Source organism: Garra rufa, chromosome 9, assembly GCF_049309525.1.
Source record: "Garra rufa chromosome 9, GarRuf1.0, whole genome shotgun sequence".
NCBI classification, from domain to species: Eukaryota; Metazoa; Chordata; class Actinopteri; order Cypriniformes; family Cyprinidae; genus Garra; species Garra rufa.
In genome coordinates this window covers 18,286,530-18,358,618 of record NC_133369.1, presented here as the reverse complement: position 1 = coordinate 18,358,618, position 72,089 = coordinate 18,286,530, and the positions used below count along the sequence as shown (strand labels likewise).

At 36.8% G+C, this 72,089-nt stretch overlaps 3 protein-coding genes across 3 annotated transcripts in view; 2 read left to right on the top strand and 1 right to left on the bottom strand.

Moving 5' to 3' along the window:
* The first annotated feature begins 43,446 nt into the window (after positions 1 to 43,446).
* On the top strand, positions 43,447 to 63,788 carry gnl2 (G protein nucleolar 2). Its single transcript, XM_073846840.1, has 16 exons — positions 43,447 to 43,598; positions 44,602 to 44,686; positions 45,026 to 45,120; positions 45,264 to 45,403; positions 50,035 to 50,219; positions 50,345 to 50,411; positions 51,015 to 51,173; positions 54,788 to 54,901; positions 55,594 to 55,722; positions 57,948 to 58,052; positions 58,141 to 58,299; positions 58,610 to 58,717; positions 60,815 to 61,296; positions 61,505 to 61,584; positions 63,104 to 63,180; positions 63,293 to 63,788. Exons 1-16 carry the CDS (start codon positions 43,535 to 43,537, stop codon positions 63,425 to 63,427), a joined length of 2,184 nt encoding a protein of 727 aa, XP_073702941.1. The 5' UTR covers positions 43,447 to 43,534; the 3' UTR covers positions 63,428 to 63,788.
* On the bottom strand, positions 63,765 to 66,666 carry dnali1 (dynein, axonemal, light intermediate chain 1). Its single transcript, XM_073846841.1, has 6 exons — positions 66,500 to 66,666; positions 66,237 to 66,373; positions 65,153 to 65,322; positions 64,893 to 65,071; positions 63,938 to 64,102; positions 63,765 to 63,861 (listed from the first exon to the last, which is right to left on the bottom strand). Exons 1-6 carry the CDS (start codon positions 66,578 to 66,580, stop codon positions 63,820 to 63,822), a joined length of 774 nt encoding a protein of 257 aa, XP_073702942.1. The 5' UTR covers positions 66,581 to 66,666; the 3' UTR covers positions 63,765 to 63,819.
* A 2,672-nt stretch (positions 66,667 to 69,338) lies between these two features.
* The window catches only part of snip1 (Smad nuclear interacting protein), a gene marked incomplete at its 3' end in the record, with an annotated part of 2,916 nt that continues 165 nt past the window's right edge, over positions 69,339 to 72,089 (top strand). Inside the window, exons 1-3 of the mRNA XM_073847768.1 lie at positions 69,339 to 69,604; positions 69,789 to 69,918; positions 71,928 to 72,089. The exon at positions 71,928 to 72,089 is cut by the window's right edge and continues 165 nt beyond it. Coding sequence (XP_073703869.1) covers positions 69,444 to 69,604; positions 69,789 to 69,918; positions 71,928 to 72,089 — 453 coding nt within the window. The remainder of the gene's footprint in view (positions 69,605 to 69,788; positions 69,919 to 71,927) is intronic.

Sequence of the window (72,089 nt, the reverse complement as noted above, 5' to 3'; positions counted from 1 at the left end):
TCCTCCAACTTTAAAAGCATCCTACAAGCCTGTTTTATTTTTTTATTTTTTTGTAAAGGGTGTTTGGCCCTCCTTGCATGTTCACTTTGAAACAGTGAACTTCTGCAGCGATGTAGGACGATTTTGAAATTGGAGGAGAAAATGAGATGGGATCGTTTTGCTTCTTAGGCTGGGATCATTTAGAGCCCTTTGAAACTACATTTTGGAGGTTCCAACTCGCGGGCACCATTGAAGTCCACTATATGGAGAAAAATCCTGAAATGTTTGCCTCAAAAAACATAATTTCTTTATGACTGAAGAAAGAAAGACATGAACATCTTGGATGACAAGGGGATAAGTAAATTATCTGTACATTTTTGTTGTGGAAGTGAACTACTTCTTTAAGATATATTTAGTGAAATCCAAGAGCTTTCTGACTCTGTGTAAACCAGGGGTGCCCAACCCTGTTCCTGGAGATCTACCTACCTACAGACGTTAGTTTAAGCCCTGCTCCAACACAGCTGTCTGTAATTATCAAGTGCTACCTAAGAGATTAATTAGCTGCTTCAGGTATGTTAGGGTTGGAGCTTAACTTTGTAGGATGGTAGATCTCCAGGAACAGGGCTGGGCACCCCTGGTGTAAACAATAACTCAACTGACACATTCAAGGCCCAGAAAGGTAGTAAGGACATCATTAAAATAGTCAATGTGACATCAGTGGTTCAACTGTAATGTTATGAAGCTACAAGAAAACAAAAATAACAATTTTATTCAGCTGTTTCTTCTGTTCTGTTTCAGTCTTTGATGCTTGTTCACGAGAGTAACATGACGCAAAGAAATTGTTGCGCACAAAAGTTAAAAGGTTGACCCACTGATGTAACATGGACTATTTTATATTATATATTTTATGTCCTTACCTCTTTTCTAGGCCTTGAACATGGTAGTTGCATTGCTGTCTAAGCAGGGTCAGAAAGCTCTCGGATTGAAATTTAAAACTTAAATTGTCATAAATCTTGAATGCTTTGAAGCACAGACTAAACTTTGTCTCTTTTTTGACAGATTATTGCTGAAATGTAAAAGTTAAAAACATAGGCAACATAGGCTGATTGGAAATACGTGCCTCTATATGCATTTCTGCAAAACTGAAAGAACGTACCTATATGTGTGAATCACTGCTGTTTCCAGTTGAACACTAGACTAGAGGCAGTAAAACTCAGACTTGTATTCCTTTTCACACAAAGTATGATTTACAGGTACAGAGTTGTGATTAATAAAACCTAATTTTCACACAATTACTTGCAAAATATTATGTTATGACTTCAAAACAATTTTAACATCCTGTGCGATCTTAAAACGGTTACTTTTGAACATTGTTGTCACATATACAGCTTTATATGCTTGAGTTTTCTAATTCAGTAGGTCTGCTTGGTAGCTCAAACAATATGACATTACACTTGAGTGATGAAGAGCTCCGGTAACAACTCTAACAACTCAGCTCCGCGCAAGGATAGCACGGCTGCATTAACAAATGCATTTTTATACAACTTTTTTTTTTAACACATTTGTTGGGTTTGGTGTAGGGCAGGGGTTTTCAAACCTGTCCTGGAGCCTCCCCTGCCCTGCACATTTTGTATGTCTCCCTTATTAGGCACACCCAATTCAGGTCTTGCAGTCTCTACTAATGAGCTGATGATTTGAATCAGGTGTATTAGATGAGAGAGACAAGCAAAATGTGCAGGGCAGGGGAGGCTCCAGGACAGGTTTGAAAACCCCTGGTGTAGGGGATATTTCCAACACAATAGAGCATTAACCTTTAGAGAAACTCTTCGCATATTTGAATTCTGAACTGCTGCAAAACGTACTTCAAGCAGTGTAAGAAAAAGTGCAACAATACGTGCCTGTACCAGTGCAATAAAAACATGCCATGGTCACATACTGAACATAGGTTTTAACGTTACTCTTCAGACATTTGATTGGTGTTGCATAAATGTACATAGAGGCACGTATTTTCATGAACCTGGGTTGTTAATGGGGGTTATGTGCACAAAAGTCCATATTCTGTAAACAGGTAACTTTGCTTCCAGTTCAGGTTTTTGTATGTGCTTTGTATCATACTGCTGTTAAAGGGATAGTTACCCTTTATAAAGGGATAATTTGTTAAATTAAAGGGATATCCCTTTGTTAAAGGGATAGTTACTATATTTCTTAGTTACCCAGGTTTCTTGCAGACCGATCGTTTTGTGTCTCAAGACCTCAATGTATCGTCACAAGCCGCTTAGTTTAATTTGGTTTTGTCAGTGTATGTTTTATTTACTTTCAAAGATTTGGTGCCCATTGACTGCCATTATATGACTGACAGACTGCAACGGTTTGAGTTAAAAATCTTTGTTCATGTTCTACTGAAGAAACAAAGTCACCTACATCTTGGGTGCCCTGGGGGTAAGCAGATAAACATCAAATTTTCTTTTTTGGGTAAACTATCTCTTTAAAACTTTCTCCGACAAACAGATGCAATGACAGCTGTTTTCATGTTTGTTCAGGTAGCATTTGACATATACCCCATTGATGGAGTCACAGATTATTTGTGGATTAATGTGATGTTTTTTTCAGCTGTTTAAACTCTCACTGCAGAAGATCCAATGGTTTAATAAAATAAAAAAAATGGTGTAGTAAAACAAAACGGCATATGCCTGTGTACTATCAAAAATAAATAAGTCATCTTCTTTGTCATAAAATTATTATTGCAGTGGATTAAGGCTGAGCAACTGATTGGCGGATACTTCAATAAGTGGATCAGTCCAAGTTCAGCAAGTACAGAAGACAGTGACTTTTTTACTGCAAATGATCCTTTTGCTACAATTTGTCTTATTCTTCAAAAGTCATCCAAAATCTACTGAGAACATTCAAATAAAATCTTGCCTTTCCATGCGAGTAAATGTGGAACTCAAGAATGTTATGGGAAGTATTTTCTTTGAAACCCTTCCCACTGCTTCAAGATGAGGATTGATCATGCTGGAAACAATTTGCCCAGAACATCACAACTGCCAACATGTGCTGGCCATATTATGACTCATTTGACCAGGCAAGAATAGCACTGGCTACAAGTAGCACTTAGCCAACTTGTCTCAGCATCACCTTAAGATGAATGGGTGTCATCCATAGATCAGGTGCTGTTCTGTTGAGTTGTGCTCATGGTGGTTTGTTCTATTATAGACCATATCATAGTACTGAGACTGCTCTTATTAGAGCTACAAATGACCTGCTCTTATCATCCAATCGTGGTTGTATCTCTCTATTAGTGCTACTGGATCTAGTGTTGCGTTTGACACTATTGACCACAACAGTCTTTTGAATAGACTTGAAAATTATGTTGGCATTAGTGGAAGTGCATTGGCATGGTTCAAATCATACTTAGCTGACCGCCATCAATTCGTGGCAATAAATGAAGAGGTATCATATCGATCACAAGTGCAGTATGGAGTACCACAAGGCTCAGTACTAGGGCCATTACTGTTTACGCTTTACATGTAACCCTTGGGAGATATCATCAGGAAACATGGTGTTAGCTTTCACTGATATGCTGATGATACTCAGCTCTATATTTCTTTGCAGCCCGGCGAAACATACCAATTTAAAAATCTAACGAAATGCATAGCTGATATTAAAAATTACATGATGACTAATTTCTTACTGCTAAGATGTTAATTATTGAACCTAAAACCTCTGCATGTAATAACCTAAAACACTGTCTAATACTTGATGGCTGCTCTGTCAATTCTTCGTCATCAGTTAGGAACAGGTGTGCTATTTGATAGCAATCTTTCCTTCAAAAGCTACATTTCTAGCATTTGCAAAACCACATTTTTCAATCTCAAAAACATATCAAAATTTCGACCTATGCTCTCAATGTCAAATGCCGAAACGTTAAAGGGGTCCTATTATGCTTTTTCACTTTTTGAACTTTAGCCAGTGTGTGGTGTGTATGTCTGGGCATAAAAAACATATACAAAGTTACAAATCTCAAAGTCCACTCCAAATGGAGATATTTAGTTTTAAAAAATCCCTTTTCAAGCACTACAACGAAACGACTCGTTTGGACTACAGTGTTTGTTTTCCGCATGCAATAATGTCACAACGCGGTATCCCACCTACAGAAATTCAATTCGTTGGCGGGTGGGGGATTCGCCTAACTTTACCCATGTATTAAGGACAGCCGCTTTAAATTTGGGATGCTACAGCGAGCTGTAGGTTGGCTCATTTAAACACAGCTTTAACTAAAGGTCCGCGAACTGCTCCGGTAGCCGTGCTGAAGCCGCACCGTTCATGTGTGTTGAACAGAGGGTCCAAACACACGCAGATCCACGACTGATATAAACACGAACATTGACTAACGGTAGTGATTATCCGTGGACGCGTCGGAGCCGCGCCTAGACGTGCAGTGTGTGGTAAGAGATTTATTCATCATACAGTGTAGATATAGCTTCACTAGCCTTATGGTTTCGGGCATGCAAATAATTAAATACATTAGCACAATAATGATAATATCACGTATCTGCGATCTCGCAGGCTGACGATAGGACAAACAATAGCGTATTATTTACTCACCCTTCATGCATCCTAGGTGTAGATGACTTCCTTCTTTCAGACGAATGCAAGCGGAGTTATATTAAATCAATTCTGGCACTCATAGAACAGCATAGACTGAAAATACGTCGATCCATAGTAAAAAAAAAAAAGTGCCTCACATGGCCCCGGGGCGGTCGGTAAAAGCCTCCTTTATCCATTAGATGTGTTTTTGTAAAAAAAAAAAATATCCATATTTAAAAGGTAAGAATCACTTTAATCTAGTTTGCTGCTTTGGGAAGGAGTGCAGCAGGGCGGAACGCGGTCTACGCTGTTTGCCAATCGCAACGCAGTGGGACTGCTGGCCAATCACAATACATTTGGTTTTTTGGAAGGCGGAACCCGGAACTAATCAAGCCGTTTGTGCCAGCCTGGGGAGAAAGCTATTGTAATAAGTTAAATTATGTGAAAAATAATGCGTTTTTCGAACAACTAAGCATGAGAGCATGTTCAAGTACACCCCAAAAACAGAATAAAGACTTTGTAAAGGAGCATAATAGGACCCCTTTAATTCATGCGTTCATGAGTTTAAGGATAGATTATTGTAATGCTTTATTGGGTGGTTGTTCTGCACACTTAATAAACAAACTCCAGCTGGTCCAAGAGTTCTTACTTGAACCAGAAAGTATGACCATATTAGCCCGGTTCTGTCAACACTGCACTGCTTCCTAATAAACATTGTATAGATTTTAAAATCGTGCTAATCACTTATAAAGCCCTCAATGGTTTAGCTCCTCAGTACTTGAGCAAGCTCTTATCACATTATAGTCCCTCACGTCCGCTGCGTTCTCAAAACTCTGGCAATGTGATAATACCTAGAATATCAAAATCAACTGCGGGCGGCAGATCATTTTCTTATTTAGCGCCTAAACTCTGGAACAATCTACCTAACACTGTTCGGAGTTTAAATCTAGATTAAAGACCCATCTCTTTAACCTGGCATTAAACATAAAACATCAACACATTTCTATAATTCCGGGAACACTTCCCATAACACCTGATGTACTCTTTGCATCGTAAGAAAAATGGCTAATATTAGTCTGTTTCATTCTTATTCCGAGGTCACCGTAGCCACCAGATTAAGTCTGTATCCAGATCAGATGGTCACTGGATCAGCACCTAGAGACGACCTCTACATCCCTGAGTGTCAACTAGACGGGCATTGGCACAAGACCACAGGAACCTGATGAGTCTTCTGCAATCTGACATTGGAACAAACTGCTGGGTTGTCTGCTCAGAGGAGAACTGGTCCCCCAACTGAGCCTGGCTTCTCCCAAAATTTTTGATTGGTTGTTCACAATACTGCATTATTGACACACTATTGTCCTGTTTAATACTGTGAAGTTGCTTTGACATAACCTGTATTGTAAAGCGCTATATAAATAAAGGTGACTTGACTTGACTATTGCAGGAGTGTCCAAACTCGGTCCTGGAGGGCCAGTGTCCTGCAGAGTTTATCGCCAACTTGCTTCTGCTTGGAAGTTTCCTGCATGTATAGTAAGACCTTGATTTGCTGGTTCAGGTGTGTTTAATTAGGGTTGGAGCTAAACTCTGCAGGACAGTGGCTCTCCAGGACCGACTTTGGACACCCCTGTTCTATTGGATAGTCCAAACACAATTCACTTGGGTATGACTATTCGGGATCATTTAAGAAACATGCTTTTAGAAACATGTGCAACCCAATCTATGATGGTCTCTATTCCTTTCCACAAATGACTCGACACTCAAGAGACACTCGAAACATTGCATGTACTACTACGATTTAAAACAGGTGCGAGCGATGTGCTCTTAGGTTTCAAAAGAACATGAAACATTCTTGAGTTCAATCTTTTATCAGTGCAAATGCATCTTTGAGACTGTGATCTAAAACATTTCAATTGAATTATGCTACATTTTATTTTGCTGGTTCTGGGGCCAAATAACAGCTCAAAGAAATTATGTTTCAAAGGTATTCCAGCATGAAAAGTGTTTGCACACGTTTGGATTGTCAAGCTTCAGTTAAACCCAGTACCATCATTTTCAGCCTCATTTAGCGAAATATTTTAAAAATAAATAAAACATGATGGCATAAAATGGAAATGTATCTGTTTTTTGAATGTATTGTTTTAAATAAAAACAACAAGACCTCTCTCTAGTGAAGTATGCAGTACTTCTTCAAGACCCTGAAAAGGCCTTTTTTATTTTAAGAAATCAATACTTCTTTTAGCAAGGATGCTTTAAATTGATTAAAAAAAGTGACATTAAAGACAGTTATAATGTTACAAAATATATCTATTTTAAATAAATGCTGTTCGTTTGAGCTTTCTATTCATCAAAGTATTAATATTATTTTTTTTTTACTGATAATAAGAAATCCTGAACTACAAATCAACATATTAGAATGATGATGTGAGGAAGTCATGGCAGTATCCGGAGACGTTGGATCCATACGCAACAGTTTATTAATCAAACACAACGGTAACAGGCAGGGGTCAATAACAGCGGACTGGAACAACGTAGACAAACCGGGAGAGTTAGTAATAGTCCAGGCAGAAGGTCGGGGCTGGCGGCTGACAGAAAGAGTAGTCCGATTGGCAGGCGTGGGTCGATATAGGGCAGGCGGCAATCGTGCAAACAGCGGGTAAACAGTCCGGTTGGCAACAGGTAGACAGTCCGATATAAGAACGCTCAGGATTGCAGACATAACAACAAAACTTCGCGAAGACCGCTCCAGCGCGGTCTTCCTAAATGGCCGCCAAACGGGAAGTGACCCGAGAGACCCGGAACAGGAAGGGTGAGCGCCAGGTACGGGGAATGCTGGGAAAGGTAGTTCTAATACTCCGGTGAGAGTTCCCGCTGGCGGTGGTCGGAGGGAGCCACAGAGACCGCTTCTGTGACAGAGCCCCCCCCCTGCGAGCGACTCCTGGCGCGAGGAGGAACCCGACGCCGGGGTCTGCCCCGTCCACGGGGAGCTGGCCGATCTGGATGTGTGTTGTGGAATTCAGCAGTTAGGGAGGGGTCGAGGATGTTCTCAGCCGAGACCCAGGATCTCTCCTCGGGACCGAACCCCTCCCAATCGACCAGATATTGCAGACGACCGCTCCGGCGTCGGGAGTCCAAGAGGGAGTTAACCCGGTAAGCCTCCTCGCCGTCGATGATGAGGGGGGGAGGCCCCTGTGTCGCGGTCCCTTCTAGGTTCTCCGCTCCTCCCGGGTCGCCAGCAGGCTTAAACAGAGAGACATGGAACGTGGGTGAGATACGATAATTTGAGGGTAGCTCGAGTCGAAATGAAACAGGAGTAATTTGTTTGATTATCTTAAAGGGACCCACGTACCTGGGGCTCAGCTTTCTGCAGGGTAGACGTAGTCGGAGGTCCCGGGTCGAGAGCCAAACCCATTGTCCTGGCTGGTACGGAGGGTTGGGCCGGCGTCGGCGATTGGCCTGGGTTTCAGTCTGTCGGACCGCTCTTTGTAGGTGTACGTGAGCCCGGTTCCAGACCTCCTCGCTGCGTTGGAACCAGGAGTTGACCGCGGGTAGATCAGATGGCTCCCCTGACCAGGGGAATAGAGGGGGCTGGAAGCCTAGGGTACACTGGAAAGGGGTGAGATTGGTAGAAGCCTTACGTATGGAGTTCTGTGCGTATTCTGCCCAGAAGAGGAAGCGGCTCCAGTCCTCCTGGTGGTCCTGGCAGTAGGAGCGTAAAAAGCGGGTCAACTCCTGGTTCAGTCTCTCGGCCTGCCCGTTGGACTCCGGGTGGTAGCCTGAGGTGAGGCTGATATTGACTCCTAGGAGGCGGAAGAAGCTGGACCAGAGACGTGAGGTAAACTGAGGTCCGCGGTCTGATACAATGTCCTCCGGTAGTCCGTAGAACCGGAATACAGAGTTGCAGAGGACCTCGGCCGTCTCCATGGCCGTGGGCAGTTTCTGCAGCGGTACGAACCTGCAGCCCTTAGAGAAGCGATCCACGATAGAGAGGATGGTAGTATATCCGTTGGAGAGTGGCAAGTCGGTAATGAAATCGATGGCAATGTGGGACCAGGGTCTTTGAGGAATGGGTAGCGGTTGAAGCAGTCCAGCAGGCAACTGTCGAGGGACCTTGGAGGTGTTACATGCTCTACAGGCTCTAATATAAGCGATGGTGTCGGGGCGTAGTGTGGGCCACCAGAAGCGGTTGCGTAGTAGTTGGAGAGTAGTCGTGATACCTGGGTGGCCAGAACTGGGGAGTGAGTGTACCTCAGTCAGCACCCGTGTGCGAAGGGCCTCGGGAACATAAGTGAGAGTAGCCGGGCAGTTCTCTGGTGTGGGGTCGTTGGTTTGACCTTCAGCTATTTCAGTCATGATATCCCAGGAGACTGGGGCGACAATTAAAGATGCCGGTAATATGGACTCTGAGGCGGAGGTGAAGAGTTCCGGCTCATGGATGCGAGACAGGGCGTCCGCCTTGGTGTTCTGGGCTCCCGGTCTGTAGGTTACTTGGAACTGGAAACGAGTGAAGAAGAGAGCCCATCTAGCTTGGCGATGATTTAGAACCTTAGCCGAACGGAGGTACTCCAGGTTTTTATGGTCGGTAAGGACGGTAAAAGGTTCCTTAGCCCCTTCCAGCCAGTGTCTCCACTCCTCCAATGCCAGTTTGATAGCCAGCAGTTCACGATTGCCTACATCGTAGTTTCTCTCAGCGGACGTCAGCTTGTGTGAGAAATAGGCGCATGGGAAGGTCTTAGGAGGCTCCCCCTGCCTCTGAGAGAGTACGGCGCCCACGCCGGTGCTGGACGCATCAACTTCCAAGAGAAAGGGTCGGTTGGGGTCGGGGTGATGCAGAATGGGAGCCGTGGTGAACCTTTGACGGAGGTCATGAAAGGCCTGAATGGCATCGGGCGGCCAGGTGAGGTGGACGTTACCCTTCTTTACCATTGATGTCAAAGGGGCAGCCACGGAGCTGAAGTGACGGATGAAGCGGCGGTAGAAGTTGGCGAACCCGAGGAATCTTTGGAGCTCCTTTAGCGTCTTGGGTCTGGGCCAGTTACGAACAGCCTCTACCTTGTTCTCATCCATTGCCACTCCCTCACTGCTGATTACATAGCCAAGAAAGGTTATCTTCTCCTGGTGAAACTCACATTTCTCCTGTTTGGCATATAGCTGGTGTTGAATGAGGCGTTGGAGAACCTGCCTGACGTGTTGGATGTGTTCGGCATAATTGTTAGAATAAATCAGGATATCATCTATGTAGACTATCACCCATCGGTTGAGCATATCCCGGAACACATCGTTTATGAATGCCTGGAAGTACGATGGACTGTTGGCTAGGCCGAAGGGCATTACCCGGTACTCATAGTGGCCAGATGTGGTCGAGAAGGCCGTCTTCCACTCATCCCCCTGCCGGATGCGGACGAGATTGTAGGCGGAGCGCAAGTCCAGCTTTGTGAAGATCTTGGCAGTTCGTAGTTGCTCCAGAGCTGAAGGGACGAGTGGGAGAGGATACCGGTATTTAACCGTGATGTCATTGAGGGAACGGTAGTCTATGCAAGGACGGAGGCCTCCGTCTTTCTTCTTCACGAAGAAGAATCCTGCCGAGGCGGGAGATGTAGATGGACGAATGAATCCCTTAGCCAGCTCCTCCTGGATGTAGTTACTCATGGCCTCCGACTCCGGCTGAGATAGAGGGAAGATCCGTCCTCTAGGTGGCGTGGAACCGGGAAGCAGGTCGATGGCACAGTCGCAGGCTCGATGGGGAGGTAGATGGGTGGCTTTAGTCCGACTGAAGGCCTCGAGTAAGTCCTGGTAGACGGTGGGTATGCTTTCCCTGGAGATGGGTTGTGCAGGAGGGTCTGAGGAGAGTGGAGTCCGCTTGCAACGTTCCCTGCAGTGAGATGACCAGTGCGTGATTGAGCCCTGAGTCCAAGAAATGACGGGTTCGTGTAGATTGAGCCAGGGGTAGCCGAGGATGATGGGTGTCTGGGGAGATGATATAATGAAAAACCGGATGGTTTCCTGATGGGATGGCTCGATGCACAGCGTGATGTCCTGGGTGGTGCTGTCTATGCGTCCGGAGCCTAATGGTCGCCCGTCGAGGGCTTCCACTGCCAAAGAGGGAACACAGGAGAGAGTGGGAAGACGATTACTGTTTACGAAGTCTGAGTCAATGAAGTTACCCGCGGCTCCAGAGTCAATCAGAGCCGTGGCGTTAACAACGGTATCATCATATAGTAATTTCACTGGAATTTCACATCGATTGAGGGGAGACGGGATCTTACTCACCGAGGTGGGTGGACGAGGTGGTCTAGTGGGACAGGTGGCCCGGATGTGTCCAGCCTGGCCGCAGTACAGACAGAGATTGTCCCTGAGGCGTCTCTCTCTTTCCTCAGGGGAAATCTTGGTCCTACCCAGTTGCATAGGTTCCGGCTGAGCCTCAGCGGAGAAAGAGGAAGGTAGAGGAGAGGTGAGCGGACGATTGGGCTTGCGAGCTCTCATTATGTTGTCGACTCGGATAGACAGATCTATGTACTGTTCAAGGGAGAGCCCCTCGTCACGGCAAGCCAGCTCCATCTGTAGCTCCGAGTTGAGACCCCGGCGGTAATGCACTTTGAGCGGTTCGTCGTTCCATCCGCTCTGCGCTGCCAGAGTTCTGAAGGAAAGCGCATAGTCAGCGGCTGTGCGTTTACCTTGACGCAGCGTCACAATCTGCTCCCCTGACTCACTGTTTTCTGAGCTAGGTTGAAATACCTCTCTGAAGCGTTGGAGGAATGCAGTGAAGGAGGGGAACGTGGGCTGGTCAATTCTCCAGACCGCTGTAGCCCAATCCAGAGCTCTCCCCGAGAGAAGTGAACACACAAATGCGATTCTTCCATCATCAGTCGGATATAAGTGCGGTTGTTGATTTACAAAGAGTGAGCACTGTAGCAAGAAGCCTTTGCACTTACTTGGTGTTCCATCAAACTTCTCCGGAAAAGCTAATCGGGGACTGGCCGTCGGGGCTTGAACAATGGGTGCTGGCATTGGAGGAGGAGGAGGAGCGATGGGTTGAGCGACCGGAGCAGGCGGCATTTGAAACCCCTGTAACATCTGAGCCAGCTGCTCGGTTACCTTGGTGAGCTTCTCCAGCTGAGTCTGGTGCACGGATAGAATTGATGCTTGGGCAGATAGTTCCGAGGTGATCTGTTGAACTGTCGCTGGATCCGTTAGCGGCGAAGTTTTCTGTGAGGAAGTCATGGCAGTATCCGGAGACGTTGGATCCATACGCAACAGTTTATTAATCAAACACAACGGTAACAGGCAGGGGTCAATAACAGCGGACTGGAACAACGTAGACAAACCGGGAGAGTTAGTAATAGTCCAGGCAGAAGGTCGGGGCTGGCGGCTGACAGAAAGAGTAGTCCGATTGGCAGGCGTGGGTCGATATAGGGCAGGCGGCAATCGTGCAAACAGCGGGTAAACAGTCCGGTTGGCAACAGGTAGACAGTCCGATATAAGAACGCTCAGGATTGCAGACATAACAACAAAACTTCGCGAAGACCGCTCCAGCGCGGTCTTCCTAAATGGCCGCCAAACGGGAAGTGACCCGAGAGACCCGGAACAGGAAGGGTGAGCGCCAGGTACGGGGAATGCTGGGAAAGGTAGTTCTAATACTCCGGTGAGAGTTCCCGCTGGCGGTGGTCGGAGGGAGCCACAGAGACCGCTTCTGTGACAGATGATCAGCATTTGTTAAAATGTAAAATATATTTTTTTAAATTGTAATAATTTCACGGTATTACTGTTTTACCCTATTTTCAATTTTTTTTTTTAAATGCAGCGTTGGAGAGTATAAGAGACTTATTAATTTTAAAAGAAAAAAAAATCTTACCTACCCCAAACTTTTGAATTCAAGTACAAATATGCAATAGTTGCATCTTTTATTAGTGGAACTACAACAACTGGAAGTCATATTTAGACTTCCTAACACACAAAACACTTTGAAACCTCTCCGGGCCATCTTCATCACTCTCAGACACTGACTGTAGTTAAATCATTAGCCTTTGCTCTCTCTGTTTCTGTCTGGAGTCAAATACACAGGCATTTTTTACAGAGCCCTAACAAGCAAAATAATTTATGCTCTATGGTATGAGCTTTTTTGGATTGAACTCAAAGGCCGTGCCCTTATTTTGCCGACACTACTCATCTCCGGGAGGCAAAGGCAGCCTGAGGTGAAGGTAAGGCCCTGAAGATCGAAGCCATAAAGCTGAGGAACTGCCTGGCTTTTATGCAAAAGGATGATCTATACTGGTTGGTGGAGCATAAAACAATAGCTAAAGCTATTGTTTGCCAACCTGATGTAGGCGTAGACAACGATCCAGTATCAGCGAGACTCCATTAATCATAAACAGAGACACACGAAGAGGTGGTGAACTAACAAGTTGGACACCACAGAAATTCTTCTGGAGATTCTTTGTTTCTCCAGGTCAAAAAAAAATCAAGATTTTTCAACCTACCTGAAGGAGGAGGAAAAGGCTGCTGTCCAAGGCCATGTTTTATGGGTTTATTTATCTTGCCACATGTTCAACCATGTCAGCCTTCCAAGGTAAAAATAAAATTGTTAAAAAACAATTTAGTGTCTTTAAAAAGCACATTTCAATGCCAAAGTCTGACTAGTATTTCAATATTGAACTGGTGTATTTCATGTTTATTTGTCTAAACCCTTTCAAAAAATTATAAACGCTTCTATAATGTAATTCCCAGTAAAATACCTCAGAGGGTTTCTTTTCTGGGATCAGGTTGAGAATCTTTATGCTTGTCAATTGTACCGGAAGACAGCTCTGGATTGATATAAATATAGAGTAAAGTAAATATAGCATCAAAGCCAGAAATAAAAGCTCCTATGAATTTTCAAATCAATTTCTTGACTGTTAGCCAACATTCAGTCTGAAAGTGGTTTGTTATTATGCACTTTCCTTGAGACCTGGGTGCTTAGGAAAGGAAACCTTGCCTTTCACTGTCAAAAGTGTATCACAGCAATTATATTAAAGTGATTCATAGTCAGATGTTAATGTTCTTGGCTCTCGAACTCTCGCAAGATGATGGTCGGCCAAGCTAATGTAGGCGATGCATAGCCTCAAATGGGTTTTTCTTGTCCCAGACAGATTTAAGACACGGTTTTGGTATCAGCTAAGCCATCTGTAAGTTTGGTAGAGTTCAAGTGAGGATATTTCTAAATGATTTGAAATTTGATCTTTAAAAATATGAACTATGGGATATAATCAATAGCTGGGTTTCCATCCAAATTTGCTAATTTAACTTATGCGCAAAAATGTAATATTGCATAAAACAATTACGAATAAGCACTGTTTCACTCCAATGAGTAAAAGAGAACAAAATCATCACTTCCTGATAAACTGGCACTAAATCTCACTAAGAAAAGTAGGAGAAGCTACTGGACATAATAATTTTCATATATAATAAATTAATTGTGCGTCAGAGAGAGCAGGCGAAACGCAATAAATGCGGTCACTGCTTTTGGAGTGTGGATGCCAGCTGTTTGGGAATGCAGTCTTTTAAAACAGCTCTGGGAAGCAATTATAATGACAGACTTTGCTGTGCAATGAAATCAGTCCGCTGGTTAGTCAACTTATCCCTTCCCATAGTACAAAGTCACATGACTTTTTTGGTGCGTGTGGAGGAATTTATTCGCAAAAATTTTGCTTTACATTACTTGATCACCAATGGATCCATTGCAGTGATTGGGTACTGTCAAAACTCGAGTTCAAACGGCTGATAAAAGCGTCACAATAATCCACAGGTAATCCAGACTCCACTCCATCAATTCACGTTTTATGAAGTGAAATTCTGCATCTTTGTAAGAAACAAACCCATCATTAAGGCATTTTAACTTTATATCATTACTTCTGGCCAAAACACAACTCCATAAACCATAATAACGCTTTCCTCAGTGAAAAAATCCATCCCCTGTTGTCTTCTCACATCAAAAGCTACTGATGTGTATTGTTTAGAGCTATTTTATGACTATTCAGGATCTATCTGGGACTATTTTCACTTTTTTACTGGAGAAATCAATGTTATGGACAGAGGACTTATATTTTAGCTGGAAGCAACAGTTTGAAGTAGTGATATAATGATATCAAAATCTCACGATACGATATGAAGTCCACGGTGCAATATTTATTGCGATATTTTTAAAAAAAGACGAATTAAGTATTGGAAAAAATTTTACATTTTGTACATGTTAAATTATTCTATTTAATGCACTTTGAGAAAATTAAGAGCTCCAACCCATGTTCTTAACTAAGAAAACTTATGAAAAGTCAATGAATTGAACTTTAAAAGGGGACTCAACCCTCTTTTTATTTCTGATTTACTGTCTCAGTCTAAATTACATATATATTTTGTATGTATATATAGATATATTGAATTTGGACTGCAGTAACATTACCCATGTAAACTGTTAGCTGTCAGCAATTAATACTGCACTTTTAAGCTTTTATTTTGACGGAAACAGCAGTAGAGCTTTTATTTTAAAGGAAACGCCAGTTTCAGTGAAAACAGGCTTACAAAACGCAGCTCACTACAAATCTAGTGAAATGCTGTAATCATCTGCTGCGAAAATAGAGCATAACTGGTGGCTGTTGCATTCCCAAACGCACAGTAAACTCGCAGTACACGCAATAAATCAGTTCACTGCATTCATTCACTGTGAACTGAGCTGTTCTGAGGCACGGAAAACACCGGATCACAAGCTGATCGCCTGAACGAAGTGCGTGCTTTGCTTTGAAACATGCAGCGAAAACCCATTTGATAAAGTGATTAAGCCATATTGCGCTTTCGGTTTTAGTTCATTTGACAGATACTGTGGCAAAGCATAATGGCCCAAAACACAACTTTAAAGATCTTTTATGTTAGAAGCAGAAGTTTAAATATATTATATATATTATATATCAAAACTACACTTTTCCCCGGAAGACCTATCGTTTCATATCGTCATGTGGCCACAATAATATCGAGACTATCACGATATCACGATATTGATAATATTGTTACATAGTCTGAAGGTAAAAGCGTTTTAATGATGCATTTTTTAATTACAAACTGAACCACTTTATACATTATTAATTAATGTATTGGAGTTGTGGATTACTTGGCGATTATTGTAGTGTTTTTATCAGCTGTTTAAACTCTAATTTTGACAGCACCCATTCACTGCAGAGGATCTATTAGTATAAGCAAGTGATGTAATGCTAGATTTCTTCAAATCTGTTACAGTAAACAAACACTCATCTATATTTTGAATGTCCTGACAGTGAGTAAATTTTCATTTTTTGGGTGAACTAGTACTTTAAAATGGAACATAATTTCACTTTAGGTTAGACATAACCTACCAAAATCAAAACTAAATTTGTTTCATCAAGATGATCCATTGAGCTATGTAACTTCACTAATGAGAACAAAACTAAAATGTAGGACTACTTGTTGTTGCTTTTTTATATAGATTTTATTTTAGTGAAATACAGACAACATAAAAAATACTATTTTTCACTAAATAAGCACTTCTCTAATGCTCCCTAATTTTGTTCTTTGTACTGTATATCATGTTTCCACTGCTTTGGACGAAATCAAAGAAACCAGGCTAATATTTCCTAAATGTGTTTTGCTTGGAACCGACCACGCTGCAATCCTTGAGCTATATTTAATGCTTCCAAATGTGTAGTTATTAACGGAATACAATCTCCCGTCTCGAGCCCTTTGAAAAGTGGAACAACGTACAAGGCTTTGATCATTTAAAATGATATAAGTGATAATGGAAAGGAAAAAGCGGGACATCTTATCTTGCTGGGTAGTACATCAAATGTCCTGGCGTCTGGTGGAGCGTTGGAGGAGGACTTTCTGTGAAAGGAAATGAGAGCTTCAATATTTTGCGGTCACTCTAAGGTTTTAGGACATGCTGTGTTAGTTTTTTGTCATTTAGCCATTTTGGTCACTACTGTAAATTGGAAACCACACAGTTGTCTTGTGCAAGTATGGCCAATTGTTCTTTCTCAAATCTTATTACAGAACATTATGCAAGACTTGCTCTCCAAAGCATTATTTATTAGCCCAAGGAGATGCATTAAATTTTAAATCTCAAGAATTCAAGGTTTTCTTGTCTCTGCCCAGCATCTACAAGCTCCATGTATTACCCAATAAAAATCTGACTCATCATATATATTTTTTTATATTATTATGAATTTATTGCTATTATTTTTACTTAATACCTCTCCACAGATGTTTTGGAACCGTCAAAGGTGTTAATCAAAGGAAATGTCCTCTTTTTCACTCTGTCCCGTCTGTGTCCTGCCAGTATCAACTCTTGTGCTTTTTACATTACGAGGCTAATGAGTTCACTGACATAAAATGGAAGTGATTGTGAGAAACATTCTGCCTTAGCTCATGAATTTGTCTTGTTTTGCACCTCAGTCCAAAATTCAGCACTGTAAACTTACAAATTCAATAGAAAATGTTAAAGCACTGGATTTTACCTTACAAATTTCATTAGCATCATGACCTTTGACTGGCAACTCTGAGACTTTCATCTGCTGTTGTTTTTTGAGATGTTTTAGACGGCTTTGGTTGTTTTTGGAGCTCTTAGTGTGTATAAAGTATAGATCAAATTGAGTTAGAAGATCTCACTACTGATACAGAAAGAATAGTTTAGACAACGTTTCATTGTGTGCCAGCAATGCTGTACAAATACTGATAGAAATACCTGTTAGATAGATCATACTGGTCGATATGTCTTTATTTGCCTCCATTGCACGCTTTCTGCATTATCTTTTCATTAAATGTTACTTCAGGTTATTGGTATTCATTCAAAGTCTAGTTTTAGTGACATGTTAAACCAAATTTTAATGTCGAACAATGTAAATAACGAATAAGCGTGATCAACGTACTTGATGCCAGTCAACAGCAGACGAGGTCCTTCGCTTGCATTGAAGATTTCAGCATCTGCAAATACGCAAATACATCTGGTTATTGGACATATCTGACAACTTGTTAGGACTGGATAGGCTGTTGCAAACATAATCCAAAATAAACATTTTTTGTAAGTTAAGCATTTTTTTACTGTCTGAAGCAGGAACAGATGTATGATCCAGCTGATGAATTGAAACCATCTGAAACAACTCTTACAATCTTGCTCCATAAATATACCTTTCAACATGTTTAGTGTGAGATCAAGAGCAAAAAGAGGCAATAAGAAGGAGAAGAAGCAACATGTTTGTCAGCCTCGTCTCCTGGTTTCACTGGGGCAGATGGTGAGCAAGTGCTGCACCTGACAGTCTTATTATACCAGTTTTGTTTGTTTAGTGTATAAATAAATATAAAATACTTTCTTACGAGCTTTAAAGTATGTATAGACAAAAGCGTCTGAATGATTGCATGATTTAACTTTAATTTGACAGAATTAAAATGTGTTTGAATGGAAGCCCTCCGGGTCATGGCACCAGATTTATCCTCTAGTAGTGTTTAAAAACTGACGGGCTAGCAAAACACATTTTAATGTACACAAAGTTAGCTCATATTCTTTCAGTGTGGGGAAACATTGTCTGTTTAGATCTCACTAAACAGACTAGGGATGTGCTGATATCAGCTTATTGCTAATACTCACAATATTCCGTCACATAGAATGTACGCTACATACCAAATTACAGATGGAATCATTTTATCTAAAATGGATTGATAATTTACTAATGAGTAACATTCATCAAACACAGTGAGTACAGTCAGTAAAGACAGTAATCCCCCAAAGTTCAATAAATGATATTAACACTGCATTAGCCAAGAGACGGGACAAATAAAATACAACCAATAAAACAATTTAGAAATGGAAAGGGCAAGTTCAACACTTTCTCACTCTTCAAATAAACATTCCCAAACTTTCAAATAAACACTTTCACGCTTTTCAAACAAACACTTTCAGCACTTTCCAATAAACATTTCCATAGTTTCAGTTGTTTTTGCCAACTGGAAAAAAAAATTAAAAGATTCCGGTCACTTCGGTCAATTAAGTCAAACCAAATTCTTGCTGTTTCCACAGCTCATTTCTGTGAAGTTCAATAAACGTCTAAAAAAACGGATGACGCAATATTAGAACTTCATCAAATGCACTCATACTGATTTTCCACAGCCTTTTGTTTAAATTGCTTAAGGAATACACTTAATCAGGAATGCTCTTCATCAGTGACCACAGCCAAAATGCACATCTGAAACAAAAAGTTAACAACAGCCACAAATCATACAGCAGCAGGAGGGTGCAACTGAAATCACATTTACATGAGTACGGGTGTCACAAATTTCAAAATGTCAAAAAATGTCTGGTTTCTTTCAGACTAGTTAAATAAGTGGTATTTGTGTACCAGTTACAGATTGTGAAACTTGAATCAATCCTTACACTAAACAAATCAAATTATGGCTGACAATTTCACTCTACTTCAATTATTGCAAACAGTAGTGCTGATAAATACTAAAGATCTAACTTAAAAGGTGTATGTATTGTGCCACCTTCTGGTTAGGGTTGTTGGAACCCACTTTAATGGTTTATGCCAATTCAAAGAAAGGAAAATATCAGAAGATTTTCTGCCTTCTCCTTTCATCATCTCATTACAAAAGTCTGTCTTTTTTGTGTCAGACATTTAAAAGGAAGTGGAAATGCTTAGGGAATGTCTCCACTTCGCACAAAGCCTTTCAACCTGCTAATGTCAAAATGGTGGAGTCATTCAATAGAAACCAGAGCTGTGAACAGTGTTCATTTGTGACCTTAAACACACCCTGTGTACTGGAAATGTCAATATGCTTGTAATTAGTCTGTCGCTTTGCAATAAACACCATGAATCAAAAATTGAATTTCTTTTTAGATGAGACAGAGCTGGTAGAATATTAGTTGCATGTATGTAGTACTTAATCTGCCGCATTTCCCAAAAGCATTGTTATCGAAGTAGCACAAAGAAAAGTTAATCAATTACCAAGAGTTTTGATGAGCTTGCTTTTCATCCTGAATCTCTTTAATCATCATTCGAAATCTACTATAGTAGCATTTGAGTTATATTGCATAATGGCAGTTACAAGTGCACAGCTCTCAAATCAACTGATGTATGAATGACCAAAACTCTCTTTACAGTTGATGCCAAAAGTTTACATACACCTTGCAGAATCTGCTAAATGTTAATTATTTTACTAAAATACGAGGGATCGTGCAAAATGCATGTTATTTTTTATTTAGTACTGATCTGATATTTCACAAAAGATGTTTACATATAGTCCACAAGAGAAAATCATTGTTGAATTTATAAAAATGACCCCGTTCAAAAGTTAATCGAGTACATTTGCTTGTTTCTCAGTACTGTTGTTACCTGAATTGTTTAGTGATAGTTGTTTATGAGTCCCTTGTTTGTACCGAACAGTTTAACTGCCCTCTGTTCTTCAGAAAAATACTTCAGGTCACACAAATTCTTTGGTTTTTCAGCATTTTTGTGTATTTGAACCTTTTCCAACAATTACTGTATCATTTTGAGATCCATCTTTTCACACTGAGGACAACTGAGGGACTCATATGCAACTATTACAGGAGGTTCAAACACTCACTGATGCTTCAGAAGGGAACACGATGCATTAAGAGACTTTTTGAACTTGAAGATCAGAGTAAATTTAATTTATTTTGTCTTCTGGGGAACATGTAAGTATATTCTGAAGCTTAGGGCAGTCCTAAATTAAAAAAAAATGATATTTAGGCACAATAAGAAAAATGTACAATCTTCATTCTGTTCAAAAGTTTACACCCCTGGCTCTTAAAGGAGTAGTTCACTTTCAGAACAAAAATTTAAAGATAATGTACTCACCCCCTTGTCATCCAAGATGTTCATGTTTTTCTTTCTTCAGTCATAAATAAATAGTGTTTCTGAGGAAAACATTTCAGGATTTCTCTCCATATAATGGACTTCTATGGTGCCCCCGAGTTTGAACTTCCAAAATGCAGTTTAAATGCAGCTTCAAAAGGCTCTAAATGATCCCAGCCGAGGAATAAGGGTCTTATCTAGCGAAACTATCGGTTATTTTCTAAAAACATTTACCATTTATATACATAAAAGACAAGCATTTGAGGTTAAAAAGTATATAAATTGTAATTTTTTTTAGAAAATAACCCATTCTTTTGCTAGGTAAGACCCTTCTTTCCTCGGCTGTGATCGTTTAGAGCCCTTTGAAGCTGCATTTTGGAAGTTCAAACTCGGGGGCACCATAGAAGTCCATTATATGGAGAGAAATCCTGAAATGTTTTACTCAAAAAACATAATTTCCTTACGACTGAAGAAAGAAAGACATGAACATCTTGGATGACAAGGGGGTGAGTACATTATCTGTAAATTTTTGTTCTGAAAGTGAACTACTCCTTTAATGCATCTTTTTTCCTTCTGAAGCATCAGTGAGCGTTTAAACCTTCTGTAATAGTTCCATAGTCCCTCAGCTGTCCTCAGTGTGAAAAGATGGATCTCAAAATCATACAGTCATTGTTGGAAAGGGTTCAAATACACAAAAATGCTGATAAACCAAAGAATTTGTGGGACCTGAAGGATTTTTCTGAATAACAGCAGGCAGTTATGGCTCATGAGCAACTATCAAACAAAAAAAACAGTATTAAGAATCAAGCGTATGTAAACTTTTGAACAGGGTCATTTTTAGAAATTGAACTATTATTTTCTCTAAATAACATGCATTTTGTATGATTTGTTAAAATAATTAACTTTTTGCAGATTCTGCAAGGTTTATGTAAACTTTTGTCCTAAGCTGTATATAGGCCATACATATTTGGCTACTCCATAGATTATGCTGTTCTCTGCACATCTGTTAAGTTTCCAGACAAATGAGCACTTTAGGAAAGCAAAGCCCCTTATAATTATCCACACTATGTGCAATCACGCTATATACTTACGCAGACATTGCAAATGCTGTAACTTGTTCATATGGATGCAAAAATAATAATTGCATTTGCGTGCAGTGTAAAACAGCCGTACTCCATCATAAAATAATGAATGATCTTAGTTAGGTTCTGTTATCATTATCAGCAAACCCAGCCAGGAAATATGATCCTTTTTATGGAGAAATAGTAAAATTCAGGTCATAATTTAGTGAACACTTGTTTCCTATGACACATTAATCTTTAACTTAAGATCTGACATAATGTTTGCCGCTTGTTTTTCCATCTTAATTCTTACAAAATTTCCTTGTCTGAAGGAAATCTTTATTGTTTTAAGATTGTTTTAAAGGTGGTTTTATTTGCTTGAAATAAAGCAAATAAATTTCTCAGAGAAGATATACACACTCAAATTTACGGTCACATTATTGTAATCTCTGGGAGTACAGATGAGTTCAACTTTTGGCAAGTAGCTCTCAAACTGAGTTCAAGTCTGATTGGTCCACTGTAATCCATTCTTAACTAAAACTGTCATTTTCATGCCTATAATATATTTTGAAATACTGTCACAATGGCTTTGACTAGATCACTTGGATTTGGTTAAACTTACAAAATTGAATTTAAAATATTGGTTTAATACCAAATATATTCAATAATACTTTTATTCAGCAAGGACTGAATAAATTGATCAAAAGTGACAGTTTTTCAAACTATCTATTAAATAATGCTGTTCTTTTGAACTTTTGTCATCAAAGAATGCTTCATGTATAATGGGTTACACACAAAAACAATTAACAACTGTTTTTACCAATAACAAAATAATAATAATAAGATGTTTTTTGAGAAGCACATCAGCATATTAGAACGATTTCTGAAGGATCATGTGACACTGAAGACTCATGGCTGGTTTGCCATCACAGGAATAAATTACATTTCAAAATATATTTAAACTGAAAAACAGTTGTTTTAAATTGTAATGGTATTTCACAATGTTAGTGTTTTTTGTTGTATTTTTAATAAAAATATTACTTTCAAAAATACTTAAAAATTTTGGTCTGAGTGAATGGTCTGACATTTTGATATGATATCTACAGTCGTGGCCAAAAGTTTTGAGAATTACATAAATATTGGAAATTGGAAAAGTTGCTGCTTAATTTTTTATAATAGCAATTTGCATATACTCCAGAATGTTATGAAGAGTGATCAGATGAATTGCATAGTCCTTCTTTGCCATGAAAATTAACTTAATCCCGAAAAAAACTTTCCGCTGCATTGTTAAGAAGGCTTCAGGGCATCCAAGAAAGTCCAGCAAGCGCCAGGATCGTCTCCTAAAGAGGATTCAGCTGCAGGATCGGAGTGCCACCAGTGCAGAGCTTGCTCAGGAATGGCAGCAGGCAGGTGTGAGCGCATCTGCACGCACAGTGAGGCCAAGACTTTTGGAAGATGGCCTGGTGTCAAGAAGGGCAACAAAGAAGCCACTTTTCTCCAAAAAAAAACATCAGGGACAGATTGATCTTCTGCAAAAAGTATGGCGAATGGAATGCTGAGGACTGGGGCAAAGTCATATTCTCAGATGAAGCCTCTTTCCGATTGTTTGGGGCATCTGGAAAAAGGCTTGTCCGGAGAAGAAAAGGTGAGCGCTACCATCAGTCCTGTGTCATGCCAACAGTAAAGCATCCTGAGACCATTCATGTGTGGGGTTGCTTCTCATCCAAGGGAGTGGGCTCACTCACAATTTTGCCCAAAAACACAGCCATGAATAAAGAATGGTACCAAAACACCCTCCAACAGCAACTTCTTCCAACAATCCAACAACAGTTTGGTGAAGAACAATGCATTTTCCAGCACGATGGAGCACCGTGCCATAAGGCAAAAGTGATAACTAAGTGGCTCGGGGACAAAAACGTTGACATTTTGGGTCCATGGCCTGGAAACTCCCCAGATCTTAAAACGTGTGGTCAATCCTCAAGAGGCGGGTGGACAAACAAAAACCCACTAATTCTGATAAACTCCAAGAAGTGATTATGAAAGAATGGGTTGTCAGGATTTGGCCCAGAAGTTGATTGAGAGCATGCCCAGTCAAATTGCAGAGGTCCTGAAAAAGAAGGGCCAACACTGCAAATACTGACTCTTTGCACAAATGTCATGTAATTGTCGATAAAAGTCTTTGAAACGTATGAAGTGCTTGTAATTATATTTCAGTACATCACAGAAACAACTGAAACAAAGATCTAAAAGCAGTTGAGCAGCAAACTTTGTGAAAACTAATATTTGTGTCATTCTCAAAACTTTTGGCCACGATTGTACGTTTGATTTGCATATGCTCCTTAATGCAGAATGTCTTACTCTTCTAAATGTCTATTAGTCTTAACTTTTAACAGTACAATAGCATATAGATTAGATTCAAGCTGTTCAGTCATGTACTATAACTTCCATTCTGTACATATGTATTACATTTTAATTGGGAAATTTCCACACACAAGCCATACATCTCAAATGCCTTCAGGAATTTCTGATGTTTTCCATTTACGCACAGTTTGATGAAGTGACAAGGTGAAGTTTGCAGGCACCCATATGGACCTGCTGTCTCATTATTACATCAAATACACTTCTCTTCTGAACCTATAAACTAACTGAACGGTATGTTTCTGTTCTCCTAATTGTTCTACTAAAACACACCAAAGCCCTTGTGCTTTCCGCACACATGCGAATGCCCTACAGCTGCATGCTTCCAGTGTGTCCAAATGAGCAAATGAATACAAAATTAAAAACACTGCAATGACAAACACTCCATATGATGAGAAGGCCTCTTGGTGGAAGAGCTTTATGATATGAAGATTGAATGATGGCCTGTGAACATGGCTTTTCTTTGTGTATTTGTGTCTGCTTGAAATCAAGGCTATGCACCAGATGCTCTCACAACCTGCATTCCTGCAGCAGAAGCGTGCATAGTTCGCACATCCTATCAGCCGGCTCAATTTAAATATTTTGCTGTGCTTCTTAATTTTTCTTCAACCTTCTCACCGGATCCATTCCAGATGTGCGAGCCACAGGCTAAGTGAGGTGGCAGTAAATTGCACACCGGTGGTGTGTGAGCGCACAGTACAGTACATGCCAACACTAGTAGCCTATTTATTATATGACAAACACACGTTATTCTATGGAAATGTCATAATGTTCCTGTGCCTGACGGGCTCTGCCCTCTTAACTACATCAGATGTCAAACAGTTGTAGGCTACGTGATATTCAACACAAGTACTGAATAACAAGCTTATGAAGTTATGGCACCAGACACCTCTTATTTCGTTCAGCCCCACCCTGAGAGACAGAAACATGGACGAACCTCAAAATTCCCTTCACCCTTGAAGAAGTTAACTGTAAAATGAACATTCTGTCATCGTTTACTCACCCTCATGTCATTCATACTTGATAGATGAACACATATACATTGATGTGTTGAAGAATGCAGGTGGGCGTTCATTTCTCTGGAATGAGATATAAAGCAAAAATACCGTAACAGTGTTGTAAAAGTCAACTAAGACTCGTACTGTCTATAGTCCAAGTTGAAGACAATTCACACAGAACGTGTTTTGCGTTCTTTTAAAACACTGCGGTATAAACATGAATTCGATGGACAACATTTTTTCAGGATCCCCGTCACGAGCGTTTATAAATGATGAAAGCTGAAAGTACAAGCCTCCTTAAAAAAATAAAAATAAAACAGCCAGTAGCTGGCGTCAAGTCACTGATATTATCACTGAACGGCTGATTCATTCCAAAATGAAGCAAGTGATTGTCTTTATGAATGGGTTATTGAATCATTGACTCACTAGACCTTTTTCCTGAGTAAACCATGAGAGCCGCCATTCTGGACACCGGTCCTATTCAAATAGCCCCCATCTGTTTTTAATGTAGCTAACGTTGGCAGCTTCCTGTCTACACACACTCATTTGTGTTTCTGCTGTTTTAGTTTTTATTGTAAAGCACATTGGTCAACTCTTGTTGTAAGAAATAGTGCTATATAAATAAAGTTGCCATTGCCATTGCCATTAAACTTGGAGGAGTTAGGCACTGACAAATGACTTTCATTATTGCCAAGTGATGGCGCTATGGAGCCATGTGCTTTTTAAAAACATTTTAATAGGTTTAACATACGATTATCAACTCGGAATATACGATAATTTGACTAGAAACACTGAAGACCGGAAATGCAATTTTTTCGTTATAGAAATACAGCATAATCAGTCAATAGTGTTATAGTCATACAATGTACAGTGCCTTGCGAAATTATTCAGACCCCTTCATTTTTTTCACATTTTGTTATGTTGCTGCCTTATGTTAAACTACTTTAAATTAGGGCTGGGTATTGTGACCAATTTGGCAATTCGATTCGATTCTTATTTTTATGGTTTCGATTCGATTCGATTTCGATTTCGATTCAATTCGATTCGATATCGATTAGCTATCAATATTTCATTTAAAATGTTAGTTTTGCAGACATGTGATCCATATTTTGATATAAATGCTGGTAACTGAAACTCTCCTACTTAAGTTTATTACTGAAATACACATCTACATTAATAATAGGGTGCAGACAGTTGTTTATTTTAAACAACTTTTATTTTAAATGAACACTGTAACAAGAAGTCATAAATATGTGCATCCATTGTACACCATGTAAACAAACTGCAAAATGCACATTACTGTAAAAAATAAAAAGACTGTAAATGTGCAACAGTGAAATCTATTAAGAACTTCAAACATGTTTAAGAAATAAAACTTTTTTCTAAATTCAAAACACTCAAAACAGGCCCATCATAAAGCCTTTGTCTGCTTATACCAAACATTCTATGTCCATAAAACTAACAGTTCTTAACTACAGCCTAATCATTTTTCTGCAAAAAAAAGCAGCTGATCAACATGTTCTGATCTGATCTAAGGCAGCTCCTTTGTGCTGTGATTAGATCACCAGCAGTTGAGAAAACTCTCTCAGCAGGAACACTAGTGACACCTTCAGGACGAGAGGGGAATATTCATATCCTCTTACGTGAAGCACGTGCATTAAGAATCGATTCGGGGATTTCCCGAATCGATATCGTTGCGTTCAACTGAAGATCGATTAAAATCGGAGAATCGATATTTTTTACCCAGCCCTACTTTAAATTACTTTTTCACCCACATCAATCTACACTCCCTACTCCATAATGGAGGTTTTTAACATTTGTACAAGTTTATTAAAAATAAAAAACTGAAAAGATCCCGTTGCATAAGTATTCATACCCTTTTCTGGGACACTCGAAATTTAGCTCAGGAGCATTCATATTGCTTCTAGATGTTACTACACTTCGAGTGGAGTTAAACTGTGGCAAATTCATTTGAATGAGTATGATTTAGAAAGACACACCTCTCAGAAAAGGTCTAACAGCTGAAAATGCATATCAGAGCAAAAACCAAGTCCTGAGGTCAAGATAACTGCCTGTAGAGCTCAGTGACAGACTTCCGTTAAGGCAATGATCTAGGGAAGAGTTCAGAAAAAAATCTGCTGCATTGAAGGTTCACAGAAGCATGTAGCCTCCATTATCCATAATGGAAGACGATTGGAACAACTAGGACTCTAGAAAATGTCTGCCAGCCCCCATCCAAGCTGACAGAGCTTGAGAGGTGAAAACGTGAGGCAAAGAATGGCAGATAATTGCCAAATGCAGATGTGCAAAGCTTGTCACATCATACCCAAAAAGACTTGAGGCTGTAAAGGTGCTTCAACTATGTACTGAGTTAAGGGTATAAATACTTATGCAATGTACTTATTTCAGTGTTTTATTTTTAATAAATTTGTAAAATTAGCAAATCTGTTTTTTGCTTTGTCATTATTATGGTGTATGCAGTGTAAATTGATGGGGAAAAACGAATTTAAAGCAGTTTAACATAATGCTGCAACAAAACAAAATGTGAAAAAAATAAATTATAATCAACAAAGCTCCCTACCCTGCACAATGAAAATCTTGCTTACATCCTACCATCAGTCGGCCATATTTGCTGATTATTGCTGCTGAAAATGATCAATTATTGTCATGTTTTGGCCTGTACTAACTGGTTGAATACTATAGCATTACTTCCAAAAGTTCTAACAAATCAAGGAGAAGAGTGCAAAAACTGTCTGAGGAACAAAAGGCGTTTATGGTTGGCCAAACTGAACTAGGATTTCCAGGGCAAGAATCTTGACAACATTTGTGTTTGTTCATTTCCAGTCAGGCAGGTGAAATATCAAGCTGAAATCTTAATTAATATTGCTACATATCTTTACCACCTTTGTCAAAATATTGCACCCTTTTCTGCTTACTAAGTCGTTTTCTATATGATTTAGCCGCTTCACATGTTTTTTCTATGGTTTTCAGTATTCAGTAGTACATTAATAGTGCAATCCATGCTGTTTACATCTGAGTATGAACGGACATCTGGGTAACTGACCATATTGTGGCATAAGTGCAAACCCTGAGCTTGCATAACTCAGCATGAAACAAAATGCCATGCTTTAAGCAGTGAGTGGATACTGTGATACATTACTCAACGCTGCAAAAACACAATGTAAGCAGAAACCTTCAAAGCTCCCCTGATCGCAAACACAAATATGCTGATCGACATTTATCCAGTAAGAATGCAAATATACACACATTTATTCAATTTAGAAAGTTCTTAAATGAATCAATTAATCTACAAATCCGGTATGAATGATTCATTCAAAGCAGTCAAAAGTCTGTGGATTACCTTTATTACAGGGTATGCTACACTAAAATTTTAAGGCCCATATAATCCTAGACAGTATCCTCAAAACCTACAGGGTAAATATGCCTAGTTGTACATATAGGCTATATTTACTGCCAAAACAAGACAGGTTTTTGTAGCAAAACCTCGAACCCTGTTTTGCATGAAGAATGTTCAAGAAAAAAAAAACATATTTAGGCAAGAAACTGACATTATTTTTCAAGCAAGTCATTGGATTGCATCATACCGCATGATCTAAGGCATTGTTTACCCAAACGCCACACTGTTCAAATGAAATTAACAGGTACTTTAAAGTCATGAGCGCTGGGTCTCTGCCAAGGGCTGATTCATTTCGCTTTTCTCTGAATGGATTTTTCAAAGCGCAGAGCTGAAAAGAAAGGAAAACATTTAGTAGGAATGCGAATGTGAAAAAATGCATTGAATATGTTGCTTTATTGTGGGCAGATCACTTTGTTGATGTCATATGTTTTCTCTACAATTTCGTGGAGATTTGTAGATAAAAATTAAACAAGATATTTTTTATAAAACCCATGCAATTGACCACAGTCTACTAAGGCAATTGTTGGTACAGAAATTGGTATGCATTCTGAATAAAGACAAGTCAAAGGGAAGTGCACACAAGACTAATTCATACCAGAGAACATTTGGAGCTGTGTTCCAAATGATCTCCTTAGGCTGTTGGTGATGTGCTGGTAAAAGCCCCATTCACTCAACACACAACAGAGTATGGACTCAGTAATGAGGTGCAAGACATGACTTTCTGTCAGAACTCAGCAGTTAACTTTCATATCACTCCACTGGAAGTGCTGAAAGAAAGAACAAGGACACAAGTCTATTAATCAGGGATGCCTTTTCCCGTGGTGATGCAACTTGCAAAAAAATCTTCCACATTTTGCTATTACTTTACTTACATATTTTCTTTCGCCTGGACAGACACAAATGGTGTGACCTCGGTTTCAAATTTATGGAAGGAAGTGCAGTAAGACAGTTTTGGCAGTGCGAGTGCCTGTGCAGATGCCTGCCTGGTTAGAGAACACCATTATCTGGCAAGGCCTATTCATCAAAGGAGCATGGGGGACCTTATTCTAATTTACAGGTCCTGGAGCATGCAACAGATCGAATGTTATATTTGGCCCAAACGTCATCTCTACTGAGAGCTGGCTGCGAATTAAGAACATTTTCTCATACTGCTGAATATCTGTTAACCCTACATTAATACTGCAGGTCATCTTGACCCATCTGTTACCCTTATTTTGGGGATAACCTATTACAAGTACCACAAGTTACATAATCAGATTACTTTTTTCAAGTAACTAGTAAAGCATTACTTTTGAATTTTTTTAATTAAGTTACTTTTTTTTACCATTTATTGATTGAAAGCTCTCCTGTACCCATGTTGAGAGAAATCAGGTGTAATATGTTTCTTTAGTTCTAGAATAAATCTAAACATGCATTAATTCATCTCACTCACAAAAAACAGATTCAGTATTCCTCAAAATGAATAAAAACAGTAAAAAGCAACTCAGAATATGACACAAACCTGCAAAAATATTTGTTAAATAATACAAATATCCTTTATGTATTTAATCCTATTTTATTAACCAGGGTTTGCTGCTCACCTTCGATGATCCAATTCAACAATACTAATATAAGGAAAAATTACTTAAGATAAACTATCATTTTTTTTTGTTTGTTTTTTTACTACTGAAGAGTGTTGTACTTTCTTCTGTGTTCTACTGTACAGACGTGAATTTACTTTACTTTTCCTTCAGCCTGAGGCTTTTGGTGTGAAAGGGCTTTTACATTTGCCAAAAATAGAAGTTTTTATATTAAAAGCAAACAAGCAAGCCCTGCCCAGATTTAAAAAGTAATGCAAAAGTAACGTAACGTATTACTCTCCATAAAAAGTAACTAAGTAACAAATTTGAGTAATGCAATATTGTAATACATTACTTTTAAATTTATTTTTCCTTTTTCTCATGTTGTTACAAACCTGTATGTTTTTTGTCATCTGTGGAACACAAAAGGAGATAAAAAGTGGTATAAGTAATATACCACTTTGAATAGGCAAACTTAAATTAAATTATACTTGAGAGCTACAGAGAGGAAAAATTTAAAAATGTGTGTTAAAAAAACAGTTTGTTGTTTGTTTTTCATAAAGCATATGGCTTTAGGAGAGTTGGAATATAGGACACTAGTTCATTTGGACTAGTTTTATGGAACATTTTTTGTCATTGATGGAGCTTTACAGCTCATCTTTATGTTTCACAAGTGAGATCGAGTAAATAATATTGTTATATTTTTAGGAAACCTATCCTTGTTCCATATTCTGGGAAATTCTCACTAATTTCATTATTCTTTATTTGATCCAAGTCAATAAACCTTGAGTTAATTTTTTGGCGCCTTTATTTAGCATAAAATAAACATCAGCGTTTCATTTGTGTTCAACTCTGAACATTAGAGCTGATCAAGAGAGATTACTCATCACTGTTGGTAAAAGAAAAAATGCAGATCCACATTGAAAATCTTAAATTTTAAATCTAATTTATTCCACCGAAGATAAACAGAAAGTTTCGACATTTAGCGAAATTTTAAACAACATTCAGATGTAAAATGAATGAGAAATATTGTCCGATTTACTAGATAAGCCAGTTAAATTCCATTTTTTGTGACCGAGGGGATCATTAAGTGAATTGAGAGCAGCAGTACATAACGTTGTTTGGTCGGACTCTGCTGGGTAAACATGTCAATTGTGTTAAATGTTAAAACAATTCTCTGGCCTCTTGTTTGGACTGTGGTTGATGCAGGTTAGATGTTATGACCACTGTCTGGAGAGGTAGTGTGAAAACACACAACAGAGAGTGAATATGTAACCTTAGAAGGCAGCAGAAGCACCATAGAGATGGTCTGTTATGTGGTTACGAAGGACCCATGCCCTGGGTAAACCTAGGTATCAACACATTGTATCTAAAGTGCATCCATAACTCATGTAAACTTACATCCCAGGAAAACATCAAGTGTGATGGATCGATGAACCGTGCCATCTAGATGTATCAGAACACTCTTAAACTGAAGCCAAGGATCATAGAAGCCTAATTACGTTGAATTTTAAAAGCATTCCAGCAACATGCCCATCCCGCAACAATGAAACAGGGGTACGTTGTGACTCCCCTTGCAAATCCTGGCTGGTTTTAAAAAAAATCCACTATGGTTCCTTCATCCATAAAGGAATTTAAAGGTGGAATTGAGACTGACATGAGACAAGTCATAGACCCATATTTACTCAAACCACATATGATTCTCTTGGAAACAGCTGCTGAAAAGTCAAGGCCGTTTTCTGTGTAAACATCATCAGACCCAAACACTAATCATCTCTGGTCAGTTTGATGTCAAACAGACATGGGCCTGAGTAAGGAGTAGAGAAGTGAGACGGGAAAAGTCATTTGATTTCACAGTCAAAGGCAGCGAGGAATCTGTGGATATTTGGCCGACTGCTCTGAAATTCTAAGAAGTAACTTTTTTGAACAAATTTCCCTGTTGTCCTATTAAAAAAATATGTTTCCTGACACTCAAATGCAATATTTAAAAAATAAACATGCTTTTTGGCCTGTAGCGTCACATGATACACTCAAATCTTTGACGAAGTTCAGTCTTTGACAACATACATGAAAACATATAGTATTCACCTAGTTAGATGTAGAGATTGAAGGTACCGTTGCCTCACAGAAATTAGGTGAAATTTGATAAGCAGGCCAAAAAAATCTAAATCTGACCTGTCTGGTCCATTCAGATCTGAAAGAACAAGACTTTTACCTCCAAAGAAAAGGGTAAAGACCTTCTGGCCTCTTGGAGATATGTGAACAGGAATTATATTGTAAATGGAATTTTATGATTTTGGTTTAGTTTTTGTTGAAGAAAAATCTCAATCCTTCCATGACAAATTGAATCTATTTCAGAACTCTGAACACAATTGTAACACAATTACAGAGCTAACGTTTACTTCTTACAGTTGAATGCGATTATATAACCATGATTTAGTGCTTCTTTTCAACCTGTTCTTCCTCGGCCAGACAGGCAGAGCCAGTGATCAGAACTGACCACAGATGTGTTCCTTTGGAAATCTTTAAAGCATCGCTTTATAATTCACCGTTCAGACATTTTGAACATTATGCACTCAATCAACATCCAACAAAGTATTTCTTCTCAAGCTCTTATGTGAGCTGATTTTTTTCCCTGCAAGGGTGGAAACTGAATGTCTTCAAGGAGATAAAATGGATTATAGTGGTGTGCCCTCTTTTGATCTTTACTGAGTAACTTCCTCTCGAGAGATGGGCCTGCGTCACATTTTACCGTCTAGGTAGTGTACAAAGAACAGAAGTCAGAAAGAACATGATTGAGAGCTAAATGGGCTGCACTGTTGTCCCTATCTATGTTAAAGGGCAAAAGATAACCACTGGACTACAGAGGCTCCTGGGTTGCCCTGTGATGTGAGCTTTTCATGAGTAGGCCTAAATAAGAAATTTCTACAGCTGTTGATTTTTTATTGAATCAAAATGTTGCTGAGTCATGATGATTAACAGATCCAAAATTTCATGAAATGATTATCTTCCTGATTTCTTTTGGCTAGAGAAGACTTATCAAATTAGCTGTTTTTTTTATCATCACAACAATTCAGAATTTGATGCCTGACAATCCAAACTACACCCAACCCCCGTTCAAATACCTGTGGACCATCGGCAAACCAGATGCACTAACGTGATGCAAAGAGAGACTAGAACTTCATGACAGCTTGTCTGACTTTTTCGAGATGGAAGAGCTTGTTTGTTTTGGCTAGAGTTTAAACAGACTTGGTCTGGCAGCGCTAGAGGTTCGTGAAACTGAGATCGTGGGTGGAGAGCCATTTTTGCATTACACTTCAGATTAACACAGATTTTGGTGAAAAAAACATCTTGTGCAGATATTTCTTACCAGAAGATCATTAGCTGTCCCAAGGCACTGCAAAGTCATACTTTATGAACAGGAGAAGAGTGCAAAAAACTGTCTGAGGAACAAAAGGTGTTTGTGGTTGGCCAAACTGAACCAGGATTTCCAAAGCAAGAATCTTGACAACATTAGTGTTTGTTCTTATCATTTCTAGTGAGGCAGGTGAAATATTAGGCTAATATTTTAATTAAAACTGCTTATACATATCTTTACCACCTATTAACATTAGTTTGTCAAAATATTGCACCATTTCCTGCTTACTAAGTCCTTTTCTATATATGATTTAGCAGCTTCCACACGTTTTATCCGTGGTTTAGACATAAATTAGCAGAACAGTCAGTGTATTCAGTAGTACATTATGTGTGCAATCCACGCTGTTGGTTACATCCGGATATCGCCAATATGACATTCGGGTAACTGTCAAAATCGTGACATAATTGCAAACCCATATTTCACAATTCAATTTGTTTCTGAATCTCAAGTTTGATTTCCAAATTTAATTTGCTTTGATTCAATATTGATTATTTTGGATATATAGCAGGTACAGTATATGACAAACTTTCTCAAGGAAAAAAAATCTAATGCTATAAAATATACATGAGAGTCAGTTGGTACTGTACTGAAGGTTCAAATGAACTGATTTGTATACAAACGCTTACATTACATTTAATTAAGCTTTTATAATAATAAACTTACAATTATAATTAAAAAAAAACCCGAATTGGAGCAGAAATAGAATTATGTATAGGCTACAATTGGAATATAAACATTATTGCTGGCTGCATACATAATTGATGGATTTATTCTAACATAAATTAAACACTGAAGTAAAAAATAGTGAATATGTTATATGATGCATAGCAAAATGCTCCTCGAGTTCATTTTTCTAGCTGACTAACGAGTTATGGTGACCAAATATGTTTTTCTAAAGGAAATGTGATGTTACGTGACATTGTTTACAAGCTGTTATTGACGTCTTTTCGTAGTTGAAACACTGATTAAGCAAATACATGAAACAGGATACGCATTTCAGTAAGTTATACTCTTTCTTTTAACATACCTTCAGATGTTTATTCACGTTTTATGCTGAAACTGCATTAAACCGGAGGAGATGATCAGTTCACCGTCAAGCGCTTATTCTCTTGAACTGAGGAGCTATGGCGATCTGTCACTCCACACTAAACAGCGCCAAAACGACATTTATTGTTCGAAAAAGTTGAAGAACTTTTTTTCAGAAGCCTTTGATATCAAAAGATTATTGCGATTTATTGGATGGATGGCAAGCTACAATGTTTGTTCATTAACTGAAAACTATCCTTTAAACTATCATTTAAAATGAAAATTTGATGTTTATCTGCTTACCCCCAGGGTATCCCTGCTGAAAGAAACAGCTAAAACCAGCCTAGCCTAGGCTTAACTGGTTTAAGCTGAAAGTAGCTGGTTTTAGCTGAAATAGCTGGTTTTAGCTGGTTTTAGTGGCCCTCTAAAACAGCCTGGTTAGATCCAAGATGAAAATAATACCTAAAACCAGCCTAGGCTGGTTGGCTGGTCTTAGCTGGTTTAAGCTGGAAGTAGCTGGTTTTAGCTGGTCTCCCAGCCTGGCCAGGCTGGAAAAGTGGCCAAAACCCCTCTAAAACCAGCCTGCTGACCAGCTATAACCAGCTAAAACCAGCCAACCAGCCTAGACTGGTTTTAGCTGTTTTTTTCACCAGGGGTAGGTGACTTTGTTTCTTCAGTAGACCACAAACAAAGACTTTAACTCAAACCGTTGCAGTCTGTCAGTCATATAATGACAGTCAATGGGACCCACAGCTTTGAGATTAAAAAAAAAAACATACACAGACAAAAACAAGGTTGCGTCCGAAATCACATACTGCTTCAGTAGGTACTACATTTAAATTTGAACGTACTTCCCGACCAATTACATCCGCCGCGTCTCCACTTTCAACTATTTTTTGAATATGACGACTCCTCTCCTGGAGCCTCATGGGATAGAAAAGTGTCCATGGTATGCGTACTGCAGAATTTGGGCAGAAGCAGTAGGTCATCCGGGTACTTCTCACCTACTACTACTCGCCTTGCATACTGTTTTTCGCATACTATATAGTAGGGAAGTATGCGATATCGGACGCAGCGCAAAGTGAACCCTGCGGCTCGTGACAATACATTGAAGTCGGTCTGTGCAAGATAATTTTTTACCTCTGATCCACCGCAATATCCAACTGTACTGAGCGCGTTCACAACAGCTGGCGTGTGACGCGTCAACTTGCTCTGGCATAGTAGACGCATGCGTGGAAACGAACTGTCGTGAGTATACTTCACTCATTGTTTACACAGAGAGATTGTGGGTACGACAGCTACTCAAAATGGTAATTACTTGTGCTTATCCTAATTGTTGCAACCAATTAAAAATTAAAAGATTACATTTCGCTTGCGCAAACTCATCTGGGAGTGATCACTGACTCCCAACTTTTGAGCCTGATCGACTAAAGTTATGGTTGCTTGCTCTTCGTCAAGGACATTGCAGTGGATCAGATTCAGAGGTAAAAAAAAATTATACAAATACAGTTCAGTTTCTTGCACAGACCAATTGTTTCGTGTGTTAAGACCTCAATGTGTCGTCAAGAGCCACAAGGTTTATTTTTGGTTTTGTCTGTGTAGGTTTTTTTGACTCTCAAAGCCGTGGGTCCCATTGACTTCCATTATATGACTGACAGACTGCAACAGTTTGAGTGAAAAATCTTTGTGTTCTACTGAAGAAACAAAGTCACTTACATCTTGGATGCCCTTAGGGTAAGCACATAAACATCACATTTTCATTTTTGGGTCAACTATTCCTTTAAGAATCGATATTGTTTTGTAAAAATGAGAATCTATTAAATCAAGACATAGGCATTTTAGTAGGCCTATACTTGATATATGTGACCCTGGACCACAAAACCAGTCATAAGGTAAAATTTTAAAAACTGAGATGTATAAATCATATGAAAGCTCAATAAATAAGCTTTCTATTGATGTATGGTTTGTTAGGATAGGGCAATATTTGGCCGAGATACATCAATTTGAAAATCTGGAATCTGAGGGTGCAAAAAAATCAAAGAAAATTTAAAGTTGTCCTTTAAATTTTCACCTTTAAAGTTGTCCAAATTGAGCTCTTAACAATGCATATTATTAATCAAAAATTACATTTTAATATATTTACAATAGGAATTTTACAAAAAATCTTGATGGAACATGATCTTTACTTAATTTTCTAATGATTTTTGGCATAAAAGAAAAATCAATAATTTTGACCCATACCATGTATTTTTGGCTATTGCTACAAATATACCCCAGCGACTTAAGACTGGTTTTGTGGTCCAGGGTCACATATACTCGATATCCACCTTATTTGGCCATTTATAATTTGAAAATGTTGCTTTAGCTTATTTTAATTAAGTAAATCGAACAAGCAACATTTTTTTGGCTTTTTAGTGTAATTTAATCATGTGAACAGTTACATGTACATGTTTAGGCAAGTAAAATATTCATGAGCAAAGCTTTATAATTCCTGCTAAGCTTATAATAACTTGGCTTAACTATAAAGCCAAGTTTATAATGTGCGTTCCCACCGCCCCCCACACACTTTTCGGATTGCTCTTAAGCTCCTGGCTAGCAGGTTTACAGATCGATGTTTTCCTGTCTCTTGCTATGAGACAAGTAGAAGAGCTTCTGGCTGATCTCCTCAAAACAGACACAGAGCTGACACACAGTATGAAGAGGCCCTCCGAAAGGAATACAGCAAAGTTCATGGGGTTCGTCATACGCTATTCCAGTTTTGTGGATCAAAAAATTAAGCGTATTATTTCCTCGTCTTCAGCTAAATGGGGAATTACATATAGCGGAGGGGTCCTCATAAACACTGGTGGTTTGAGAAGCGTGCTCCTGGCACCGTCTCCATCACCGGCTGCCAGCAGATAATGCTGCTCTGTGATTTATGTGGTGCGAAAACTGAGGCTACAGGGAGCAGTGAGCTAAACAAGTGGAAGCTTCAAGGAGTAACTTAACAGAGGATAAACACATTAGAGGAATGTAGCGCCACACACAAGCCACAGTCCTGGCTCGGATGTGGCTGTCTGTGTCTGGTATTCACTTGTTCCATAAATTGTTTTAATTGTTAATGTCCAGAACGCCCAGATATGATGATCCCCATGTGATATTACCAGTATAAATGACATAAATCAAATCGTTTTGGCTTTTTACACTAAATCAAATTATTTAAGTGTTAACTATTTACTATAAATATTTTATTTCATTTGAAGCCTGCAGTGTTTCATGCCGACTATACATTGCTGTCCGATAAAGATGACTAATGCACCTTGCTGGAATATTCCATAGATGCACATAAGAAATCATAACTCGCGTGACAAGGCATGTTTTGATTATCCTGCGGCAAGGTTTCGATTTGAAAGAGGCATATACCTTTTAGCCTGTAGCATCTTCTCCATCTGGAATTTGTCTAGTGACAAAGAGGAGCTCAAATGTTTTTAGTCAAAAAAATGTTTATGATTTCTGCCACAGCATATTACAGTCTAACCAAAGAACGCTGAGGGGGAAACAGCCTAATTGCACTGTTTATAAAAGATCATTGTGAATTTGGGATGCTTTTTGTTTAACCAGAAGCTCTTATTTTGCTTAAAATGATACGCTACGCTTACAAACAGATGAAAGATTTAAGTGTTTACATTCATAAACTCAAGAAAACACACTTCCTGGTTTGTCTCGCCTCACCACTTATGTTTCCATTTGTTTGTGTCATATACAGAAACATGATTTTTTAGTTTAGAACTCATATTTACTCAAGTAATGTTTAGATTTTTTTTTACTTATTAAGCTGTTAATATAACTATTATCCTATAAGGTTTTCTATTACTAACAAGTATGTGACTTAGAAGTCTGTACAAAGCCTCTGTGATTGTCAGGAATGAATTGTGAGGTCACTTGTTGAGATACAGATGATTGTCATATTGCATTTCCACATGCTTGCCAATAACGTTCACCGCTCTGAAACAAAAAATCAGCCTCTGGCCTTTTCCTTCGAAAGCTGTTTCAATCAAACAGCTGAATGTTTTTGAATGTCAGGAAAACATCATTTTATAAACAAAGATTTTGGCTTTTGTAATGACTTACAGTGTTCAGTTGTGGTTACCGCTTGTCACTGGTGTGAGAACCGCGAATAGTGTGCATATGACTCTGTATTAATTTCCAAACATTCCATTCCCACATTCTCAAAATAAACGAGTAAATGTAAATAGTAATTGTAAGGTTAAACTATGTTAATTTGTCTACACTTATCCTTTTGCATAAAAGAGCAACTGTTTTTGTCTTTAGTCTGTTAGTATTTTGCCTTCCTGTTTTGCCAGTAGTCAAGTGTTGCCAATAGCGTATTTAACTTGATGGTTAAATGACCTGTTTAGCCTAAATCCTTGTTTAAGTATAGCTTTATCTGTACTTCCCTTTGCTGATGAGAATAATTGATAGCATTTGGTCTTTTAAAAGGACAAACTGTCTGCTTTCAATTCTTTTTTTTTCTAAGCTTTAATCTTGTATCATTTACTAGTGACTCAGCTGTAATTTGCTCGGTGCAGAAGGGGCGTTGAGGCCGTAGGCCATGATGACTGACTGTTGAAAGGTAACTCTGGAATTGGACGTCCATATCTGCACTACAGATGATTATATGACACATTTGTGCTTCGGTTTTTATCTTTAACACATTTGACAAGTTGACTTTGAACATCAGTTTTACATAAACACTAAATAATATTTAATACACACTATCAGTCAAAAGTTTTTGAACAGTAAGATTGTTTTATTGTTTTTAAAGTAGCCTCTTCTGCTCACCAAGCCTGCATTTATTAGATTTTTTTATTTGATTTTGAAATATTTTGTACTATTTAAAATACCTGCTTTCTATTTGAATATATTTTAAAGTCTAATTTATTCCTGTGATTTTAAAGCTGAATTTTTAGCATCATTACTCCAGTCACATGATCCTTCAGAAATCATTCTAATATTCTGATTTGCTGCTCAAAAAACATGTATTGTTATGTTGAAAACAGCTGAGTATATTTTTTTCAGAGTTCTCTGATGAATAGAAAGTTCAGAAGAACAGCATTTATCTGAAATAGAAATCTTTTGTAACATTATAAAAGTCTTTATTCTCATTTCTAATCAATTTAAATGATCCTTCATAAATAACAATATTAATTTATATAATTTGAAAATATTTCTATAATTCTATAATGAAAAAATATTTTTATTTTAGATAAATGCTGATCTTTGGATCTTTCTATTCATAAAAGAATCCTGAAAAAAAATGTACTAAACTGTTTTAAATTTTGAAAATAATAATAAGAAATGTTTCTTAAACTGAAAATTAGCAAAGATTTCTGAAAGGATCATGTGACACTAAAGACTGGAGTAATGATGCTGAAAATAGTTTGATCACAGGAATAAATTACATTTTAAAATATATTTATATTAATATTATTATTTATTATATTACTATTACATTATATAATTTATATTATTGTACACAGGTCTATTCTGAATTAACCAGTGTTTTTATACATTTATTTATTTTTCATTTCATATTTTGTTCTGTGTTCTATTTTAGTTTTGTTCTTGTATTTATATGTGTGCAGTGACAGAGTTATTACCAAGAAAAAATCCTTGAGCAAGCACACTTGATAATAACTCTCTTTCTAAAATATAAATTAAAATAACAGAATTGTATGCACTCCTGCTTCAAAATATTAAATATGTCTATATTTTAGTAAGTTACATATTATATACTATATATTGTTATATATTTTAAAAACATTGTTTCAAGTACAATATTTATAGTCAATAATACTATGTTATATTACAATGTAAATAATTGAATATTAAAATCTAGGTTAAGCCAATTATATTTTGTAACATTAAAATTTCATCAAGTTTCAATCCTATAGTTAAATATTGCATAATTTTTCACCTCTTCTCCTGTAGGGAATGTCCAGATTGATTTGATTTTTAGCAATCTAACCAATGAATAAATAAGCATTCATCCTTGTACAAACATATGTGTGATGCTACAATTTTTTTAAAACGTTCTTTTGAAATTGGACATTCTACGAATTTTTTCATTGACGTAAAAAGTATGAGTTATTTGTTTCAGTCAAGTGTATACACCTGAATGATAAAGAGGATGCAGGCCCTGAACAAATAGCCTCCTTAGTTCATTTCCACCACCGGCCAGACGCATCCAAATCCAGCAAAGGCTACGGTCTCGATCCATCATTACTTTCTCCCCGTGTGGCTGCCGGGCAGTTTACTGGCAGTGCTGAGAACAGATTAAGTGAATACTTAAAGGGATATCATGACCCTGCAACTTTACCTAATCTTGACGGAAAAATCAAACAAGCAAATTCTCCCTCCCCGACTAAAACAAAGTGGACCTATCAGCAAGCCATCTTCAAAATACCTCTCACTCTGGCATCCGTCATTGGAGCACACCTGTTTGCAACTGCAGTTGAATTGCTCAATAAAATATAATACATGCTGAATCCTTTATTTTAGGATGGCATTGCTCAATATTTTCTGTTATCTAAGAAGAATCGATGCAGCCTGGGCTGTTATTTAGTGTTTAGCATGAAACTGTGGTGTCCTCGCTTGACTTTTAGTGTCAGGAAAAAAGATTCGCTATTTCGAGGCAATCTAGCAAATGTAACCACGTTTAAAATGTTCAACTGCACATCAAAATTAGCTCAACAAGTTTCTGGAATATAAATCTGTCTCTACAAATCTTCTCCAGATATTCTTAGTGCTTCAATATTCAGATATCTAGTGCAGCCAAATCATTTATTGCTCGATGAGTAATTTCCAAAAATTCTTGATGACAGTTTTTTAATAGACAACAAAATACTGTTTGAATCCAGTCCAATCCAGTTCTTATACCAAGCAATCATAGAAATAAGCAAAAAGGCTGGAGCTTTCATAAAAGGATTTGAAACAAAATATAGAATTTCACGCAACCACATCACCATTCAATTTTAATAGCCTTTCAGAGAAGTCCTCTGAGAAAATGTCTCAGGAAATCATGATGATTTGCCTCTCATTTTCTTTTATGATGTCAGCTTCTTGTTTGAGCAAGTCGGAGAAATGTGGGTCTTAAAAGGGAAAATTAAATGTGAAAATAATTTATGTGTTGTTTTTGTTTTCTCTCTTGGTTGACCTCTATTTCCAGTGCATTTCTGATGTTGTCACATTTGATTTTAACTGAGTGAATGTGACAAACTGGAGAAAAACAGAAACTGTTTGTACAATATTAGTGCAAATCTTATTCCTCACAAGGAGTTTCATTCCTGAACACCTAGGAAATCATAATTTTGTTATTAAAGATATCTTCCGAGATTCCAGCGATATGTCTATAGAATACTAGTTTTATACAAGGTATGCCTGGTTCTCATTGACCGTGTGGGCCGCCCCAGAAGCCATTATCTACGCATTCCACACAGGCTCTGCGCAGGTTTTAAGTTTACACGATACACCGGTTGGCAACACAACTTGTATTGTTGGCCCAAGCTGAAAACTGTTTAAATGCATCTGTGTAATGTTTGCTTTAATTCTATTTTGACAGTATGCTAAGTTTATAGTTCCGTTCCCCAATTTGGTTCATTAAACTTGGGTGGAATGTATTCTTGTAGAGTAAAACATGTGCTGAAAAAAAAAAAAAACAGGTAAGTCATACATCTTGTTGTAACATCTAATTTTAGAGATCAAACAGCTCTCTAATCGGTCTAAAAGTGCAAGACAAAGTCTTGATTAAATGTAGCGAACAGACAAGGGTTGAAGCTTAAAGACATTGGACAGGACAACGCAACTGAAGCAACAACTATCCCGGCATGCCCTCTTCTGGGTATGCAGAGTCCTGCATGAATTTAATGTGTTTTAAATATGTTTCTCTGTTAATTGTGGAGATAACTTGCTGGGTTGGTCTAAGAAGAAGTCTTTTAAAGCAAAAAAGTCAAACAAGTAGCTCAGGGTTACCAGCTTTGTACTCTTTCAGACCCAGAAGTATTGAACAAATACAAAGAAAATTAAACAAGACTTGTTCATTTAAAAAATCGTTAACTGTTGCAACTGTCTATGATTTTTTTAGTTAAATGATTATACAAACATTTTCAAGTATCATTCCTGTAGTTAATCAGTTGTTATAAGGTCATGAAACTACATGCATAATAATTATAAAAGATGTTTAATGTTTGAAATAGAGTTTAACATGACCTCTGTACATGTTAACCACCCATAGACCAGTTTAGCTTGTGTACATTGACATACGCTACCAGTCAAAAGTTTTTGAACAGTAAGATTTTTAATGTTTTTTTAAAGAAGTCTCTTCAGCTCACCAAGCCTGCATTTATTTGATCCAAAGTACAGCAAAAGCAGTATAATTGTGAAATATTTTTACTATTTAAAATAACTGCTTTCTATTTGAATATATTTTAAAATGTAATTTATTCCTGTTTTATCAAAGCCAACTTTTTAGCATCAATACTCTAGTGTTCAGTGTCACATGAACCTTTGAAAATCATTCTAATGTGCTGATTTGCTGTTCACGAAACATGTATTATTATCAAAATTCAAAACAGTTGAGTACAGTTAAGCAAGGACGCTCCAAATTGATCGAAAGTGATGGTATAAATATATTTATAATGTTAAAAAGATTTCTATTTCAGATAAATGATGTTCTTCTGACATTTCTATTTATCAAAGCATCCCGAAAACATTCTACTCAGCTGTAATTTCTAAAGGATCATGTGACACTGAAGACTGAGCAATGATGCTAAAAATTCTGATTTGAAATCGCAGTAGCTAATAAATTTCATTTTTAAATATATTTGTAAATAGAAATCAGTTATTTTAAATAGTAAACATATTTCAAAATGTTACTGTCTGCTGTACTGTTCAAAAACATTTTACTGGTAAATAGTGAAAGTATGGCCAAATTAAATGAGGGATTTTAGATGCTCATAACTAACTCAAATTTCAGTCTGAGGAGTTACTGATAGTTTCGTTCTTTCCACGTGAAGGGAAAAAAACGAACAAAAAAAATCGTCGCTTGAATGATGACGCATTTCCGGGTTTGTGTAGTTTATTGTAACACGTGGAAATCTCCAGTGGACTGAAGTTCAGTTATATTTCTTTATTTACAGTATTAGGACTGTCCCGGAATAATCGATCACAATGGTAAAGGCAAAATTCAAGGGGAAAAGCTCCATAAATCCCTCAAACTCCAGCACAAATCCCGGTAAGATTAAATAAACCGCTGGTCTGTCTGTGAACTGCTAACATTAGCCAGCTAAAGCTTTAGCCAACTCTTGTTGAGCAAATATAAAGAACGTTCTGTAGTTATTTTTTCACCGTTGCATTTGTTAGAGCATCATTATTGGTGTTATTTATTGGATGTTTAGGACGTCTGTCAAACCTTCAAGTGTCCCTTCAGAAGCTGCTAGCACTTGTGTTGTTAAGACTAATGATGTCTGTGTACCAAAGTGCTGTGTTTCTACATGACATTTAGATGTGTTTAAGAATATATTAATTACAAACTCATTTTAGCCGCTAAATATTGTTGCATTGAATCGGTATAAATTGTCAGTCTAAGCAATAATGGCTGTCACTTACAATAGCTGTCACATTAAGTTGGTCTTTTAGTGCCATTTTGCTCCAAACACTGATTAATTTCTTACACTGCTTATAATAAACAAAATATAGTCTTCCTAGAATATTTTTCGTATTGTGTTGATATGTTCTCTAAACTGACAAGACTTCTAAACTTAGTCTAAAGTTAACAAATGTTTTGAATGTAATCAATGATTATTTAAGGGGAAATGCTACAATTTGTACACTACCGTTCCAGTTTGGGGTCAGAAAGATTTTTATTTTATTCAGTAAGTACACAATAAATCGTGACAGATGTTTACAGTGTTACAAAATGGAGCAGTTGCTGCTGATAATTTGACTTTGCCATCACTGGAATAAATTACATTTTAAAATATATTCAAATAGAAAAGTTAACCTAAACTGTTAAATAAATGAAGCCATGGTGAGCATATTTTAAAACATTTTTTTTTTAAAGAAAAAAACTTTTGGTAGACTTTGGAAATGACAAAAGGGAACCCTGTTATTTGTGGCCCTTGTGTTTTGATTCAATGTCCTTCACAGTTACACAGTGTATATAAAATTGCAGTAATTGCACTATATGTCCATGTGCATAACAATGTTTGTCTTTTTTAATATTCTCTATTCCACAGACCGGGTCAAGGGAACTGGAGGGAACAACATGAGGGACCGTGCCACCATCAGACGCCTGAATATGTACAGGCAGAAGCAAAGATGGTAACAGCCTGACCTGTCATTTACAAAAGTACAAAATAACAATTCAGAATGCAATCAGAATGAGCTTTATTTGCCAAGTGAGCACAGACACACACAAATTTTATGATTTCCAGTATGTTAGGGTGCTTGCTTACATTTGTATGTAACAAATATAAAGAAAAAAATAAACACAATTTAATTAAAAACTAGTAATATACATCTAGATGGATAAATGTGCATTAAACACTAATCATAGAGAGCTTTTTATTTACTTATTTCAAACAAAAACAAATCCTAATCCTAACAAAAATTAATTAAATGAAATTGTAACAGATATCTTTTTTACTCATATGCCCACAGTAACAATCGAGGTAAGGTGATCAAGCCCTTGCAGTACCAGAACACAGTTGCTTCTGGAACTGTGGCCAGAGTTGAACCCAACATCAAGTGGTTTGGTAAGAGCAGTGTCTTTTATTCAGTTTAATCTTATTGTAATATTTTTATTGTAATCGTAATATTACAGTCCACTTATTCTGAGGTCATATGTCCATATTGCATTTGAATATTTCTTTGATTTTCCCACATGCTTCCTGTGCAGCCAATACACGTGTTATCAAGCAGTCATCCTTACAGAAATTCCAGGAAGAGATGAATTCTGTAAATAAAGATCCATACCGAGTAGTGATGAAACAGAGCAAGCTACCAATGTCTTTGCTGCATGACAGAATAAAAGCACATGTGAGTATGCACTCAAGTTACACATACATGCTGTTTCTATACTCCATGTGACCTGATGAGAGAAGATAAGTAGGCTAACTGTTTGCATACAGTTTGGTTTGTGATTTTTCAGAGCAGGGATCCAGTATTGTATTGTGATGAGCTAAGTAAAATAAATCGAATCAAGTAGCGTGCATCTCTTTAACTTTATTTTGTGTAATAGTTTTAGTCATTTTAGCACTTCAACTTATTTCATTCATTTGTGACACTGGACCACAAAACCAGTCATAAGAGTCATAAGAGTAAATTTTTGAAATTGAGATTCATTAATCATCTGAAAGCTCAATAAAGCTTTCCATTGATGTATGGTTTGTTAGGATAGGACAATATTTGGTCGAGATACAACTATTTGAGAGTGCAAATTAAGTTTTGATATACAAAATATCTTCATGGAGCATGATCTTTACTTAAAGGAACACTCCACTTTTTTTGGAAATAGGCTCATTCTCCAACTCCCCCCGAGTTAATAAGTTGATTTTTACCGTTTTGAAATCCATTCAGCCGTTCTCCTGTTCTGGCGATATCACTTTTAGCATAGCTTAGCATAGATCATTGAATCCTATTAGACCAATAGCATCACGTTCAAAAATGACCAACGAGTTTCCATATTTGTTGTATTTAAAACTTGACTCTTCTGTAGTTATATCGTGTACTAAGACCGGTGGAAATGCAAAGCTGCGAGTTTCTAGGCTGATAAGATTAGGAACTACACTTCCATTCCGGCGTAATAGTCAAGGAAGTTTGCTGCCGTAATATGTATGGCCGAAGCAGGCGGAGTATTATCAGAAATGAGTTCCCAGCTAGTTTAGCATTTGCGCATGTGCTGCGTGGTATTACTGCTCCTGCTTCAGCCTTATTACGGCAGCAAACTTCCTTGACTATTACGCCGGAATGGAAGTGTAGTTCCTAATCTTATCAGCCTAGAAACTCGCAGCTTTGCATTTCCACCGGTCTTAGTACACGATATAACTACAGAAGAGTCAAGTTTTAAATAGGACAAATATCGAAACTCGTTGGCCATTTTTGAACACGATGCTATTGGTCTAATAGGATTCAATGATCTATGCTAAGCTATGCTAAAAGTGATATCGCCAGAACAGGAGAACGGCTGAATGGATTTCAAAACGGTAAAACTCAACTTATTAACTCGGGGGGAGTTGGAGAATGAGCCTATTTCCAAAAAAAGTGGAGTGTTCCTTTAATATTCTAATGATTTTTGGCACAAAAGAAAAATCTATAATTCTGACCCACACAATGTATTTTTGGCTATTTCTACAAATATACCCGTGCTACTTAAGACTGTTTTTGTGGTCCAAGGTCACATTTTTTTTAAGGTTTTTATTTAGTAAGGTTTGTATTTTATTTTATGTGACCCCAGTTCAATTACCAAAAATTATTAGTAATACTTTTAGTTAATGGGACATTAGATTAGACCGTTTCTGTTTATGTAAATCGTTAAAATCGTAAAAAAAATATAGCCTCATTAAAGCAAAAATGTTTCTGACATTACACTCCAAAGGGAAAATTGCCTCTTCACAAAATTAATTTCTGACTTGAATGGCCAGCTGCTTATTTCTGGCAGTTTCCTGTGAACAACTGGCTGTTGCTCATGTGTATTTAAATAAATCTGGAAACCGAGGGTGCAAAAAAAATCTAAATATTGAGAAAATCACCTTTAAAGTTGTCCAAATGAAATTCTTAGCAATGCATATTACTGAGCAAAAATAAAGTTTGGATATATTTTGCAAAATGTTGTGAACTTTTTCTTCGAGACCAGGAGACGTTTGGATATCTTGAAGCAGAAGTTTCTCTTTATTGAGATACTAGCTGTGCGTCGCTGCAGTCATCAAAAGTCGTCCGACTAAGTCAGATACATTATAGTTTATATACATTTCCAAGGGGGAGGGATACATAGAGGTGGAGTCAATCTAAACAAAGCATGCAAATGCAGTACAGGAATCAGCCCGTTACCGGAGTCTCAGCCCTGATCTCATTATCATAACAGTGTCATTCAAAGGCATAGGTGCTAATCCAATCAGGCTGACAGTATTGCCCATACCTTCACATTACCATAGAGACAAAGGAATAGATGTACCTTGAGAACAAAAAGGTTAATGTCTCAGACACCTGGGCTGCCTGATTTGATCTTCTTCGAATGTCATCATCTGTAGCTCTATAAGCTAAATACAATGTACTTCACTTTAGATTTTCCTGTGATGCTGTGTAAGAATCTAGGTTCAGCATATCGTAAACAGATTCTTAAATTTGTAATCCCACAATATCTTAATGGAACATGATCTTTACTTTTTATTTCCAGTGATTTTTGGCATAAAAGAAAAAATGTATAATTTCTACCCATACAATGTATTTTTGGCTATTGCTACAAATATACCCATGCTACTTGAGACAGGTTTTGTGGTCCAGGGTCACATTTGTTTAAGGTTTTTATCCAATAAGGTTTGTATTAAATTTCAATTACCGAAAATGATTAGTAATACTTTTAGTTTTTGTAGATCATTAAAATCATAAAAACAAATAGCCTCATTAAAGCAAAACTGTTTCTGACATTAAACTCCAAAAGGAAAATTGCCTCTTCACAAAGTTAAGTTTAACTTGAATGGTCAGCTGCTAATTTCTGGCAGATTCCTGTGAACGAAAGCAGTTTTTCATAACACCTCTTGGCAAAGCATCTTGTAACTTGTAGACCTCATGTATTACATGCGGTACTAAAACAAGAACACAACAAGAATATTGTTGTGCTATGATAGCGGTACAGAGATTTTGTTATTCTGACGGCATTGCCTGACCTGCGATAGAACTTGCTCGTTGGCACCTAAGCACCTACCGTCTGCCAGTAGTGAAGAACAGAGCAAAAAAAAAAATGGGCTCAGAATAAAATGTAAGGGTTTGCTCTGTTCTTCATGTTCCTTCTGCAAATGTTGTTGATTTGCTTCAACATATAAACTGTTCCATGTGTGAGCAAAACCTTTTAGGACTATGTCCCAATGAACGTCCCAATCTACTTTTGTTTTCGCTGTCTCAGGACTATGACACACTCCTTATGCCGTCTCAGTTATTGATTTTTATCCTCTCTTTTTGATTTGTGGTGTTTGAGCTGCTCCTCCAGCATGTGCCATAATGCCCATTGTTTGCGCACATTTTTTTTTCTCTTTCTCAGAAATATTTAGAACATTTTGTGATGTGGCGGTTAGCCTCAAAGCAGGTTGTTTTTTTATCATCCATGTCAATTGTTCCGAAGAAATGCAATCTTACCAGAAGTACAATTTCTTACGAGAAATGTTACTGGCTTTGACAAGATCTGTAAATTGCTTGTTTTATTCCATCCTCTGTTGCAACAGTGGTATGGCTTCCCTTTTTGTTTTTAGGTCATTACAGATTGCAATTTGGCCTGGTTCAGTTTTAGACTTTAACTGTAAGAAGTTTTGCTCATTATTCTTTGGCTTTTGTATGATTTTTATCTTAAGGCATGTTCTTTAGTATTGACGCTATTAATTATTAAATTAGCTGCCTTTTCTTTAAATATTATGTTCTATATAAAAGTATCTTATGCCTCTAGGACTATTTATTTGATTATTTAATTAACTGTACTATTATTAAAGCAGCTATATTATTATACAGCAGCTATTCAAGGTTAAATGATCCTTCAGAAATCATATTAATATGCTGCTTTAGTGCTGAAGTAATTTCTTAAATTATTATCAGTGATAAACTGTTGTGCTGCTTATTTTTGTAGAAACCATATGTTGTTGTTTTTTTTTTTTCAGAATTTACAATGTAGATTAAAATGCACTTTTGATCAATTTAATGCATCCTTAATAAAAGATATTTATTCCTTTTAAAAAGGATTATTTTCTTCTAAAAAAAATAACCACTAAGCACAAGCTTGGGAACAGTACTGTATATAACATCCTATATATGTAAAAGAATGCATGAAAGCTGGTGTTTACAAACCTAATGTAAACCACATCTGCGTTTAGTTTGAGAACTGCAGATTACCATCTGATTTTTTTGGAATGTGTCTAAACAGTTAGATCGGATTTAAAGTTTTCCATGTTCGGGATTTGACAGTGTGCAGTGCTTTCTGGAGCTGTAGCCAAATACACACATTTACCCTCATTTAGTAAATTATGTCACTTGGCATCGTGTTCGGGCTTAAATCTTTACTATAGTAGATAAAGTGCAGACTATACTGTCTAAACAAACTGATTTCATCACTTCATCACACAGAAAGCGTCCTCAATCCTCAAGAGAAGTTAGGGAAACAAAATAGATTTGTCTAACGTGAACTGCCATGTTAATATATGCTTTATAGAAGAAGTCATGTTGTTTTGTGCGGCACAGAACTTTATGGCACACTCTCTTTAAGCCATAAAATGTGCAGAAGAGTACTCTCTGCTCTCCCATAAATCATCAGGGCTTCTCTTCCTAATAAAAATGGTAGCACAGATAGCTGTCAAAATGCTTGCATCAGCTGAAATATCAGATGCTTCACCAAAGAAGTTATAAAGATTGATGAAGAGGATAAAACGGTTCTCATGAAATATGTTTGTCAATTCTGCTGGTTCTTGTAGAACTCCAAGGTGCACATTCTGGACACAGAGACGTTTGAAACCACGTTTGGGCCAAAGGCACAAAGAAAGAGGCCCACCTTGTTTGCGGGAGAGCTGAAGGACTTTGCTGAACAGGCAGAGGTCTCTGCTCAGAGCTACAATGCTGAGAAAGACCGTGATTTGGTGACTGAGGACAGCGGAGTCAAGTGAGCGAGTGACTTCCTGGGATAATGAAAATATATAGTTGTACTTAGTACAGGAACAAACTGTAGCCTTGTTTGACGTGACTCGATAAATGACCTAAAGCCATTTTATTTCCCTGTCACTGCAGGGATGAGGCTCGGGAAGATATCTTCAAGAAGGGGCAGTCAAAGAGGATCTGGGGCGAGCTTTATAAGGTAGCTATTACCATCCCTCCCAGCACTTTACTCATCTTTAAATGACATGAGGCTAAGTAAGTAGTGACAGAATATTCATTTTTGGAAATGAATATTCTGTCACTAATTACTTAGCCTCATGTCGTCCAAACCCATAAGACCTTCATTCATCTGTAGAACACATTTTAGATGACATCTAAGAGCTTTCTCACCCTGCATAGACAGCAGTGCAACTACCATGTTCAAGGCCCAGAATGATAGTAAGGACATCGTTAAAATAGTTTTAGATGAAAATAATTTTATGAAGCTACAACAATGTTGATCCACTGATGTCACATGGACTGTTTTAACAATGTCCTTACTACCCTTCTGGGCCTTGAACGTGGTCGTTGAGTTGCTATGCTATCTATGCAGGGTTTAGAAACGGATTCTCGGATTTCATCAAACATATCTTAATTTGTGTTTCGAAAATGAACAAAGGTCTTACGGGTTTGGAACGGCATGAGAGTGAGTAATTAATGACTGATTTTTTTTTTCATTTTTGAGTGAACTCTTTTAGTTTTAACAAAAACCATAGTACTGACAAATGACGCCACATCTTAAAAAGAACCATGTTTTGCACAGGTGATCGACTCCTCAGATGTCATTATCCAGGTGTTAGATGCTCGGGACCCTACGGGCACTCGTTCACAGAGCATTGAGACCTATCTGAAGAAGGAGAAACCTTGGAAACACCTCATCTTTGTGCTCAATAAGTGTGACCTCATTCCCACATGGGTTACGGTAAGAAATGAAAGTGGAACACTGCAGTACCAGTTTTAAAAATCCTATACAGCCTATGTCAGCTGTATTTTAAGGACAACTGAGGGACTCATCTGCAATTATTACAGAAGGTTCAAATGCTCACTAATGCGCCAGAAGGAAAATTTTTTTTTTTTTTTTTTTCATTTAGTACTGCCCTCCAGTGACTACAAGATAGTTACATGTTTCCCAGAGACAATATAAGTTAAATTTACCCTCATCTTCAAAATCAAAAAGGATTTTATCCCCCGGGAGAATGAACAGAATTGAGTACATTTTTCTTATTTTGCCTAAATATCTTACAGCCCTTCAGAGGCTACAGAAGATAGTTACATGTTTCCCAGAAGACAAAATAAGACAATCTTCAAATTCAAAAAGTTTTCACCCCCTGGCTCTTAATGCAGTTTTTTTCCTTCTGGAGCATCAGTGAGCATTTGAACCTTCTGTAATAGTTGCATATGAGTCCCTCATTTGACATCAGTGTGAAAAAATGGATCTTTAAAAATAGTCATTGTTGGAAAGGGATCAAATACACACAAATGCTAAAAAAACAAAGAATTTGTGTGACCTAATAGATTTTTGTGAAGAACAGCGAGCAGTTTAACTGTTCAGCTGTGGATCATTCAGGTAAAAACACGGTATTAAGAATCAAGCTTACGTAAATACTATTATTTTCTTTAGTGGACTATATGCAAACGTCTTTTATGTGAAATATCTTATTCAGGTCAGTACTAAATAAAAAAAGAACATGCATTTTGTATGATCCCTCTTATTTTGGTAAAATTAACATTTTGCTGATGAAGGTGTATGTCAAATTTTGACTTGTACTTCAGTAGCGAAATTATTAATGATGTAAGGTACATTCACTTAGAAATGTCTTATATTGCCATAGAAATGGATAATTCTGAGGATGTGAATCGCTCCTAGTAGAACATCATGTGCTGTCATCTTGAAATTACAGGAATTATGACATTAGTTCAGTCTAATAAAAAAAAAAAAACCTAGAGTATCATGTTGTAAGCTTACCAAGTTCCTGCCAACATAATTGTTGATCCAGAAGAGTTAGGATGTATGGAACCACCTATGTAGGCAGTAGGTCGCAAGGCAGCTCACTAGGTTTCTGGAGCAAGGCCACTGTCTGCAATGTGTCCTGTCGTAGATTCAATTCTACCGTCTCTGGAGTCTGTTTCACTAACAGACAGGCATGTTTATCTTGGTTTGCCCAACATTTGTAATAGTTAACCAGTTAAAGGCTCCTTCCCTGACAGATATTTTTCCGTCTCTCACATCTATAATTCTTGTTTGTAATTGGTGTTATTGGTGATTCTGAAACGCAACAACAAGGAATGAGGGAGTTCCACCAGCTGTTTATAAGCTGCAGGCCTTTGCATTTAAGCCAAAAAAGAATTTGCCTACCTCCTCCAGATTTATGACTGAGGTCTTTTGTAAACCGAACAGGCAAATGATTGGGAAACCCATTAGTTTTGTTGTTGAAAGGGAATCACTTATCATTCTGCGGTGATTCTTGTTGGCCAGCGTGTGCCCTTTTTTTAATCTGTTCTCTCTTTTCAAAAACAATTTCATAGATCACTTTGAGTGTCTAGACCTAGTTCGAAATTTATAAACTGCAAATACGATCGGATTTTAATCGGAATTCCATGGATTTCATCCTATGTCAAAAGTGAGGATCAAATTAGATTTCTAAAGGAAGAAACTAACATAAAAATGTCATGTGTACAAATTATTTGTGCTCACATACCAGTAATAAAAGGAATAGTTCACCCGAAAATGAAAATTCTGTCATGAATTACTCACCCTCATGTCTCTCCAAACCTGTAAAACCTTCGTTTGCCTTCAGAACACAAATTAAGAAGTTTTTGATGAAATCCGAGACCTTTCTGACCCTGCATACACAGCAAGGGTCCTACCAAGTTCAATAGTCAGAAAGGTACCAATTTTACACCATTTTGGAGAGTACCACAACACAGACAAGGCCTTGCTAGGAGCCTTGCTGTCTGTGGAGGGTCAGAGAGCTCTTGGATATTTTTAAAAATATCTTAATTTGTGTTCTGAAGACGAACTAAGGTCTTAAATGTTTGGAATGACATGAGAGTGAGTATTTAATTCTATTTGGGTGAACTATCTTTTTAAAATAATCCAACATTAAGAAAATATTAGATGAAAAGTATGGAAGATAAATGGGCACATTATGCCCACCCTCATGATGTTCCAAACCTGTATGAATTTCATTCTTCTGTCGAACACATACTATGGAAGACAGTGGCAATGACTTATTGCAAAGGTGGCACATTAACTTTGCAGTGAATTTACTGAACTCTTCTAAATGACCAATTTTTCCCCCCACAAATGTTTGTAAGGGGCAGCCGTGGCCTAATGGTTAGAGAGTCGGACTTGTAACCCAAAGGTTGCAGGTTCGAGTCTCAGGTCCGGCAGGGATTGTAGGTGGGGAGAGTGAATTACCAGCGCTCTCTCCACCCTCAATACCACGACTGAGGTGAGTCCCTTGAGCAAGGCACCGTACCCCCAACTGCTCCCCGGGCGCCGCAGCAATGGCTGCCCACTGCTCCGGATGTGTGTTCACGGTGTGTGTGTGTGTTCACTACTGTGTGTGTGCACTTGTATGGGTTTTATGAATCATTCGTAGAACGTTTATGGTTACCAGAGCTGGGTTTTGACACCCATTTCACGATTCGATTTATTACTGGTTCCCAAGCGTGCAATTCGATTCAATCTCTGATTCGATTTGATATTGACTATTTTGTATATTTATAAGGTTCAGCACATGCCAAATTTTCCTAAAACAATGTCTCTCAACTAATTCTGTAAAATATTTTAATTTTATGCAGATATTTATAGTAACTGCATTACTATAATATTGAAGGCTAAAACTAATTGATTTGTATACAAATGCTTAAATTACACTCATTTAAGTTTTCAATTACATAATTATATTTCTACTCAAAGTTTTTTTTACAAATTTAACGTTAAATGGTGGCTGTCATAAAAATTGACGGATTTGTTCAAACATAAAGAACAGTAAAAAATTATAATGAATATGTTATAATAGTACATTTATTTAAAATCGTCCTCTCTAGAGTAAATTTTTAAGTTTATCACAACTATTTTACAAACTATTTGTTTAGTTTTTTTTTTCCGGAGGTAAATGTGACATTGTTTACAAGCTGTTATATTGACGCCTTTTCACGGTTTAAACACTAATTGAGCGATTTACATAAGACAGGATACAGATTTCGGTATGGTGAACTTTTTCTTTTAACATACATTTAGATGTTCATTCATTTCGTACTGAAACTGGTATTAAAGAACGGAGAGTCGGAGAGATCTGTCACACCACATTAAACAGCGGCAAAATGGCATTTATTGTTTGAATATTGTAATAAAATAAACAGAATTTGAAATGAGACTTTGTTTTCGATTTTAGGTATTAAAGAATCAATATTGTTTCGTAAAAATGAGAAATCACTATTTTTTTGCCCTGCCCTAATGATGATTTTTATATATGTGGCCCCTATTTTGTTTTTTAATTCTTGCTTATTCTTGTGTCTGTGTTGTAGAAACGCTGGGTTGCAATTCTTTCTCAGGAATACCCCACTTTGGCCTTTCACGCCAGCCTTACCAACTCCTTCGGCAAGGGCTCCCTCATCCAGCTCCTGCGGCAGTTTGGCAAGGTGAGGCTTTAAACATTCACAGCATGTTTTTATGCCCATACACATCATCATGCCTTGGAAACCAGGGGGCAACAGATTTGAAACGCAAAACAGTTTCGATCCACGTCGTTTATCTACTCAAGCTGCCGTTTCAGGACAAGGTCAAACTATTTTTTGGTCCGTAATGGCAACAGATGTAGAAAGTTGTTTGGTTGGGTACCAGATGCACCCCATACCCTCCCATGCGATTGGGCTCCTGTCCTGTCTTCACATCTGCCTCGGAGCTATTTTTGGGAGCTCAGCCGTAAACAAAAAATTGGAAATACTAAAAAGGAGAAAGGGCTTACTTAACATAAATTTTGTTGAGAGTTATATGACAAAACGCTCTTTTAGGAGTTAGAAAACAGCGGTGCAAAAATATCACGGTTGCCATGCAGGCAATATAAATCTGCAGGTGTAATGACATTTAAGAGGCCTTTGTAGGTTGTGTATCAAGTCTTTATTTCTTGAGCCCCCTTTTTAAAAGTCTATAATGAAATGTGAGCGGGAATTATTGGGGAAGGGTTGATCCAAGGTTGTCTTGTTTTTCTGACCTCGATACCATGAAACCGATAATACATCTTAACAGTATGTGTGTATTTCTTCTATTTAATTGCTGCTTTTCAAAATGAAATTTGCCGAGTATTAACATGTCCATATTGATTTTTGCTCAGCTCCACTCAGACAAAAAGCAGATCAGTGTTGGTTTCATCGGTTACCCCAATGTTGGAAAGAGCTCTGTTATCAATACCCTGCGCTCCAAAAAAGTCTGTAACGTGGCACCCCTTGCTGGTGAGACAAAGGTAAGACCTCAGAAGCTTTTTGGTTTCCATCTCAGGGATGTGATTTTTCCATGTTTAGATGGATTTCTGTATTTTCCTACTTCTGGAAAACCATGATGAGTTTTGTAACTGAAATTATACTTGTTCTTGTTATTGTTCTATAAAATAAAATAATTATTATTCTATATTACAATAGTATTTGTGTGTGCAATAGTAGCATATTTCTTTTCATATTTAAATAATAAAATAAAAATATATTTTTTGTAATTTTATTATATTTTAGGATTTTCGGATTAGGATTTTTAATGCTTTTTAATAAGTTCTCTTTTGCTCACTAAGCCTGCATTATTTGATCTCAAATACAACAAAAGCAGTAATATTGTGAAATATTTTTAAATTATTACCTGTGAATAAGTGAATATATTTTCAAATGTAATTTATTCCTGTGATAAAAGCTGAATTTTCAGCAACATTACTTCAGCCTTCAATGTTACATGATCTTTTAGAAATCATTCTAATATGCTGATTGGCTGTTTAAGAAAAAAAAAAAAAAATATATATATATATATATATATATATATATATATATATATATATTATCATCAATATTTAAAACAGCTGAGTACATTTTTTTAGGATTCTTTTGATGAATAGAAATATCCAAAGATCAGTATTTATCTGAAATAAAAAGCTTTTGTAACATTATACACTATACCATTCAAAAGTTTGGAGTCAGTATTTTATGTATTCTTTATTTAGTAAGGATGCTTTAAATTGATTAAAAGTGATAAAGACATTTATAATGTTACAAAAGATTGCTATTTTAGATAAATGCTTTCTATTCATCAAAGAAACCTGAAAAAATTCTACTCAGCTGTTTTTAACACAAAAATAATAATATTTTTTGAGTAGCAAATCAGCATATTAGAGTGATTTCTGAAGGATCATGTGACTGAAGTAATGATGCTTAAAATTCAGCTTTGAAATCACAGGAATAAATTACAATTTAAAATACTTTCAAAAAGAAAATAATAAAAGAAAAATATTTCCAAATTATACTGTTTTTGCAGGCTTTATGTTAAAAAACATAAAAAATGTTACTGTTCAAAAACTGTTGACTGATAGTGTCTATTTTTTTATCAATTAGTTTTTTAATCAATTAGTTTCCTTCAACTTTTGCTATTAGCTGATCACGTGCCTTTATTTCTGTTTGGTGCTAATCTGAAAGTACTACATTCCTAAAGGCATAGTTTACCCAAAAATGAAAGTTCTGTGATCCGTTTGCTTACTCTAATGCTATTCCAAACCCCCTGTTGACACAAAAGGAAATTTAACACAAACTCTGTTATTTATTGACAAAAACTTTGAAGCAGGTGCCAAAATATGATGAAAAAGCACTATTAATAACCTATAACACTGTATTTCAAGTCATCTTCTGTTCAAGAGTTTAGTTTTTATTCAGCTCTTCCTATAACATACATGTGTTCATCATGTACTGATTATGAACATCAGGGGACTGAGTGATTCCTCTTGCATGTGACATTAAATGATTCTGAAATTTTTTTAGCGAGTGTAAGGTTACCTGCCAGCTCCTAACATGTGGTAACATTTTGAACGGCTTAAGTTTCCAGCATTTTGGTTTTGGCTGAAACGTTTGTGTATTCATGTTTTTGTGTGAAATGACTTTTTTATGTTGTCAAATTTTTCCTCTTATTTGACAAACATGGAACTGAGAAATGGTTTTCAGAGAGCGAGCGAATGTGCAAAGCAAAAGAAAAACATTACTGACGGAGGCCAGATTGAAATCAAATTCTAAACAAATCTGGACTTCCACGCTCTTCTGTTTATATTTTAAATGATAAATTGAATCGTTTAAAATTTCCCCTGTGTGCCCTGATTTGAGTGATTTTTCAATTAGTAGTCATTTTCTGTGTCCTATTTTCTTTTCCTTTTACAACAGTTTTTCTAGTTTGATTATGAGATTGATAGATAGGTTTGATTTTAATAGCTTAAAAAAATAGTTTAGCTTCCTTAACTAGTTTTTCCTATGCTGAAATTTGAAGTTTACCAGAATCACAAAACAGTCTATTTAGTTTTAGTTTTATAAATTTAAAGGTTAATTGACTGCTTGCTAACTTGCCAAAAGTTATTATGAATTGCATATATTTAAATGCAGTTCGTTATATTGAAATGTTTTCGGTCTATGGACTTTTTGTGGCTCAAGCTCAGCTCTTTCTTTCTGACAGGTCTGGCAGTATATCACACTAATGAGACGCATATTCCTCATCGACTGTCCTGGCGTTGTCTATCCCTCCGACGACAGCGAGACTGACATTGTGCTGAAGGGAGTGGTACGATGACCTTAATTCTCAAAGTCAACGATTCACATTTGGCAATCCCAGCAGCTTCATCCACTCACTTCGTATCCATTGCATTTAGGTTCAAGTGGAGAAGATCCGATGTCCAGAGGATCACATCGGAGCGGTGCTGGAGAGGGCCAAACCGGAGTACATCCAGAAGACATACCGCATTCCGTGTTGGAGCTCTGCCGAGGATTTCCTGGAAAAGCTTGCCTTTCGCACCGGAAAACTGCTCAAGGTCTGGCCTGATTGTGGAGTATCTGATAAAACGAACTGTCAGCTCGGTCCTCGCGGCACATTTGTTTATTCTTTCCTCTAGACTGTCCGATTGAGATGTGACGGTTTGCTTACTTTAAGCCAGTGGAAAACATTTAATTTTAAGTTCGCTTAGCCAATTTACAAAACTCTAATGCCAAAACCACTAAGATTTAGTACAGAATCAGATTTTTTTTTTAAGTAGTTTTTTAGTTCACATCTTTATCTCTGTCCAAATACTGTACATGTTGGACCTGTAATGATTGGTATGTTGTGTTGTTCCACTTACACAGGGTGGAGAGCCAGATCTGCCTACTGTGTCTAAAATGGTTTTGAATGATTGGCAGAGGGGACGCATCCCCTTTTTTGTGAAGCCCCCAGGATGCGAGAAGGATGAAGAGGTAAATTTGTTCTTTTTCCATGTTAAAAGGATTAGTTCACTTTCAGAACAAAAATTTACAGATAATTTACCCATCCCCGTGTCATCCAGGATGTTTGTGTCTTTCTTTCTTGAGCCGATTTCAGGATTTCTCTCCATATAATGGACTTCAATGGTGCCCCCAAGTTTAAACTTCCAAAATGCAGTTTAAATGCAGCTTCAAAGGGCTCTAAACGATCCCAGTCGAGGAAGAAGGGTCTTACCTAGCGAAACGTCATTTTTGAAACTCACTATTTATATACTTTCTAACCTCAAATGCTTGTCTTGTCTATGTCTGCGTGAACTCTGTTTTTTCAGGTTCAAGACAGTTAGGGTATGTTGAAAAACTCCCATCTCGTTTTCTTCCCCAACTTCAACATTGTACAGTACATTGCTGCAGAAGTACCGACCCAGTGTTTACAAAGTGAACATGCAAAGATGATCAAACGCCCTTTACAAATAAAAAAATGTAAAACAGCGATGTAAGACGATTTTGAAGTTGAAGACGACAACGAGATGGGAGTTTTTCTGACATTACACAGACCTGGATTAAACAGAATACACATCGCAGAGTAGTTCACTTTCAGAACAAACATTTACAGATAATGTACTCACCCCCTTGTCATCCAAGATGTTCATGTCTTTCTTTCTTCAGTCGTAAGGAAATTATGATTTGAGTAAAACATTTCAGGATTTCTCTCCATATAATGGACTTCTATGGTGCCCCTGAGTTTGAACTGAATTTGAATGCAGCTTCAAAGGGCTCTAAACGATCACAGGCAAGGAAAGAAGGGTCTTGTCTAGCAAAATGATGGGTTATTTCCCCCCAAAAAATTACAATTTATATACTTTTTAACCTGACCGTCTTGTCTAGCTCGGCAAGACGAGCATTTGAGATTAAAAAGTATATAAGTTTTTAGAAAATAACCGATTGTTTTGCTAGATAAGACCCTTCTTCCTCGGCTGGGATCATTTAGAGCCCTTTGAAGCTGCATTTAAACTGCATTTTGGAAGTGCAAACTCGGGGGCACCATAGAAGTCCATTATATGGAGAGAAATCTTGAAATGTTTTCCTCAAAAGACCATTTCAAAAAGGGCAACCCACTAACTTTGTGTTGGTAAGGTTTTTTTCTGCAAGCATGTAAACAAAGAAGCGCATTAGATTTCGCTCCCCCCGTGACGTAGGAGAGGGACCTTATTATAATATTACAGCCCCTTAATCCGCATGTTTCCACCAACAACAACGTCATTTAGTTGTCACAAGCGACAGCAGTGTACCAGTTGTAACGCCATGGCAAATGTTCAAGCAAAGCTTGCTAACCGTTCTTTCGTTGGCTGCACAAATGAGCACAGAACACTATTTATAGTTACTATTTAGATCTATTTACTGTATATTACACTGCTGCCACACAGATCTAATATAAACATGCTATTTCTTTCTCAGCTGTTTAGCTGACTGACTGACTGTTTTTGTAAATCCTGTGTGTTTTTAACATAAACTTCTGTGTATTTGCCAGTTTAAGCGCAATAAGACATGAAAGAGTAGTATTTAGTTTAATACTCACATGCCGTGTGACAGCCCCTTTAAAACTTATATGGCTTTAAAACGCATGATTTCAGCGCCATAGACATGATCATCAAAACCAAACAGATGTTTTGTGGCAGAGTATCTGAAGTATGAGCTGTAAAGGCAGACTTGTCCTAAAAAAGCAGTTCATTTGCATTTAAAGAGAGACGTATATTACATATTGTGAAAGGGGCATAATGTCTACTTTAATACCCTACATTGTTTGTTTTAGCCAGAACAACAAAATTTCACTTTAGTATTCAAAAATGGTTTCCAAGATCATCACTGCTGCATGTTTTGCTAAAATTAAGAGCTTTATGTAGTTTTAAAAAACGACAACATCGTTTATATGTAACTTCCTTAATGCATATTGAATTACTTGGTATAGCTCTTATTTTAAATCACTGTGGCCAACAAAATTACTTGAATTTTGCCAGTCTTTATACTGGCAGACCCTAATGCACTTTTAAACATTTAAATGGTCTTAAACTGACACTTGATCTTTCTACTCAGAACAAGGCACAACCAATGCTGGAAATGCCTGAGATGGAAACCAAAATTGAAGAGTTGGAAAACAGACTTGAAGCTCAGGATGTGGAGGAGGCTTCATCTAGCCAGCAGGAAGATCAAAAGCAACTGAGACAGAATAAGCAGGAGATGCAGAAAATCTTTAGCAACCTCAAGCAGAACTTCGGCAAAATAAACGTCGCTCCCGAGTTCAGCGAGGAGGACCTTGTGCCTGTTGAGATACCTGACATACTGGATCCCTCCTGGTCAGAAGATGAGCAAGACGAGGACAATGAGGAGGATGAGGAACAAGTGGAAGAGCAGATAGAAGAAGAACAACAACAAGAAGAAGAATCCTCAGTTTCTGGCTCCGCAACCAAAGCAGAGAAAAAGAGCACGCGTGACGCGAATGAAGAAATGGATGAGAAGATTAACAAACTGAAACATTTTCTCGATCGTGCCAAGTCAAAGCACTTCTCTGCAATACGGTTTGTTTAAGCTCATATTGATACAAAACACAAACTACAAACACAGAATTACTTCAAACTATAATTAGTCAAATTATTATAAGGTTATGAGAGGGTTCTTTGACTCTTACCCTATTACAGTAGCCTGTTTAACTGATTTAGGCAGATTTGTTTCACTGCTTAGCTCTGATCTATAAATATTATAATGCTGTCTTTTTTGTTTTTACAGAATTCCTAAAGGCCTTTCTGAAAGGGTGTTCAGTGAAACCATAGCAAAGCAGAATGGTGCAAAGAATCAGCAACAGAAAGGTACAACCAGCTAAACCAAGTTAATGCCTAATGTTTGTGTATCAAAAAACACGGTTGCTAGAACTGTGTATTTAATGCACACAAAGCACAATTATTATTATTGTTATGTGAATTAATGTTTGTATTATACAGTAGTCAGCATTTGAAGTGGATCAAAACCTTTCATCAAAGTTGTCCTAAAACCAAAACAATACTTGTTCTTGTCTTAGGACAACTTTGATTAACTTTTTTGATCCACTTCAAATGTTGACTACTGTATTCTGTTTATATTCTAATTATTCTATTATATTTTATATCATTTTTTTTTAAGAAAAAGAAATACTTACATTACTTTTTTTTAACATTTTCTTGTTTTAATTTGAAGAAATCTTTTGTGTTCACCAAGGCTGCCTTTATTTGATCAAAAATACAATAAAAACAGTAATACTCTGAAGTATAATTGCAATTTTTAAAATGAGTTTTCTGTTTTAATATATTTTAAAATTTAATTGATGTGATGGAAACGTTGGATTTCCTGCAGTTATTACTTCAGTCGTATATACACTACCAGTCAAAAGTTTATGAACATTAACATTAACTAACAAATTTTTTTTTTTTTTTAAAGAGGTCTCCTCTGCTCATTAGCCCTGCATTTACTTCAAAAGTACAGCAAAAACAGTAAAAATTTTAAACTTTTTACTATTTAAAGGACTGTTTTCTATTCAAATATATTTAAAAAATGTAATTTATTCCTGTGATTTCAAAGCTGAATTTTTAGCATCATTACTCCAGTCACATGATCTTTCAGAAATCATTATAATATTCTGATTTGCTGCTTAAAAACATTTTTATTATTGTTGAAAACAGCTAATTAAAATTTTATCAGGTTTCTTTGATGAATAGCAAGTTCAGAAGAACAACATTCATCTGAAACAGAAATCTTTTGTAAATCTTTTATAAATGTCTTTATCATCACTTTTGATCAATTTAAAGCATCCTTGCTAAATAATCAAAAATAATAATAATTATACTGCTTTTTACCATTACCAAAGCTTTTTATTTCAGATAAATGCTGATCTTTGGATCTTTCTATTCATCAAAGAATCCTGAAAAAATCTACTCAGCTGTTTAAAATATTGATGATAATAATAAAAATAATAAATGTTTTTTTGAACAGCTAATCGGCATATTAGAATGATTCCTGGAGGATTATGTGACATTAAAGACTGGAGTAATGATGCTGAACATTTAGATTTGATCACAGGAATAAATTTTTAAATGTATTCAAATAGAAAACAGTAATTTTAAATAATATTTTAATGCTTTTGCTGTATTTTGGATCAAATAAATGCAGGCTTGGTGAGCAGAAGAGAATTCTTAAAAAAAAAAAGAAAAAATCTTACCCACCCCAAACACTACATATTAATTATTGTGGTTGACAGCAATAGACAGAATATTTTCAGGGATGTGTCAGAGATTAGCCTGTGTCTGGTGCTTCAAATACGTGAGTAATGACACTCATCCTTTTTTGGTTTTCCAGCCGTGAATTTGGGTAAAAAGAGAAAAGCTCTGGAAGACGATGAGCCTGCACCACCTACCAAACTCACATCTAAAGAGGTATGTACTGTTCCCCTAACTCAATCATCTTGATTCCTCGATCCAGACATCTCACATAAATTAGAGACCAAGCTTATCATCATCTCTCTGTTGAACCTTTTCACCTCAACAGAAAAGAAGACTGGAGCGTGCCCAGAAAGTGAAGAAAGTGGGTGTCCGCTATTATGAGACACACAATGTCAAGAACAAGAACAAGAATAAAAAAATGCCCTTGGATGGCAAGAAAGCCAAACGAGCTAAGCGATAAAACCTGGCCAGATACCCAGTCCCAGTCACATCAATCCCAGTTTCCAAGGTCATGTCAGTGACTAGTTTGGAACATCTGGTGTGGAATTACAGTGATTTGTGAAAAAGTGAAGGTTTGGTTAATCGATGATACAATCGTTCCAATGCACTTTATTCATACTGTGGCACCAACCATCACCCTGAACAATAAGTCTGACAGCTAATTCATTTCAGAGCTTTTAACCTAAGACAAAGTCCTGATTCTGCAGTGTTGAAATGTGGATCTTGTATTTGTGTATCTATATGTGTTCTTTTTCTTCTGTTTAGAGACAAAAATAATAAATACTCAAAACAGATGCTTTAATAAATGTTTTATTCATTGAGAGAGTTAGTGTATTGTTATTGAAATAATATTTAGGCCTTATTCCTCAGGGTAATTATGCCTTCCATCTGTGTCTAAAAAAAGTAAACAGAAGCATGAGAGTCTGAATACTAATGTCAGAAATCATGATTATGATGATCTTTGCTTTACCTTGAGTTGCTGATTAGTTCGTTTAAGGAACTGGACCTCTTCTCCATGCTTCTTTTCTTCAATTTCCCGCTGTTCTGCTTCCTGTCTCTTGATGGCCTCACATTTAGCCTTCTGTTCGTTCAACAGCTTCTCCAAATCTCGTTTCTCAGTCTCTAACTTTAAAATCTACCAAGAGTTGTGTCTCAGCAAGCAGAAAATGTTTTTTTCTTTTTTTTTTTTTTATCCATACAGTCAAAGTTAATGGGGTCTAATATTGTGTTGGACACCATTGACTTTCACTGTAAGTTCAAAATATCATGTAATAGTTCTTGTTTTCTGTTACAAGAGCAAGATCACCATATATAAACATACTAAAATTGATGTTACATGACTTATATGTAGTATATTACTTTTATTTAATAGAAAATATAAGGTAAGATACAAGTTATTGTAATTGTCACTTTATTGATTCAGTTTTAGTAGATATAGCTTGATTTATAGTTAAAAGCTATTCTTTATGGTTACATTATTATTATGTTATGATATATAATATATATGTACACTACCAGTCAAAAGTTTTTGAACAGTAAGATTTTTAATGGGGTTTCTTTAGGTAAAGAAGTCTCTTCTGCTCACCAAGCAAGGAGCAAATCAGAATATCAGAATGATTTCTGAAGGATCATGTGACTGGAGTAATGATACTAAAAATTCAGCTTTGAAATCAGCAATAAATTATATTTAAACATATAATCAAAACCGTTATTTTAAATAGTAAAAATATTTCACATTTTTACTGTTTTTGCTGTACTTTGGATCAAATAAATGCAGGCTTGGTGAGTAGAAGAGAATTCTTTAAAAGACATTAAAAATCTTACTGTTTAAAAACTTTTGACTGGTGGTGTATATATAACTATTGTAGTTATTCTAGAATATGAGTAGAAAAAAGTTAAAATAATTGCTTTCAGCAATAATCTACCTTGTTCTCCATGTCAGTCATTCCATGCTCTGCTTGAAGTGCTTTCCTCATGCCAAAGGCCACACTGCTCTCGTACAGTGTTTGATAGGCAGCGATGGTCATGCGAATCTCGTCTCTTACTTGCAGCAGCAGGAGGCCCCGCTCGGCACAATTAATGGTGACCTGTCTGATTAACTCATCTAAGAGATTTGAAAGAGGGAATGCCATGTAAATCTCATAAGCTATTAATATGACACTTAATTGGCAACGTGTATTTATACCAAAGCACTGGGAGTAGAGCTCCCTGCGCACAGGACAGATGCCTGTCTCTCTGGCCTGCCTCGCCTGCAGACTTCTGTCCAGCTGTTCTTGCAAATTAATAACATCCATACGCGTGCACGGAGCGCTGGATACCGGCTGTACCCACAACTGGTTGTCCTCCATCCATTCCCTGCAACATAGCCATTTATAAGATTTACATGCTACCTTTCAAAAGTTGCATTTATTTCATTAAATTACAATATAAACGGTATTGTAAAATATTATTTCACTTTAAAACAACTGCTTTATATATTTACTTAAGTCTTAAAGGGATAGTTTATTAAAAAAGGAAAATTCTGTCATTAATTACTCACCCTTACATCGTTCAAAACCCATAAGACCTTCATTCATCTTTGGAACACAAATTAAGATGTTTTTGATAAAATTCAAAAGCTTTCTTACCCTCCATAGACAGCAATGCAACTGATACGTTCAAGGCCCAGAAAGGTAGTAAGGACATCATTAAAATAGTCCATGCTAAACGGTCAACCTTAATTTTTTAAAGCTATGAGAATGCTTTCTGTGCACAAAGAAAACAAAAATAATGACTTTATTCGACAATTTCTTCTTTTCCATGTCAGTCTTAAACGCCTGTTCACGAGAGTACCAAAACACATGTTGTGCTGTTTAGGCAGGAGCCGACATTTTAACATTGACCTTTCTGGGCCTTGACTGTGTCAGTTGTGTTGCTGTCTATGCAGGGTCAGAAAGCTCTTGGATTTAATCAAAAATATTTTAATCTGTGTTTTGAAGATAAACAAAGGTCTTATGGGTTTGGAACAACATGAGGGTTATTAATTAATGACAGAAATTTCATTTTTGGGTGAAAGTGTCTTTCAGAAATCATTCTAATAGGCTGATTTGGTGCTCAAACAATATTTTTTTTACATTGCTTAATATTTGTGTGGAAGTACATCAGCTTTCAGAAAATAAATTAGTCAAAAATCTTTTGAACGGTAGTGTGTGACGCGATTAAACAACAACAGCACCCAGTTAAAGAAAAATTTTAATAAATATGGTAATAAACCTCTCAGTTTATTTTACCTTGGTGGCAGAATGGCATTTAGGATCTCTTCGGTTTGCTGTTTGCTAGCATCCGCTGAGGGGCTCTTGGGTTTGGGTGGAGGTGGGACTGGGCCGCTCTCTACCATCTGTTGAGGACTCACTTTCAAAGGGCGACTCTGAGTAAAATGTGAAAGATATGAAAAATTAATGTTCAAGCTTCATTACAACAACAAGGTATACTTTACAGTGGTTGCAGGTTTGTTTATTTGTATAAGTTACTTCCAAGAAATGTGCTTGCTTACCCTTGGAGACTTCCTCTCTGTATTCTTGCTCACCAACACCGGATAATCATACTTCAGCAAAGAGTCAGTCGGGAGAATCATTATTGTAATGTGGAAGTGTCAAGAAGATGTAGAGGAATGTTTCAAAGCTTCCGAAGACTTCGAGTGCCCTTGATAGCGCTGCAAAAGTTTCGTTTTGTTGTTTCCCGTTGCTATAACAACCGCACTTTCCCATCAAGCAGAGCCGTTGAAAACATATACGGTCGAAAAGGTCTGAATACCTTCAGTCCATAAGAGTGAATCATTAAAAAAAAAAAATAGGGGAGAAATATTTTATATATATATATATATTTTAAAAAGTATTTTAAAATAATTTACGTACAAATATATAGTATTTCCCCCCTAATGTTTATGTTCTAAAACACGGGACAAAACTCGCCACTGGGTGGCACTAAATGTTAAACGAAGAAGGCTATCAGACCCTGCGTCCACTGAAGTGGACATTACATGATTTTTTGTTTAAACTAATAAAATTTTATGTTTTTATAATATGAGCAATGCCTGGTCACTGGTTGGTCCCTGATCAACCAATCACAACAAAGATATGACTCCTAACTTAATCTGATTGAGCTACAGGCATCACAAAAGAGAGACATGATAACTAGACAGGAAGAAGAGGAAGCCCATGTTTGACCTTTTATATGCAGAGTTATGTTAATGGTAGCCTCATCAACTTGCATCTATTATAAAATGAAAACTATTAAATAATAATATTCAAAGTAATCTGAAGATCTTTCAGATTTGCAGAACACAGGATTTTTTTCAAATGCAATGTCCATCACAATGGACACCAGGTCTTAAGTGATATCAGCAGGAACCTCATGAATTAATTGTAAAACAGGTAGAGAAATTTGTTGAAGCATTTCAAAGCTAAATACAGAGCTACAAAATCTAATGTTAATGTTTTATGAATTTTTATGTGAATGAATGAAATTAATATTATTATGATTTCATTTATGTCTTCAAATGGACTATAGCCCCTCAATCAATATTTCATTGATTTTAGTGAGGAACAGCTATAGTGGATGTGTGATCAGTGAATACAGTGTAATACTCACATTCACACCCCCTCCATGCACACTAATACCTTGATACTATAATGCACACAATCATATATTCATCAAAACAATCAGCAAGTACACATAAACCCATTCACACACACACAAAGACATTTATACATGTACTCCAATTCACCCACTTCAACCAAAAAAAAACGATCAAACAACCATTTTTTTAGATTTCATATCATCTTACCTTTTATCCACATTCTTACTGCATTGTTCATTGTTACAGTATGTGTTCTTTTCAAAATCTTAAACAGTATTTCAACTATAGTGCACAAACTCTATTTATTATGTATGGTTAAAAAATGAGAATTTTTGCTTTCCTTCAGACCCGGCGTCCATTGTAGTGGACATGAGAAAAATCTAATAAAAAATGAGTTGGCGAAGAGCAAATATCAAGTGGGTAAAAAAAAATTTTGTTCAGTGAAAAAAAATTCAGGTCTGAAGGGGTTAATGCTATTGATGTAATATTATTTTACGTTTACATTTACATTTAGACATTTAGCAGACGCTTTTATCCAAAGCGACTTACAAAAGAGAACAATGGAAGCAATCAAAATCAACAAAAGAGCAATAACAAGCAAGTGCTATGACAACTCTCATTTAGCCAAACGTAAATAAAAGAAAATAGATAGAATAAAAAATTAAAAAGCAAGCTAGTGTTAGAGTCCTGAAAATAGATAGATAGAATACTAAAAGAACAAAGAAGCTAGTGTGTTTTTTTTTTTAAGAAAACAAGCAGTAAATGAATAGAGTATAAGTCTAAAAGGGCAAGTTTTTTATATAAGGAATAGAATTGAAATAGAGGGTGCTAGAGTTTTTTATAATTATTATGCTCTGACACTTTCTTATTAATGTTAATTTCCCATTTCCGTTTTTATTTTGCTATTTACATAATTTAAACAGTTAAAATCTGTAGCATGTTGTTCATTGTATATTAATAACATTTACACTATAGATTTGTAATGCTTTTTTAAAGAATTCTCTTCTGCTCAGCTAGCCTGCATTTATCTGACCCAAAATACAGCAAAAGCATAATATTGTTAAATATTTTACTATTTAAAATAACTGCTTTCTATTTGAATTTATTTTCAAATGAAATGTATTCCTGTGATCAAAGCTAAATTTTCAGCATCATTACTCCAGTCTTCAATGTCACATGATCCTTTAGAAGCCATTCTAATATGGTCATTTGCTGTGCAAGTAACATTTTAATTATTATTAATATTATCAATATTTAAAACAGTTGAGTACATTTTTTCAGGATTCTTTGATTAATAGAAAGATTCAAAGATCAGCATTTATCTGAAATAAAAGGGTTTTGCAACATTATACACTATAACATTCAAAAGCTTGGAGTCAGTGTAATAAAATAAATTCTATAAAAGAAATGATAGAAATTAATACTTTTATTTAGCAAGGAAAAAAATCTACTCCGCTGTTTTCAACATAATAATAATAATACATTTCTGAGCAGCAAATCAGAATATTGGAATGATTTCTGAAGCATCATGTGACTGGAGTAATGATGCTATATAAGCTGTACTTTGGATCAAATAAATGCAGGCTTGGTGAGCAGAAAAAAATCTTTTTGTTAAAAGCTTTCGACTGCAGTGTATCTTGTTTCATTTATCTATAAACTATTACAAAATTGTACACTGAAGAAAACGGAACTAAATTGCTTTTCAACGAAGGAGGGACACGTTTCTTCAGCGTACGAGCTTCGAACCGGAAATGGTCATGGAAGTTTCGTAAATGCGGTTTGAATCTGTTTTTCAAGCTCCCTTTTGGTATGAACGACTCTTACTTTTTACGAAGCTAATAGGCGATCTTATTTCATAATGGATAACAGGAGACGACACAGAGAATCTCCTGTCCGGGATGTAAAGACAAAAATTAAACAAGAAAAAGTGAGTCCCGCGCGGCCTCCGCGGGTTCGCCGATCCAGTTCAGGCTCTAGCCGAGGCAGCAACAGCCCTCCACCGAGACGACGAGACAGCAGGTATGCGTCTCATACCTCACAGCCTGTTTATCTTCATGACAGCTCAGTCGAATAAAGAGATTGCTGCTATTTTTTAATCTGGACATTTCGTTAAAATTTTGTAGTGTGTGTGAATGATCAACAAGTCGCTATTTGTAGTCAGTTGTAGTTTCATACAAGATGATTTGTAAACTTTTATTTGTAGATCACCTGTCAGAAGAAAGGACAGATCGCCAGCGAGGAGAGATCGTCCATCGGGCAGACAACAAGAGAGGTCACCTCGGCCCCGGACAAGTAGAAGCCCGCAACGCAGCTCTGACTTCAGGATAAAGCGGGTGAGTTACATTGGTACATGCAGTCAAACCAAACATAGACACCTTCAACATTTCTCACGTTATCACAGTTTATTCGCTCTATATATATATATATATATATATTAGTAAAACTGTGTCAAAACTCATCTTGATAATCACAAATTAATTGCAGTCAAACCAAATTTTTGTCAGACACCATCAATTAGTGTAGAAAATGGCAATAACATATGAAAGGAACTCGAGTTAAACTGTGTCAGAACAAGTTAATTTTGATAATAAAGAAAACTTTGATACAAATCTATGTAACAAAACATTTTGGTCACAATTTTTTATAAATTTTACTGGTAGTCCACTGTGTGATGGATTTTTTTGGTATAGTATGTCACCGTTTACTTTGTTTTGCTTTCCTCACTTACATAAATGAAATATAGTGTCCTGCACCCACTAGTAAAAATATATTTAAAAAATATATCTGGTGTCTGAATAATTTTTGGTTTGACTATGTAAGTTTAAGCTAACAAGTTAGGCAATGTCATAAACTGACAAGAAAGATGAGGAAAGAAAAGAGGGCTTTGTCACAAAAACTTCATGGTCTTCATGGGGGGAAAATGTATTAGAACATGATTTAACCCTTGAATAGCAGACTAGACTATGTTATTTTAATAGGTATTGTAAAATAAAATAATTTTTACTGTTTCATTGTTGTTTACAAAATATGTTATGTCTGGTTACATTACAACATGAAATGTATACACTGCTGTTCAAAAGTTTGCGATCAATAAGATTCTTAGAGCCTTTTCTGCTCATCAAGGCTGTGTTTATTTGGTTAAAAATACAGAAAAAATAGTAATATTGTGAAATATTATTGCAATTTAAAATGGTGGTTTTCTATTTTAATATACTTTGAAATGTAATTTATTTTTGTGATGCAAAGCTAAATTTTTCAGCGTCATTACTGCAGCCCTTAGTGTCACATGATTCTTTAGAAATCATTCTAATATGCCGATTTATTATCAGTGCTTTTTTTTTAAACCTGTGATACTTTTTTTCAGGATTCTTTGATAAATAAAATGTTAACAAGAACAGCATTTATTCAAAATAGAAATATATTCTAACAATATACACTACCTTTCAAAAGTTTGGGGTCAGTACATTTTTATTTTCCCTTTTTTGAAAGAAATGAATACTTTTTTCAGCAAGAATGTGAAAGCAAAAAAGTGACAGTAAAGACTTATGATTTCTATTTTGATTAAACGCTGTTCTTTTTAACTTCTTATTCTTCAAAGAATCCTGAAAAAAAGTATCACAGGTTCCAAAAAATATTAAGCAGCAAAACTGTTTCCAACATTGATAATAAATCAGCATATTAAAATGATTACTGAGAGACTGTGTGACACTGAAAACTGACAATTCAGCTTTACATCACAGAAATACATTATATTTTATAATTTAGTATATTAAAATAGATAACTGTTATTTTAAATTACAATAATATTTCATAATATTACTTTTTTTGTATTTTTTGTCAAATAAATGGAACTTTGACAAGCATAAGAAAGAAATTGAGAAAAAAAAAAAAATTACTGATCCCAAACGTTTGTTACAGGAGAAATTTGATCAAATATAAACTTGTCTTAAGCTTACAAGATCATATAACATGATTCATATTTAGTATATTATTTTTATTTAGTAGAACATATAAGTTAAAATACTAGTTATTGTACGCATGTCTCCACATAGGCGCAGTTATGTAGGCTTGCTTTGTAGTTTTAATAAATAATGCAAATAAATGTTTACATTAAATATTATTCACAGTTACATTACAGGTCTATTTACAATTATTATTAATAACTATTTTAAATGTTATATATTATTATTCAGGTATGTATAAATATGAATGTTTTAAGAATATATAAAGTTTTATAAGATGTAAAAGTCTTATAATTGCTTTTAGTAATAATAAGTATTGTTGAACTAAAAAGACATACTAAGTGGAAGTTTTAACTAACAAGATTTTGTTTTCATTACAGGAGCAAGTTGATCAAAGAGGAACCGAAAGTCATCGGCATCGTGAGAGAAGGGATGATTCAAACGATCGCAGGATGAAAAGGGATGGAGAGCGGCCACGGCAAAGAGACCGAGACCGAGAACAAGACAGACATAGGGCGAGAGAACGGGATGCCCACCTACAA

Bases quoted from the DNA above. Each gene is read 5' to 3' on its own strand.
- gnl2 (XM_073846840.1), top strand. From the start codon at position 43,535: ATGGTAAAGGCAAAATTCAAGGGGAAAAGCTCCATAAATCCCTCAAAC. The intron at 45,121-45,263 runs GTAAGAGCAGTG...CTTCCTGTGCAG, and splicing joins ACCCAACATCAAGTGGTTTG to CCAATACACGTGTTATCAAG. The intron at 45,404-50,034 runs GTGAGTATGCAC...TGGTTCTTGTAG, and splicing joins ATGACAGAATAAAAGCACAT to AACTCCAAGGTGCACATTCT.
- dnali1 (XM_073846841.1), bottom strand. From the start codon at position 66,580: ATGATTCTCCCGACTGACTCTTTGCTGAAGTATGATTATCCGGTGTTG. The intron at 66,374-66,499 runs GTAAGCAAGCAC...CATTTTACTCAG, and splicing joins CAGAGAGGAAGTCTCCAAGG to AGTCGCCCTTTGAAAGTGAG. The intron at 65,072-65,152 runs GTATAAATACAC...CAAATCTCTTAG, and splicing joins GCTCTACTCCCAGTGCTTTG to ATGAGTTAATCAGACAGGTC.